Raw genomic sequence first — 63,470 nt, forward strand, 5'->3', positions numbered from 1 at the left:
TATAATCCTATAACATAGGGTGACCAACAGTCCTGTTTTCCCAGGACATGTCCTGTTTTCACGTCCTGTCCTGGCCGTCCTGGCTGTTTTTTATAAAGTGATGAAAATGTCCTGGTTTTCAAAAAAACTCCTGGGAAAGATCAGCTCTACAGCAAAATATAGATGGGCAAACAAGGAGGATGAGGAAGAAAAACAAGATAAAGAGGAAGAAAACTAAAGATGTAAATATATTTTGTTAGTTCGTTTTTTTAAGTTTGTGAGAGCTATTTTTGTTCAATTTGGAGGTATTTCTTTTAGTTATTTATTATTTATATATTTATTTTCTAATACAGAAGAGACATTATTTCTTTCATTATTTTTGAAACCTGTCATAATAAAACATGTTGAGTAACCTCTGAGAAGCCTATTTGAATTTGTGTCTTGTAATATAACAATTTTCTATCCATTTAGAGGAGGCATAGCCTACTTTAAATGTATTGAAATTGATAAGGCATCTTTGAGTAAACTTCGAGTATCATTTGAGTATCTGTTTGCCGGGCCGAGTGTCCTGGTTTTTGGTAATTAAAATATGGTCACCCTATATAACAATTGCAGAGATTTAGGCTACTTATATAATGTTATGTATTACATAAATCATGCAAAGTGAATTAAACCACTAAAAAAACTAAACAAAAAAACACTATGGTAAACCAAATATATCGTGAAAGTAACATGGGACTCAGTACCGCAGTATATATTAAAAAAAAGTATAATATACCATGGTACGTACCGTGGTATCACCTTAGTATTGTTGTTTGTATGACTGCAATGCTATTTTTCCTCATGAATCGACTTATTTGTACGCATTTTGCTGTTTTTTAAATATCTTAAATTAAATGTATGTACTTATATAATCTAATTTAGGACACAAAACATGTCTATTCCATCATTAATTACGCATGGCACATTACTGAATATATTTAACAGTAGCTACAATAGACACACACAGTCTATCTCGCTAGTGGAAACCGTATAGCCCCGCCTCCTGGGTCATTTGATTGGCTGCTATTTGTGGACGCGACGCTGGGTTTTATGTGCTCTTCCGCCATTGGCCCGTGCCGCTGTCAATCAGAAATCCTAACTCGCTCCATGTTAGACTGAAGTGTGTGAAAGTACTGGTGAAGGACTCGCGTGTGTTCAGATATTTTAGCGCGTTAATGGACTAACTGAGACATAAACGAGACGAGCGGCAGAGAGGCTGTGCATATAGCATGATAAGTGAGTAAATGTTTAAAAACTGCCTTTGTTTAAGCTTTGAATATGTCTCGTGTACATGCACCGATGGCGTGGCGGTTCATCTCATGTGTCTGACTAACGTTAAACAAACTGAGCTTATAGAAGCAGCTCTGATGATTAAACTCATTTATGTGTCTTTGCAAACTTCATATGAGCAAGCACAGATGTGGACATGTTCGATGAGAAGGGTTGATGAAGGACAGGCATTGCTTTTGCTGTTTTAAGCAGTTGGCATGCAACACAGTTATGCACGAGCTGTCATTGCTGAATTGTGTGTGTTATGCGCGACCGTGAAGGTATGCACACAGCACATAATGTTTGTGTTTCTGAGTGTATGTATGTGTTTGCATGTTTAAATGCTTGTTTGTGTGTATTCATGCATGCTTATGTGTGTGAGTGTTTGCTTGAATGCTTGTGTACATGTACATAGGTTTGAATGTCAATGTATGTATTGAGTGTTTGTTACACGTTTGAGTGCTTGGTGTGTGTACATGCTCACCTCCATGGTTTTCTGTTATATGTGTGTGTGCATGCATGTAGGTGAGCGTGTTTGAGTGCTTATTTGTATTTACAGTGTGTGTGTGGATGGATGTGAGCCTTATGCCTGTGCATGCAGTCGTGTCTTAAGTTGTGTAATGTGAGTTGCACGCTCAGCCGGTTTGCTTTCCTTTCCGTCACTGCAGGACAGATGATCAACCTGTTTTTAAAGGAATGAGATCGTAAAAGCAATTGACCTCTATCGTATGAGAGAAGCCACTGGTGCAGAGATAAGAGTCCAGTGTGTGTGTGTTTAAAATCACAGTCGTGTCCACTCATTTTCTGACACAGGTTAGATGCATGCAGATGTGGCTGGTGTTACTTCTGCCAAGGAAAGACAGCTGTACAGATGAGTTCTGCTGTAATTATGCCATGTTTTGTGATCATATGGAGTAGATGTGAACGGTGAACATCACTTATATTTTCAGTTTCAGTATTTCAGCCTCAGATTGCTCGGCCACAGTCTGTTACTCACCGTCTGATGCGTATTCTGGGCAGAAATGACAAGAGCTGCAGGAGAAGTCACTGTTGAGTCACTGGATTTTCTGGGTTTGTGGCATTAAAGATGCTTAAAGATTGAGTTTGAGGCTCTTAGTAGCAAGTAAACTAGATATCTACATTCTTGACATAATAAATATCGATTAAAAAGCTAGAAATCTATATTGATGAACTGCATATCGGTTTTTAAATCCCAAGATTGATCTTTTAGTGTGTGCTGTTTTCAGTTGATGTGTGAAAATTGCAATATGCTTTGTTGATTTTTATATGAAAACAAAGTCTCAGCTTTAATTTTATCAAGAAATTCAAGCAATAATTGTTTTAAGAAACAATACAACTAACTGAAATGTATCATGTCACATGTCTCTTATTCACGTGAGGTTACATTTACCTCAGAAAAGCCATTCAGTGACCATAAGATTGACAGTGAAATAACCTTAGAGAGGAGCATTTTGATAAGTATATGCTAACCTATTTCATATATTTTTACTTAACCTGTTTGTGCTGCCTTGTTTAATATTCATAGTATAGTTTCAAAATATAGTTTATATTTCAACAATGAACTGCAGTAGAAAAATTATTTTCACTAAATATTGATATAAAAACTGCCTTATGTGCAATTTTAATGTTTGTGTACACAACTCAGTGTTGATTATTAGTATCTAAAAAAAAGACAGAAAAAAAGTAATTGAATAGTTTGTTTAATCTTAAAATTACAGTAATGTACAGGGTTGCAACTTTCCATAGTTTACACAGCATTAGTTAAGAGATTGTTTTTCTTAAAAAAACATTGACATGTACTGTACCTGATAGTATATCTAAACTAAGGCTGGGTGATATGACCCAAAATAACTCAATTTTTTTTTTTTGGCTGAATGGCGGTATTGACAATATATCTCAGTATTTTCTACCTTTTCATATATTTCTGTATCGATATTGAAATATTTAGGCCTATATTTTAGACAACACAAATTCTCAACAAACAGCCTTTCACGGCCTCTCTCCCCACAGCCTATTTCCCAGGACACAAAAACCTTCAATATTTTCTCCTAGCATGCCAGTCTATTTCTGTGCTATTATTAACCTTTGGATAAACCCGCTCAAAATGGTTCTCGGATTAAACAAACTGTTTAAGAAATTCTCTTCCGTCATTCTTGGGCAGGATAAGCTGTAAATGTGTCCGGACCGAATGCTGATAGTCAGAAGTTTAGCAATGCGTCACTGCCGTTCCACTAACGCAGAGTGATACTGATCATCGGTTCCTCTTTCACTGTTATCATTCCAGCCTCTCTGGTTTGGTTGTCCTCCCTGAGCACCGAACAGTAATGTCTGCTCCACGTCTGGCCTTTAAATGGCACTTCATTAAGACACACGGATGCTTATTAATGTGTGAACGAGGTCTGGGAAGTTTCATTACTGTCAGTGTTATAGTGGATGTGCACTCTCTGGTCTGCATGCATGAATGTGCAATGCAGTTCATCCATTTGTGATTCAAATCAATACGATACAGGAAGTGCAAATATGTAAATGTCAGTGTTTGTAATGTGTTGGAGTGTGTGTGGTGTAATTGGCTCTGACAGCGCCTCCAGGATCCTCGGGGTCCAGCGCTTCAGAGCACAAACCCAGAGCTGTCATTAAGAATAAGAGCTTTATAACTCTTTGCAGATTTGACAGCTCGCTCGCTCACGGCTCTGAGGAAGATGAGAGATTTGTGCCGCTGCCTTAAAATTGCGTTTTTCTTCTCCTTCAAGTGCCCCCAATATCTTAATTTCTCATGTCTATTAACTTTTCAGCCAAGTGGCCTAGAAATAATATTTTTTTTCTCCTTCTAATTAAATGCACGCTGCGATTGCAGTTTCCACCGTACTTTTATGAGCTTTCATCTGATCAGGCTCAAGTTTGAGTCAGAAAATGAACAGATGAAGCTAGTCACTGTTTGTGTTTAATATCAGTTTAAAGGTGAGGATGCTAAATAAATAGGAAGTGAGTTTGTATCTTTGTCAAAGTTTTGCATATTTAAATTCGTCATTGCCTATCTGACTTAGGCCTAGTAATTTTTTGTAGAGCTGTAAAATCGATTAATTGCATCTAACATAAAAGTTTGTGTGTATATATATATTTATTTTTTATAATATATATATATATATAATATATATATTTCTCTCTGTGTGTATACAGTATATAAACACACATAAAATACACATATATTATGTAAACAGACTTTTACGTTAGATGCGATTAATCAAGATTAATCGATTTTACACTCCTACCGTTCTGCTATTTTGAACCAAGCCTATTGCTGAACCATTTTGCCAACTTTTTTTGGCTACTTCTCCTTATCCAATCATCATAAAATTTGGCTCCGATCATCTTCAGATCAGTCTTCACAAAAGCCACAAATTGGATTTTTGGTGCTTGACATCATTCTCTAGAAAACGTACGTTTACGTAACCTAACTCGCTGACTCCAAACAGGAAGTGAGGTGGTATTTCTGCAACACTTTTGTATATTTACACAAAAATTTATAAGCATCTTTGCAGCAATTACATGAGAATATCATGTAAATTTCATGACAGCAGCACCTTCTGGTCAAATATTATAAAGGTTTTTGTTCTTTCTTCACTTTTCCTAAATTCACCACAAAGGTGAATAATGCCATTGTGATAGAGCTAGTTAACAGTAACACTTGGACAGATGATTTGAAGTTGTGTAAATCATTGTTTGTAATGGTATTCAAATGTTTAATTATTCGACTAGTTAAAAGAACCGCTAATCGCCGTAAGCAGCAAAATGAACTTTTAAACAAACAGTCAAGAGCGCTACATATAAAAGAGTCATTGACTTGAACTGAAAGCACTCACAGTGGGAAATTCAGGCCTGTGTGGTCGTGTTTCCCAGTTTCAGAGGATGTTGTGAATAATTAGTTTCTGCTTTTAAGCTAATTGCATAGAAACTGGAAGAGGAACATTGTTTGTGTTTGCAGGATTACTCAAGTCCTGATGTTTTCTATATGTTCAGTCACATGCTTTAGGTGTGATGCTCTATGGCATCCGTTCGTGATTGTCGTTCTTGTCTCATAATGCTCCTGACAGGACACATTTGTTCTGATATTACTCAGAAGGCTGTGTCGTGTGTGTGTGTGTTGCATAATTTTCTAAATGGCGTCTGCAGTCCAGCAGCATTAGTGTTTCATAAATGGTGTGATTATATTCTTCTAAAGGTGGACATTGTGCGTCTGTCTGACTGAATATCGCACAGGAAAAGGAACGTCTCAAGGGAAATTAGTATTTTCACACTTTGTTCAGCTAATTTGTGACAGCAAAATGTAGTTTTTTTGAATAAATGTTGGTGTTTTGAGGATGAATGCCAGAAAATCTTTTGTGAATTTGTCTGCCTATGAACAATTGATATTGAGTTCAGTTCTGATAAGGCATTTCCTGGTTGGATGTTTTTTTCCTACATTAAAGGAAAGTTCAGCCAAAATTCAAAAACATGTAAAAAATAAAATAAAATAAAATAAAATTATTTATATATATATATATATATTTATATATTCTTTCTATCTTTTTCCCCCCCATGGAACACAAACTATTTTTTTTTTCTATAATAATTTTCTCAAAATTAACCCGGTAAGTGTGTAAATTTAACAAAAACAAAGAAAAAGTCTGCATTGACTTGTTCCTGAACTTTAAAGAGTACTAAACCCTCTTTTTAGGTATATTGTGTCTCAGATTACATTCACAGGTGTTTTAAGAAGCCAAACAATTAGAAAATAATAATAATTTTACATTGCTATTATCATTATGCTTAATGCTATGATAGTAATAGCCTATATAAAAAATGCACTGCAAAATTAATAAATATTTCATTTGTCAAAAAAAGAATCCGTTAAATCTGATTCTGTTGGATAGACCTGAATAAAGAATAATATATTGATCAATATTAATATATTTTCTGTCCAATTTCAGTGTTACTTTCAATAAAAGTGGTTCATTTTATTGGCTTGCCCCCCCCAGTATCATTAAAATGACATTAAAATGTATATCATATATATATATATATATATATATATTAGGGGTGTCACGATTCTCCAAATCCTCGATTCGATTACATTTTCAATTCTAAGGTCACGGTTCGATTCAATTCTCGATTTTTACTTTTTTTTTTTTTTAAGCACAGGTTGCTGTTGCTCCTAAAAAGCTGACATCAGTTAATCGCAATCTCACACATCTCTGTTATTATCAGTGAAGCTGACTGCACAATGAATCTTTCATAATATATAGCCTACACTTTTTTATAATTAGAGGATTTGCCAGCTTACAGAATTCAGCACTGAACAAAAAGTCCGTTTTGAGCGGTGAGGAGAGTCTATCTTAAATGCTTCTGATTGGTCATTGCGTTCAAGAAATCAACACATATGTCTGTGATTGGCTAAATCGCTCAACGCTGCAAACATGTTATAAATAGAAACTCTGGCCTGTAAATCGATTCTATTTTATTTTAGTTGTTCTTGTTGCTTTTCTGCAACAGATGAAAAAAATTTATTAGTTTTATATGTTTTATTCATAGATATTTCTAGTTTGCGGGAGTCTGCGAATCGTTTTATTCTCCCGCACACACAGAGTGAATGCATTACCGCCCGCGCTCGCACTCGGCCATCAAATCTAGTCCCGCGCCGCACTCTATTGCGTTGGGAGTGCACGTCTATAGATCAAGAGCCCGGCCCGAGGATAGTGACGGGAAATATCGGCCAAGCTCGGGCATAGAATACAAGTTAGAGGACTCACAGCCTTTCAACACGTGTGTTTTTTTCCCGCGCCGTGATGAGTCGTTCATGAACGATCCGTCATTGCCTCTGTCACGCGACAAATGAACAAAAGACTCGGAAGGTCAAGTATTAATGTTCCCTGTAAATTACTTTTGACTGCATTATAATGATTTCTTAATTCAGAATATGATCAAGATTGCGTTGGATGTGTTCGGGGAATTTGCCTGTTAAAAGTATAACATTTAAAGCCCCTGAAATGACTAGAAAAAAGATTAGTTAATTTTGATGAACGAGATTGAACAATAGAGTCAGTAAAACGATCCGAACTTTCCATCACGGGCGCGTCATGGGGGCGTGGCAGTATCGACGATTCCATTTTTTATTTCGATTTTTGAGTTTGTGAATTAATTTCGATCGATTTCGATTTAAAATCGAAATCGTGACACCCTTAATAAATATATATATATATATATATATATATATATATATATATATATTTTTTTTTTTTTAATTTTTTTTAATTTTTTTTTTTTTTAATTACATAATATTTACTCTAGTTTTTGGAACCTTAATCCAACGTTCAGGCAGATATTTATATAAATATCAACTGATGCTAATACACCCACATTAACCACATTTTTGCTGGTGAATCAGTCTCTTTCATACTTAGTCTGTCACCTTCAGGTTATCCTGACCGATCTTTTCCAATTTACGTCAAACTGCAAAGAGTGCATGTGTCTCGTCTGCTATTTTCGAAGTCTTTTTAAGTCATACTGTATGTCTGATGGCTTCGTGTGACAAACAGACTGAGATTATGTCATCAGTGATTAATATTCTTGCCTTTCAGACTTTTGAGGGAACTGTTTCTTTAAGGATATGACGCTGGTCTTGGTTTGTACAAAGTGTGGCACGACTACCGCTGATGGCCTGAGTATAACCCGTTTCTCTCTTTCTTGGCTGTCCATTAGTGTGGTACTTTGTATAAGCAGAATAAAAGCTTTTCTAAACGGCAGTAAAAATAATGAATATCCTTTTATCCTCCTCCTGATGTTCAAGGTGGATAAATCCTTCCTGAACAACCATCACGACACCTGTGACAGAGCTAACATGTATTTGAGTTTAAAATTGATAAAAGTTCAGACTGTGGCTTTGATGCATCACTGAAAGAAAAAATAACTTGTCAAACATGGGTTCACAAAATTGTAATGTCTGTAATGCATGAACAGGGTTTATTGGCAACATCTAAATAATGATACAACATGGCGTTGATGTAAACAATATTTTCTTCATAGTGTTCAATGCATTTGAGATGGTGAGTCATTTGAAAAGGTTCAAGAAACGTCTGGTGCATGTTGCATGGAAAAATGGCCCGCTTCAACCTCTTTGAATGGCTTTACTTCATTTCCTGAAGTCAGGGTGCACGGTTTTTTCAGTGGTGAGGTTCATGACATCATATATTTAAACTAGTTTGAACGAGAAACTGTTTTTTCTGACACCGCAAGTAAACAATTATGTCCTGTTGAGTTTGAAAGTCGTGAAAGCATAGGAGGTGTGTGTGTGTGTGTGTGTGTGTGTGTGTGTGTGTGTGTGTGTGTGTGTGTGTGTGTGTGTGTGTGTGTGTGTGTGTTATTTGTTATAATTATGCACCACTGTTTAAAAGTTTGGGGTTGGTAATATTCTGTAACTTTTCAGAAAGTCTCTTCTGCACACCAAGATAAAAACAGTAATATTGTGAAATAATATTATAATTTCAAATAACTTTTCTATTTGAATATATTTTTAAAATGTAGTTTATTCCAGTGATCAAATGAGAAATGTTTTTGCCAATACCGATAATTCTTTGTAATTGAAAGCCGATAACCGATATATTGGCTGATAAATCCAAATCCAAGTTTTTATATAATTTTTGAGAGCCCGATTACAAAAATAAAAGTCTCACCATTAAAAGCCACATCCCAAGCACACAATTATAATGTTCTCATTATAATTTTATGTAGCCTATATGACAGACTTGCGCTGCACATGTAGCACTTAACAGGATTTTCCTTTTTTGATGTGTGATTCCACTCATATTTCTATCAATTTAAAAACATCATGTTGAACAGTCAGCATCTGAAGTGTCTCAGTTGAAGGAAATACTTTATTTATCAGCTTTAATATACATTATATATATAATATACATAAAATATTGGACACATTTTTTTATCGGGTCGATAATCATAACATAAAAAATAAACATATATCAGCCGATACCGATATGGTTGCCGATAAATCGTGCATCCCTAATAATTACTTCAAATCCCCCCCCAGAAGTTTCACTCATGAATTTGTCACATTTTGAAAATGAAATAGACAATTTACCAAAAAATATAAAATCTATCATTTACTCACCCTCATGCAACACAAAAGATTAAATCATATGGGTTTGGGATGACATTAGGGTGAGTAAATGATTAAACCACTAGTCAACCATGCTGACACATCTATAAAACACTGCACCAAACTGGTGCTTATCCTTCCTCGTGAATGTCATGCATCTTGTCGTTCTGTTTCCCTCAATCATTCATCTGTAGTCTATCAGCCCCTGAAGCTCAAAGCTCGACAAGCCGTGCGTTTCAGACGGGGTTCCTGCCGTTACTGTGGCGTGTGTGTAGGAGTGGAAGTGCTTTAATGGGCTCTTCTGTGTTTTCACTCAGGTCTGTGGATTTACCCAGGTCCTCAGGGTTGTTTCTGATGGGTCACTGCGGGTCACGTTTGCTCTCGGAGGAAGAATCGTGTCAGATCCTGTTAATTCCTTGCTCGTTTCCCTCCCTCTGAAACCCTGCAGTGGTGAATTGTGTGTGTGTTTGGTTTAATTGTTTCAGTGGCATGCGTCTGGCAGCACTGGTTGAAGCAGACTGGGCAGATTTCCCACACACCCCTCCAAAACACAATCCTCCTGCGCTCTGATTGGCCCTCGTGCCGCCCGGGTCTGCGTGGGTGGGTTGGGCTTAGACGGTTTAAAACAGGAAATGAAGAAACGTTTGTGCAATGAGAGGAGTCGCTCTGTGGGTGTGCTGGGATATTCCTCTGGCATTCGGACTTCGGACGGTAAGTGCACTCAAAATAAAACATGCCGTCTGTCAGGAATTATGAGGAATGTTAGTGTCGATGTGTGTGTTAATGTTTCGAGCCAGCGTATGTGCGGTCATGTGAGTCACACACACTCAACGGGAGACTGAAGTGTGTGTGTTGACTCGTGTTAGATTTGTCTGATTGTTGGGACGTCAAACTAATCTAGGGATCTTAAACTGCTCTTATGATTGACAGCTTGTGGGTTTCTTCTTGTTAAGGGTCTGTGAAATAGTGCGCTTATTGGCAGGCTTCAATGTGGACTTAAACTGAACAGATCTAAACCAAATACAAATGAGAATGTGTTCAAATAAACTGTAAAAAGAGTTTATTTCCTAGAACAAGTCAGTGGACTTCACATTTTCTTTGCTGATTTTGTGGTAAAGTTCTGGTAAAATTGTTAAACTGAGAGTAATAGTACAGTTTTACTGGTAGAGCGCAAGGCAATATAAACTGACTGATTCTTTTAATTTCATTGGAAAATGTTACTGTTATTGCCCATCTCTTTATGTAAATTTGAATATATAAATAGGTCCGACTTTATTCACATGCATACATAATACTCACATAGGGTGATATAAACTCAACTGCTTGATTTGCTTTTATCGTTGTAAAATATATTTTCGCTCGGCTCTAATCTGCATAATGTGACTAAGGCATGAAGATATTAAGATATTATAAACACTAACATAAAGCTGCTTTAAAATGAAGTGTATTGTGAAAAGCTTTATACAAATACATTTGAGACTTGGTAGATTAAATCATAGTCGGATTATGCAAATGAAGGGGGCGGGGCATGTGAACTCTGGGAATGATGGGCGTTTCCATTTGACCCGATCATATGATTCAAAAGAAAAACTGGCTCAGCAAACACACTGACTCGGAGGATAATGTTCATGCGCCTGGCCCACGTCATGTCCCTTCTTATGATTGTGAAACCTGTTAGCCGGCTGCTCGCCGTCAGATTTCCTGTGGTTGCAGGTTTTCTGAGAATGTTGTTTTGTGATTAAATCCTCTTCTGTGAGCATCTATCTTTATGCTCTATTGGTCTGTTTCTTTGTTCTCGTTGTCGGTCTGAAATAATTTGATCTAGATTGATTTGATTTTAGGCCTTCAGTGGTTTGAGGTTTCTCTATAAACGAAAATCCACACAGCTCATCTTGGAGAAATCTGGGTTGTGGCCAGCGGGTGGATGGATGTTTTTAGATCTGGTCGTTTCGAAACAGACGCCGCTCTTGTTTTAGATTCTGCCACTCATACGTGCCAACCGAGCGTCTGTTTGATAGACGTGTCATGTGTTACTGTGTGATTTCACTTTTTTTTATGACACACAATGTGACAAAGCAACACAAATAATGGTGAGAAAGTGTTCACACAGAGTGATGCACGTCTTTGTTAAACTATGCATTCCTAAAAGAAAACGCACACACACACTATTTTATATATATATATATATATATATATATATATATATATATATATTAGGGCTGCACAATTAATCGAATTTCTAATTGCGATTACGATTGCCACGATTACGTAATCGTTCAAAGCCGGATTACAAAAGAAAATTCACTCTGCGTGTGTGTTTAGAGCATAATATGATATGAGAGGCGAATCACGACTACTTCAGAAAACCCAGCACAATATGACATACCTGGCAGTGACGTAAGTATACGCAGAAATAAAAAGTCTTTCACCTCAGAAAAACAGACTTTACTGTCCTGTCAGCCGATATACTCTGCTCGTAGCGCGCACTCTTCAATTGCACGCGTAAATGCGGCGGCGCGCGCTGTGTTTCGCTTCACTGTATAAAGTGCAAAAGAAACTACGAGCATGCAACGTCGTTACAATGTAAATTAAGTCACGAAAGAAAAGTAAAATACCAATAAATCACGTGTTAGCTGAGAAGGATTTGCACGCAGGTATGATTTTCATTCTTTCAACAGTTCTTGTTAGCATTGTGTATTTACCATGGTAACTGTCGTTTCCATAACCCAAAAATGCCACTTTATTTTCACTTTGTGTTATTTTTTATATTATTAAATGACTGTGGTGGCTCATATCATCATTGTATTTACAAAAACTAGTTTGGGACTGCTATTTAATTGCTTTAGCATAGTCCTAATGTTTTTCTAGTCTTTACTATGAGTCATTCTTACAATTTATGTGTATGTTAAGTAAAGGGCGACAGTACTTGTGTGTGTTAACAATTTTTGTGTAAACATGTATTATAATATGCCTATATATATTCAATGTAAATTGTGATAATCGTAATTAATAATCACAATTACAATTTCAAGGGAATAATCGGCAATTATGATTTTTGTCATAATCCTGCAGCTCTAATATATATATTAGGGGTGGGAATCTCTAGGCACCTCACGATTCGATTCGATTACGATTCAGAGGCCTGCAATTCGATTCAAAAGCGATTATCGATTATCTGAATCTTTTGTGTGTGTGTGTGTGTGTGAATATAAATACTTTGCTTTAAAAGTACAAAGTAATGACCCATAAAGAATTAACGTACAATATATTTTATTAACATTGCAAAGAACCAACAGGAAAATAAATGTGTGCCTGAACTAGCAGCATACTTGTAGTAAATTAATAATATAACAACAACAGGTGTTCTGACGATTCATGCTACCCATCGAGATGTGCTACTTACTGGTGCATGTGGAGACTCATTTTTCTTCTGCTTACCACGCCCATAAATCTATGCATCCTTGCTGTGGATACTTGTAGGAAACTTTGACAGGTCAAAGATGAATATTTGATGATAATTTTTACTTTTCACACCGTTTTAAAAATAAAAACAGTACATTATACAGTACTCTTAACTTCGAATTTTATTATAATTTTATTCCATATAATAATATCATTTTTACTTGTTATATCAAATGTGATAATTGCTAGTTCATTTAAAATATCCAAATATGCTCCCCATACACTTACCCTGATTAAAATTAAATAACGATGTTATAATATTAATTGTGAGATTTACACCATTATGGAAACAATAGAGAATGAATCAACATTATCTATGATCGATTCGCGTTTGGGTAGCATTTTTCGACAAGGCAGCAGAAATCGTCTGAACACCGGTACAGCCCAGAGCCATAGAGAGAAACGGCTCCGGTACAGCCAAGTGTTTTTCCTCCTCTGGGTGGAAACGTGTCATATGGCTTCTCATATTTGTCGTGTTGCCGAAATATTTTAGTTTTATTCTACAAAGCTTACAACTAGTGTGGCTCTTGTCCAGCTCCTTTCCCCCTTCAACTTCATAGAAGCCAAAATATTTCCACACGTCAGCTTTTAACGAGGAGGGTGTTTGGATTTCGCGCTCAGCCATCGCGTCTCTGTTATGTGCGCACGCCACTTCAGAGTTCCGTCTTTTGCGTTCCGTCAATATTACGTCATTATAAATAGGCTACATATCTAAAAAAAAAAACATTTTTTTTTTGAAAATCGATTTTTGACATTTGTGAATCGATTCAGAATCGTCCACGTCCGCATCGCGATGCATCTAAGAATCGATTTTTCCCCCACCCCTAATATATATATATATATATATATATTAGGGATGCACCGATACCGATACCAGTATCGGTATCGGGCCCGATACCAAGCTCATGTACTTGTACTCGTACTCGTAAAAATACCCCGATACCAAAGACCGATACCTCACGTATATCCTCAGCTTATATTTCTTAATCCTTATAAACACTCTTCCTGTAGTTATAGTGTTGCTAGATTTAATAGTACACTCTAATATTTCACTTTACACTTTCGGCTGTGATTACATTGTTACTCAGTGTTATGTTAAACATTTGTTCTGTGATTTCTTTGGCACTTTATGACAAATTTGATTGTCTTGTTGTCTGTGATTTCTTTAGCATTTTGACAACTTTGTGACAGGCAGGTAAAATTTACATTCATTATGTCCTTGGTTTTGCCCTTTGGAGGTTATTGGACACTGTGAAATTTGGGCTTTGAAAATTTGTGATAAGCACAATAAGAATGAATTATTTTTTTAAGTTTATTTAAGTTGTTGAAAATAAAGATGCTGATATGTTCATTAGTCTCATTGTGTTGTTCTTAGAAAATTGCCACATAAAACGAGAACCCCCCCAGTACAACAGGCATCGGTATCGGTATCGGCGAGTACCAGGAAAAAAATATCGGTACTCGTACTCGACCCTTAAAAAGTGGTATCGGTGCATCCCTAATATATATATATATATATATATATATATATTAAGGGTGTAACTTTTGGTTTGAGAAGTGGGGGGTACACAAAATGAGGGATTTTTTTTTCCGATTTGAATCCCATTTCCTGCATTTACATACATTTAGGCACTGTGGTGATACAAAATCCAGGAAATAATTAAGTTAATTATAATGATAAATTCTGCCAAAAATAAAAGTAGGGTACTAAACTATGTATAACAAAAAGATTTCCTACTTTTTTATTGTTTAATAGGGGCCGATTGCCAAGACTTGAGAGAATAATTTTATGAAGTCGATATAGCTACTGATGTCTTGATGAAAAGGATTTTCCCCCCAAAATTTGAAACATTTATTAGGCTTAAAAAATAACAACTTTTAATTTAAGTGAACTTTTAAACAATCCTCACATAAACCCATAATAAATGTCATATTTACCTGTGCGCTTATATATGGCACACAGGCTATCTACTGCTCCTACGTGGCGATGACTGTGTGCGGTAAAAAAATCATAACAAACGAACTTGAACGTGGAGGGGACACAAACGGGACATGCCCCCCCTGGCCCCATAGGAAATTACGCCTGTGTATATATATATATATATATATATACACACACACACACACATTATTATTATTATTATTATTATTATAACATAATTATTAAAATTAGTTATTTATTTTATATTATTATTATAATTTATTTTTTTAAGGAACTTTTTGTAATTTGTATCTATGTAATTGACCCTTCGCTAAGCCCCGCCCTCCCTAGTTACTGTTGCCACGCTTGTCAAGCTTTCGCGCCTAGCACATCTATTACAGTGTGTATGCACCGGTGTCAGACATTCCCAATGAGATAATTAGTAATTTTTGGCGAACATGTGAAATATCTGAGAGAGTAAGACAAAAGGGACTGCAGTGTGCATTCGAGGGATATATCCACGACATAATATGCAACCGATTAGCGAATAATTTCATAAAAATTGAAGCTAAAGCCTATAGTCCCAGCGCAAGCAGCAGCCGTCATACCCTGACCATTCAAATGGGAAACACACAAATTGAGGAACAGCTATGTTCATGCACAGCAGGGTAAGTGAAATGTGAAAATAATCTAATAATTATAAATCAAACAGTTTATCCATAAATCTTGTGGAATAACACTAACACCGGGAGAGCCGCGATCGGATTGGGTTACTTAGTCAGGGGTATTAGGCCGTCGATTAACAAAATGCTTTAATATATTTTAAAGTATGTCAGTGAGCCTCCGTCTGTCTTTAATCGTCTTTCTTTACGTTAAAATATATGGATTATTAACAAAGAACCGTAATTATTTCCAACTTCCAAGCAATATGTGTTTTAGTTAATCCTGTGGACATGTAGTTGTGAATGGGTTCTCCCACACTGCTTGATCCACGCACATTATTTCTCCCCTTGGCTTTTAGATTTTCGGGAAGGGAAAAAAAATCCACTCCCCCGGCCAAACTTTTAGGATACCGGGTTTCAGATTAGCACAATCCATATGCGCAACGTTTCGGCATGGTTCCTTTTGCTAGAAAGCTTGCCAGACCTCCCGCGCCTAGTTACGGTTGCTAAGACACGATTGGCCAGTGGCGGTTTTCGGGCGTGGCTTAGCGAAGGGTCAATTAACTTTTTTTCCTGTTTACTTTTCTCATTTCATTCAAAACCCATATGACTTTTGTTCATCTTTATGTATAAAAGCCTAAATTCAATCTGTTCATCATATAAAGTGATCGAGTCTCTCCAGAACATTTGGACTAAACCGCTCGATTCATATGGATTAGATTTACGATCTCTTTATGAACTTTTTGAAGCTGCAAAGTGCCAGTTGTGTAGCTGTCAATGGAGGAACAGAAATCTCTCAGATTTCATAAAAAATATATTCATTTGTGTTCTGATATGAATGAAAGTCTTACGGGTGTGGAACGACATGAGAGTGACAGAATTTTCAATTTTGGGTGAACTATCCCTTTAATACACATTCCTGGTCTAAAAACAATGATTCGCAATCTTTAATCAAAATGAAAGATTGTCTTTCGCCTTTGAAACGACTTTACTTTGCTGCTGATGTCATCAAGGCCTGTCATAACCCCTCCCCTCCAGTCGTTTAGCTCTACTTTTCATCCAGTCAGCTCCAGATAAAAATGCAAAAAAAATCAAGTTTAATTTCAATATATTGCAGTGCAGAAGTTTAACACGTCTCTTTACTATGGCAGTAACTGTGCAAAATCTATTAAGCTCTCTCTGAATCCTCCACTGTTGCGTCTGTGATGGCAGGGACCGGTTTACCGTCAGCGGGACGTGTCGAGGACTCTCATTAACGTCTCTACACCCCGTATTCCTCCCTCAGCTCTCAGTGAGACGCAGCAGGACGCTGTATTTACCTCTCCGTGGGCTTTAATCACGCTCTGTGCAGGAATTCAAGCAGTTTCAAGCCACCAAGTCTCTAATGATATGTTTGTCATGCTGCTGTGCTGAGTCTAAAAGACTCCTGTTTCCATCAAATCAGAAGTCTGTCGCTGGAGGATTTATTGTTTCCATTATGGAGCAATCAGAGTTTGATGCTCATGTAATGGTCTGATTGAGCTCTCTCCGGTGCTTCTGCGTACTCTAAACTATATACTGTACACTGTGGCTGGGCTGAAAATATCCATTTTAATGGATTCTCATTTAGATGAACCGATATCGTTTCTAAAATCCCAAGAATCGATCTTTTACTCTATGCTGTTTACAGTTGATGCATGAAGAAAACTTCTCTAAACATTATTTGCAAAATTTGAAAGTCTCAGCTGTTAAAGTGGCACGTGAATCGATGATCTCTTCCTCTTTAGTTATAGTTACAGAAATAAACATGAATGAACATCAGAAGGTATGTTGAAAGATACAGTACAACTCAGGGCTCGACATTAAGCCTTTTCATGTGCTTGTCCTTCGGACAAGTAAATCTGTCATTCACTTGTCCGATTAAAGAAATTGCTTGTCCGTTTTTTTTGTGTGTTGATTTATTCTGAAGCAATATTCTCATCAGTGTTCAATCAGCTTTGATATTTAAATCGGCATATTGTAATATCTGCAGCTTTAAAGGGCATCTGCTCCCCCAATCTTATTAAATGTATGCTTCATCTTTCATTCTAAATTCCTAAATTTGATCAATACATTCAATTATTTAGAATAATAAGACACTATAGGGCTGTTACCCTAGGTAGGGCTGATCAAATTAAATCATTTACACTGAAAAATTACAATTGCATAATAATTTTATGAAATTGATTTAAATATACAAATAAGATATGTTGGAAAGAATGATACTACTTTTAAACATAACACTAAACCGCCAGTAGGTGGTGGCAGGCGACCGTCTTAATGAGTGAGTCATTGATTCATTCAATCAAACAATTCGTTCAAACGGCTGATTCATTCAGGAATGAGACAGATGTTTATGAATGGGTCATTGAATCTTTGACTCAACCGATTCGTTCAAAATGCTGAATCATTCAGTAATGAAAACAGGCTGAGTGTTCCTGTGAGATGCGCTGTGGTTCTGCTGTGATTTTTGTTTGGAACTATTTTCGCTGCTGAAACAGAACAAAAACAGGCAATATTGCATCTAAAATGTAAGTGACTTAATTTTAACTGTATATTGAACTGTTGTAGGAAATCAATGTCGCATTTTCAATCGTGATGGTATTCAGGAAAAATAATTGAGGTTGCTTAAAATATGTTACAAATATAAAAACTCCACATTTAGATTGTTTATAGGCAGTATGTTGTTAACTGAGTGTGTGTGTGCGCTGCGCTCATTTGTGTAGATTTCTCCTCGAGGCTGCGCGAGCGTCAATAGCGAAACCTTACCGTCAGTTTTTTTTACAGTCTATGGTACTACATTATCCACAATCGATCACAACTTACAATAAATGTAGTAAAATCAGAATCATTCTCTCGGTTTAGTGATTCCCTAGTTATTGGTTTATTTTTGTTATTGATGTTCTAATCAGGCTACTTGTCCGGTCGGGCAAGTAAAATTCTCTTTTACTTGTCCCTTCAAAAAATCCACTTGTCCCGGACAAGCGGGCGAGCGATAAAGTAACACTATGTAGTTTTTCCACCTTCATAATTAAGGGTGTCATCGATCGAAATTAATTCACAAACTCAAAAATCGAAATAAAAAATGGATTCGTCGATGCTGCCACGCCCCCATGTCGCGCCCGTGATGGAAAGTTCGGATCATTTTACTGACTCTATTGTGACTAATCTTTTTTCTAGTCATTTCAGGGGCTTTAAATGTTATACTTTTAACAGGCAAATTCCCCGAACACATCCAACGCAATCTTGATCATATTCTGAATTAAGAAATCATTATAATGCAGTCAAAAGTAATTTACTGGGAACATTAATACTTGACCTTCCGAGTCTTTTGTTCATTTGTCGCGTGACAGAGGCAATGACGGATCGTTCATGAACGACTCATCACGGCGCGGGAAAAAAACACACGTGTTGAAAGGCTGTGAGTCCTCTAACTTGGATTCTATGGATATTTCCCGTCACTATCCTCGGGCCGGGCTCTTGATCTATAGACATGCACTCCCAACGCAATAGAGTGCGGCGCGGGACTAGATTTGATGGCCGAGTGCGAGCGCGGGCGGTAATGCATTCACTCTGTGTGTGCGGGAGAATAAAAAGATTCGCGGGACTCCTGCAAACTAGAAATATCTATGAATAAAACATAAAACTAATACATTTTTTTCATCTGTTGCAGAAAAGCAACAAGAACAACTAAAACAAAATAGAAACGATTTACAGGCCAGAGTTTCTATTTATAACATGTTTGCAGCGTTGAGCGATTTAGCCAATCACAGACATATGTGTTGATTTCTTGAACGCAATGACCAATCAGAAGCATTTAAGATAGACTCTCCTCACCGCTCAAAACGGACTTTTTGTTCAGTGCTGAATTCTGTAAGCTGGCAAATCCTCTAATTATAACAAACAAAGTGTAGGCTATATATTATGAAAGATTCATTGTGCAGTCAGCTTCACTGATAATAACAGAGATGTGTGAGATTGCGATGAACTGAAGTCAGCTTTTTAGGAGCAACAGCAACCTGTGCTTAAAAAAAAAATCGAGAATCGAATCTAACCGTGACCTTAGAATCGAAAATGTAATCGAATCGAGGATTTGGAGAATCGTGACACCCCTATTCATAATATATTTCGAAGACCCTTGTGATGGTACATCAACTTACAATAGGTTAAATGACACGTCTGCCATAGCCTGACATGGTCTGACTCTGTATCGCTTTTACTGGCACTATGCAACTTCGGGTCTCGTGTAGTAATCGGAGCACAAAAAGAACTACAAAATTCAACTGTTTTACGGCATACATAGTTTTTCTTCGTTTGTGATGTCTTTCATAAAATCATGCATCATACTCTACCTTGTCTGTGGCCATTGTTGATTCCAAAGCCGGTGCTGGATAAACAGCGAGCGTGTGCGTGCGACAGTAGGCTGCGGTAGGCTAAATTATTTACGACAGCGGTAATGGACAACTCCGCTTCCAACCTGTAGGGCAACCGCAGAGGAAAAGTTCCTTGGTGTTATATGCTTTAATGTCCAGCCCTGCAACTTATTGGAATGTATCAGGTCTCATGTATTTGCACAATCAATGTTTCAACCGTCAAAAACAGCTTACATTTTTTTTATGTAACGTTACATTTAACTCAGGAAAGCCATTTAATCACTAGTTTAACTCATTCCCCGCCATTTGTGAGAAAACGCTTCCCCGCCATTGAGGGAAATTTCCGGCTTTCCATGTTTTATGCGGTAGGGGGCGCTATTACTCATTTTCTGAAAGTGTACAGAATCTCTGGACACTTTCGAAGACACTTGCGAAAACACAGGCGAAGAAGCAGAAACAAGCATCATCATTAAAGCAGATGCATATGTAAAATAACACGATCATCTACATGAAACAGCATATAAATCAAAACTGCCTGTTACTGAGTGAAACGGACCCAGGATGAGCTGTAGGGCTGTGAAGCTTTAGGGGTGTTGATGGACTCGATCTTGCATGTTCAGATATTCATGCAACAAAATATTCATGGGGCCATGAAACTTTTGTGAAAATTGTCACAAAAAAATGCTGGTGGTGGCTGGCAACTTTTTTCAAAAACTCTGGTGGGGAAAGAGTTAATAGTTAGCTAGAAAAATAACTAGTGGAACATTTCGATAAATAATAAATAACAACCTCTAAGAGAGGAAATGAAATATGTTCCACATGTTGCTTGCCATTAAATAGAGTAGTCAATTCATGATACTTTCTTTTATACCTAAAACACATTGTTGTTAAGAATAGTTGGCCTTTTATTTATTTCGGTGATCGGTATTGGCCAATACTTCTTCCAGTGATCGTCATAGGCGATCGGACCCAAAGCTCCTGATCGGAGCACCCTTAAAAATGAAGAATATTGTTTGGTAAATTTACTGCATACTCATTTTTTGGAGAGTCACATCATTCTCTGTAGGACCGGTTACAGTCTCAGATGGAGATTTGTGTGTTCGTGATCTCCTCGCTCGTCTGAGTCACTGAGTCTTCATGACACATCCTATAAATATGTTCCATCAGCGCCGGGTCGCTGGCCTGTTCTTCTGTACTTTTAAGCTCTTGGCAGAGACTATTTTTGGTCTGGTTTTTGTAGATGTGCTCAGGGATGCGATGCGCTTGCTTCTGAACCCTCGAGTCTAGTTTGATGCAGGTAATCCAGTCCATTTCACTGTTTAATAAGTTCAGCTCGAGAAATAACCTAAAGCACATTTTTTATTGTTGATTTATTAAAGGGTTAGTTCACCCAAAAGTCATTTATGCAACGAACGACTAAAGATTACGTTTAGTTAAATGTCCTGGCCGTGTCCTTTGCTCAAAAGAAGCTTTAAAAGGGCATGAAGTACCTTTAAAGTAGTCCAGAGGACTTGTGCATGATATTTTAAGTAGGGCTGAATGATTAATCTTAATAAAACCGATATCACTGTATGGGTTAGTGCTATTATCAAATTGAAAAAAGCTGCAATTTAGTTTAATACATATATGCACATGTATATATGAATTTTACAAAATTATTTGTATAATAAAATTATTATATATTTTGTATTTTAAAATGAAATATTATTACAAAAATGATATCAGTTTATTATTTCTAATAACTTGTTGTTATATTTATTTTTATCAATCAGTCTTTTTTTTTTTTTGCCAAATTTTGCAGCCCTACAAACAAGTACAGAAAACCAGAAAAAATGTATTAGAAAAAACACTATTCAATGACTATCTTTGGGTGAACTGCGCTTTTAACTTTTTTTAGCTGAAATTTGAGGGTTTTTTTCTCAGTTCTTGAGCCTGATGATGGTGGAAGCACCAGCGCTGGACTGAACCTGAGACGCATGTCTAATGTTAACACTCGGGCTTGTGGTTTCAGTGGAGAACTGCTTCCTGTTTCCTGTTGCATGGTTAATTCAGCGAGTGGCATCCAGTTAGCTTGATGAAGTTGCTTCTCTTGCTACATAATTGGAGGTGTTTTGTATTTGTAACTATTAATTTTCCATCCATCCATCCATCCATCCATCCATCCATCCATCCATCCATCCATCCATCCATCCATCCATCCATCCATCCATCCATCCATCCATCCATCCATCCATCCATCCATCCATCCATCCATCCATCCATCCATCCATCCATCCATCCATCCATCCATCAACCGATATCGTCCCTCTTGCTCTACGAGGTCAAAGGTCGCCCGTATTTAAATTCCTCAGATAACTCGTCAGGTGATAAACGAGGCCTGTTGATTTAATATTTAACCACTCAAACACGAAAACATTTACATTACTCCTTTCAGCAGCTTCATCTGTTTCTCCTTCCAGAGTTGACTGTTTAAAATAACTCTTCGAATCCCAGACCGCAGTTCGGCCACCATAGAAGTAAACGAGGGTGAAATCCTGAAGCGGAAAGCCGTTCCTGGCACTGACTGCGGTTAATCCAATAGCTTGTGTTAGGGATAAGACACACACACACACACACACACACACACACACACACACACACACACACACACACCCCCGCTGTGCAACAGTTATTAATCCATGACCGAGTAAAGGCGGGGTGATTCAGGCTAATCAATAAAGCCATGAATGAGTGAGTGCTTACAAAGTGTCTCTCTCTCTCTCTCTCTCTCTCTCTCTCTCTCTCTCTCTCTCTCTCTCTCTCTCTCTCTCTCTCTCTCTCTCTCTCTCTCTCTCTCTCTCTCTCTCTCTCTCTCTCTCTCTCTCTCTCTCTCTCTCTCTCTCTCTCTCTCTCTCTCTCTCTCTCTCTCTCTCTCTCGGCACTAATTAAAGAGGTTTGTGAGAGCCGCAGACTAATGGCTGTCAGAGACGGGAGCAGAAACACTCACTGTAATAGACGCTGTAGAGGTTTTAAACAGAACCGAGTGACTCGTGGATGATATGATGAGTGAACGGACAGAACTGTTGGATAGAGAGACAGAACATAAGGAAAAACTGATAACAGTAAGTTTGTGTGTGTGAGAGAGAGACAGTCCTAGTGGATGGAAATTGGACCCATGGAAAATAATGAGAGAGATATCTTGGGATATATATCTAGCCACCATATTGGTATCAGCCGATACTCATTTTTAAAGTTATCGTTATCGGCCCAATTAGAAAAATTTGCCGATAAATGATGTACTGTATTATTTCCTTCAGCTGAGACGCTTCAGATCCGCACGGTTCGCCATTATGGTTTTAAATTGCTTGAAATATGATTGGAATCACTTCAAAACATTAAAATACGGTTCAGTGCAACATGTAGCCTACATTATAATTGTGTGTTTAGGACATGGCTTTTTATAGTGAGACTTTTGTTTTTGTAATTAGGCTCTCAAATCATATATAAACTTTGATTGGTGCATCTCTCTAAACTTTTTTTAAAGACGTTTTTTTGTGACCATTTGACTTGGTTTTGTACGGATTTTTTCTTGATAAAGCTACTTTAAAACTGTACATTTTGAGAAAAGTACTGTACAACTGTACAAATCAATCAAATTTTATGTGTGTGTGTGTGTGTGTGTTTTTTACTCTGCTAGATTATTGAATTTCAAAAATTTCCCCAGAAGTAGATGTGTGCGATATAGGCTACCAGTTCAAACACCATTTTCAGTTTGTTGATTTTGAAAGAAGTCTCTTCTGCTCATCAATGCTGCATTTATTTGATCAAAAATACAGTAAAAACTGCAATATTGTGAAATATTATTACAATTCAAATAACCGTTTTCTATGTGAATATATTGTAAAATGTCATTTATTCCTGTGATCAAAGCTGAATTTTCATCATTATTATTCCAGTCTTCAGTGTTTCTGATTATTATTGTGCTGCTCAATATTTTTGTGGAAACTGTGATAAATTATTTTTAGAATTCTTTAACTCAATTTGCGGGGATCCCTGGAGTAAAACCAGCGTCTCTGTGTTTAATTTTGTCCTTACGTTACGCGTGTTAAACTGATTTTCCTCACCACATGCCGTGATCTCTCACTTCCCCGTTCAGAGCGAGAGGGTGAAAGGTTAAAGCCGGAGCAGCGAGACATTGGGTTCATCTTGTGTTAAAGGGCCATGCGTTGCATTTTTGTTGGTTTGTTGAACCAAAAAAGTCATAATTTAGTTCTTCATGACCGTTTTCACTTCCTCTCTCTGACTGCTACTATACCTTTAACACATGTAAATGACCACTGTTATGATTGGCTAATGTTTGTTTACTAGTGTAGTTCATGCTGTTGTTCAGCAGGATGGCTCACGTTTCTGAATAACTGAATGTTAAATATATAAATATGGGTGGGCGTATGTTAATGAGCTCATAGTTATTACAATTATGGTGGCAATTTCTGTTTACACAGTTTAGTATCAGTAAATGGCCTGCCTGTTTTATTTTAGTATTAGTTATTTACTATTATGGTATTTATTAACTTTTTATTTTTCGATTTTCCGTTCTCATTTCATTTTTTTTATTAGTTTTATTAACCTACAGTAATTTTAGAACTTTAATTTACACTGATTTATTTCAGTTCTCTAATTTTCTTGAAGTTTCTCATCTAAAATGAATATTTTTTTCAGTGTTTTTTTTTCTATTGTTTTTTAGTTAACAATAGCCTTTAACTGGGTAGTGTTAAAGTTCGTTTTGAAGTGTCTACATACTATAGTACTTCAAGTCTGGTTCTTTTCTTTCTAAATAAAGCTGTTTTTCATTAAACAAACCCGTGGAGATGAGTTTTGATGGCTGTTGTTCCTGTGTTTCAGGTTGAGATCTCCTCACACCAGATGAGGGAAGATGTTGGCCATGGATCAAGGCGTAGTGGAGGAGTGGCTGTCTGAGTATAAGGTACGTCATCTCTGTGTTTCTCTCCTCATCTGTATCATCTGCGTTTCCCTGCTTTGACCCGTGTGTGTTTCAGACTCTTCCAGAGACGGCCGTCTCCAGCTATGCCGCCTCTCTGAAGGACAAGGGCTCTCTGGTTCCAGCGCTTTACAAAGTTATACGGGAAAATTACAGCGATGTAAGCCAGTTTCTTCTCCTATTTGTACTCAGTCTCTAATTATTTTGTGTGTTTTTTGATGCTTAATGACATATTCTGGGTTGTGTGCCACTTTTCACCATCCAATCAGTTCCTACTATTTTTAGAAAAAAAATGAAAATCCATTTAACTATGGAAGAAAAATGCGTTATGATCTCCTTTATTTGTTGGTTTTAACGAGAGCTGAATGATTTGGGGGGGGAAAATCAAATTGCGATAATTAGATCCGAAAATAATAATAATTGCAATTGCTATTTAAAATGCGTTTTTAGGAGTTCTAGGTTTGCTGTGCTTGTATTGTATATCAATTTTTTTTAATTATTATTAGTTGTTGTAGTATACAAATAATATTATATATATTATATTGCAATAATACTATTGTACTGTAAAATAAATAGAGTATTTAATGAAAATACTAGCTTTATCTACACCTGCAAAATTAATATTTATGCCTTAATTTCTTCATTTTCAAACAATACAGAAGGTCGAAGAAAAGTATCTCAAAAGGACAATTTAGGCAACCAAAAAGAGTTACACGTTTTGCTCCTGTCTGATTACAAGTGAAGTTGTATAAACACATTTCCTGATCTTATATACAAACTCTGGGACATCATGTTTAAAATAACCCAGAATATTCTTTTGAAATCAGTTGTGCCAATGTCTGTCTCTGTGTTGCATAGCTGAAGATGTTTGGTGATGTAACCATGAGTTATGAACAGTACAGCGCTCGTTTGATTGTCACAATCATGCTCACGGCAGCGTCAACATTATGATGATGAGTTACGGAGGTGCTTTTCAGTAGATTGGGTGTGTCTCCTTCAGGCACAACCGTCAGTTTATACCAGCGTCTTGTTGCGTCAGTTCCTCTTTCTGGAAACAGTCCTGCTAATGACATAATCATAGAAAAATCTTTTAAAGTACACATTTGTATTACTGCAATCAATTATATATTTCAGACTTCATAAATGTCTGTATGATGTCTGAATGTTAATGATTAGAAAATGAAATTTTGTTATAGTTTTTTTTAGCAGTTGTCATGTGTTAAAAATATTCGTATTATCACAGAAGTACTGGAATAAAACATTATAGTTCAGATATAAACACTGATGTCTTAGTGCTGGGTGGTTTGACCAAAAATTTATATCACGTTTTTTTTCAAAATTATTCCGGTTTTCCGGTTCATGATGGGTATTTTTTTCATGCATAATCAGGTGTTCAAAGCTTTTTCTACTGGTTGAGAGAGGAATTACTGCAGTAAATTGACTAAGGATGGTCTATTTTACTGTCATTAGTGAATATTGTAGAATAGAATAGCGCCCTGTATAACCTAAAATTGTTATTTCTTAACGTTCTAATAACGTTCTTATACCAGGAAATAACGTTAATACAACGTTTATATAACGGGAGAAATGTACGTTCTAATGACGTTTGAATGATGTACTTATAACCAAGCAAGAACGTTAATACAACGTTTATATAACGGGAGAATTGAACGTTCTTATAACGTTTTGAATAAAGTTCTTATAACCAAGAAATAACGTTAATGCAACGTCTAAAAAACTGGACGTTTTGAATGTTCCTAGAACATTCAGAAATAACGTTACCGTTTTTATAACTTAATGGGAATGTTATGAAAACGTTCTTATAACCTAAAATTGTTAGCTGGGGAAGAGGAGAGATTCGGGATTGCACTGAACACGTTTTAAGCGCAGGATTCTCTGAGCGAGCCCAGAGAAAATAGACCTATTCTAACAAGAGCAGTGTGTATCTGAGAGCGCGGCACATTATATTCGTATTTATATATCGTCCGAGTGCAAAATGAATGGGAGTCTATTGGGCTAGACGGCTAAATTTGTCTCTTTCACCCGATTGCCATTGAGAAATCTCAGATTTGAATGTAGATTTTGCAAGTTCAACATGGGTTATAGGTCCAAAGTTGAATGAACAACTATTTATGTCCTTTCGATTTACAGGTTGAGTTGTGGTTGCCCATAACGCGCTAGCATTCTGCTAATGGACTTTGATTGGTCAGTGAAGGACTGATTACGTCCAGAGATACCGCTTGATGGCATCGTGGCATCCGAAGTGTTTTTGGCGTGGTCTTTTAAAACAACAAAACAAAAACTCTTCTAGCACGTGTATTTACCTGTGTCAGCGGTGTTGTCGATGCCTCGAGAGAAAAGAAAGTACAGAGCGCGAAAGCACCAGTGTGACTGAAGGATTGCCTTTTTAAAGCAAATAAGTGTCTTTAAAAAATCTAACACCCAATAATCTGTAATTTCTTTGCATCTCCTTTCGTAAACAACATTCAAATTACTAGACAAAAAATTATATCCTGACAAAAGTGGATTTTTACGGGTATAGCTCCATATGTAGCCAGAGTGGAACGGCAACCAGTTCAGAAGCCGGAAGTTTACTGCCAGTGAAACTTCTCCCCATATTAGACATTCTCTGTGTTTACCATCGCCACGCAGTCGCTGCTTAGAAGTGCAACATTGTGAAGGGTCTGTCTGGAACAGTGTCGCACAGCGTAACGTTCGTTCCGAACGTTGTGTAATTAAATAAATCGGTATGGCGGTATATTCAAAATTAATATCATAACAAAAATATACACCGCTTTTCGGTATGAACTGGTATACCGCCCAGCACTATGATGTCTATGGTAGCATATCAAAATAGAGCCAATCACCTTTTGAAACTAACCTTCAAATAACAATTGTATCGATTACATCTTTATGCCACTAGGCGGCGACAAGTGAATGTTAAAAAATGTATTTTGTCATTGAATCATTCATTCAAGAGATTTGTTCAAAAAATTTTATTCATCCAGTAATAAAACAAGTGAAGTCTTTATGAGTGAGTCATTGAGTCATTCACTCAAAACGTTTTTAAAAAAAAACTAATTCATATTGATTAAACATTTTAAATAGACCGCAGCAAAGTACATTTTGTCAGAACCTCTATTAAAATGTAATTTTGTTTAGTTTGTTCAGAATCGTGGAAAAATCGTGATCTCTGTTTGTTTTTGTGCTTGATTGCAACTTTTAAGTGTCAGGAAACCAGATCCTGAGTCTTCACTGCTCTGTTGAAGCGTTATGGTGTTTAATTTCAGAAAAATCGAGCACCGTCACACCATGTTTCTCACAGTCCTGCAGATGTCTGAACACTGACTGAAGGACGCTATTTTTAGAAACAGCATGAAATGTTTTTGATCTGTTTGTAATCGTTCATCAAAATGACCTGAAATTACTTTTTTGCTGATACAACCAAGGCTGTTGTAATGATGTATTAACCAATAATATCATAACCTCTCTGTAGTGAACCAATCAAATGCCCAATCTACATTATTTCACTCAGAAATGCCACAGTACAGAAGTTGAATACGAGTACCATTATTTGTCGACTTATAGCCGTCAACTACCTGCTAAAACTACATTAACTGTTTAATAAAGCTGTTTAATAAAGCTGTTTAATATCAGTATTGAGTGTAAAACTGTTTTGACCTGATATTCCCAAACTTTTTGGTCAGCTGAACCCCTTTGACCTAAAATATTTACTAGAAGGAGAGTTTTAGGGTGTTTACACTTGATTTAAACAAACTCTGGTGCGATTGCTCTGTTTGTGCGGTTCATTTGATTTAGTCCCAGTTCACTTTTAGAAACATTTGGATCGCCCCCTGGTGTCTGGCTGCAGTATAGGTCATAAACCCCGCCTTCTCCATGTAATTGATAGGGACGTGAGTCAAACAAAACTATCAAATTATACTTCAAACTAATTTTTTTTTCTCAATGATGGTTTCTATAATTTTAGGCAGTTTTCACCAAGCTGACTTAAGTTTAACTGTTCCTTTTTTTAAATAAGTTTGGTTTTAGTTAGTTATTTACTATTGAACGGGGTTGTGGCATCATGATTGACAGCTGTGATTGACAGCTTCTCTGAGTGAAGTAGTCAGAGAAGGACCAACATGTTTTTTTCAGGATATGGCCATGTGGTTAGTAGTTGTATTTTTACCTTATTTTAACAAGCCTTCAGTTGTACTACAGTCAGCAGACATCAAAATTGGAGCAGTCAGGCTACTTAAAAAGTAGTTTAGTGGTTCATTAAAATCTAGGTGAGAGAATTTGTATTTTTGCACTGATTTGTAATTGTAATGCATTTGTGTCTCTCAGCTGCTGGAGCCGGTGTGTCATCAGTTGTTTGAGTTTTACCGCAGCGGCGAGCCGCGTCTTCAGCGCTTTACTCTGCAGTTCTTGCCGGAGCTGGTGTGGAGTTACCTGTCCGTCACGGCCTGCCGAGACCCGCACTGCAGCGGCTGCATAGAGGCGCTTCTGCTCGGCATATACAACCTGGTCAGTGCCCTCATACACCAATGCATGTTTCACACAGAAAAACACTTAAAGAGGTACCCTAGAAATCTAGACGCACCCTAGCGTAATGAAATAATAATTTATTTTGCAGCCAGTGTAGTCTAGCAACTCTCCGTTGGCTTTCGAGCTGGAAAAACCAAACTCTAGTCAGGCCAATCAAATCGTGTATAGAGTCGGTGGGCGGGCTTAACATAATGACGGCAGAGATGTGACGGATCTGCGTGAATTCCCTGCTACTTGAAAACAAAGAAGATGATGCTCAGCTGCTGCTGGCAAACAGCGGTCTTTCAAATCGGCTTTGGCCGCGACTCTGGAGGACTTGGAGTTAAGCTTTTCTTTGAGAAAAGAACAAAGAACGGCACTTAAGTCATTCTTAAAAAAGGAAAATCTGTTCGGAGTTTTGCCGACCGGATACGGCAAAAGTTTAAACTAGCTCTGCTGGTGGGAAAACGCATGGGACTCACTCAGCCACAACCGTTCGTTGCTCTGGTTGGTTATAGCGATATCCTATTGCCTGCAGAGGGAATTTGAAAGTCAACCGTTAATCCCGCCCATCGGATTGAGCCCTGCCAATGGTGAGTTCCCAGACCTAACATCTTGATGTGGGTCTGGCTTGCCAGGCTATTAAAGAAAACCTATTATGCAAAACATGTTTGAACACAGATGTGTGTCTACAGTGTGTTTAAAGGGGCATTCGGCAACTATTTCAACTTAAAACCGTTTAGAAATCATTTGGGTGGTTTAATAACCTGTTGTGGTGAGTCTGTGACTTTCCCCGCTCCCCCAACGTTCCCAGGCGGAAAACCAAGCTTGCAACATGGAGACTAACGTCCCGGTAAGTTGGAAATAGGAAGTCTCGTGAGAAGCGAGAACGAGCGAGAAACACAAACTGCTTTACGGCTATTCGACATAAACCCACACACCGCCCTCAATGTGTATGATGTATTACCCACCTCGATAGACACACTCCACACGATAAAGTTGGCCGGCTCCAATAATAACAAATGCGCATGAGCAGCGGTAGAAAGAGGGAGGAAGGGCCGCAAGTGAGTTTTTTTTACGACATTGTTGTGAAAAATACTCCTCACAGCTGTAGGGGGAGCTCGCTGAGAAAACATGCGACTACAAATGTGAAAATCAGCGAAGAAATGGCTAGAGTTGCCGAATGCCCCTTTAAACAACCAGCCTATAATGGTAAAAACGCACTCCCTTTATTTTTTGTAATCCCCATAAATCATAAACAGTCTCTCTCCACACGAGCGGTTCCAGATTTCCCCGTCCATGACTGGTGACGATCTGCCGTATTAGCATAGATCCCGTCCTGAGTGAGCCACAGTGACCGCAGTGGCCATTTCTGTTTCCTCGCTGTAGCAGCTGCAGATTGACAATGTCTGCACCAAAAAAACATCACAGATGTTCTGTTATTGGATATGTACCAAACGAACATAGATTCCCGACGTCTGAGTCACTGAGGACACCGTGGTTGAATTTCATTTATGAAAGAAATGTGACGGAGAATATTTTACTCCGGACTGCTTCACAAACAAGCGTCAGTTCAATGCTGGATTTGTGAAAGTTGTTTCTGTAAAATCTTTAGATTAACGTGATGGTGCATGCTAGTCGATGAGTTGAATCAACTTTATTCCACAACAACTAGCCTACATAAATGTATCCACTAACCATTCAGAGACGTCTAGTTGCATTTGAAAAGTTGTAACTTCTTCCCAAGTCTCTCTAGTGTCTGACTCCGGTTTGAACATGTAAGGCTGAACACCACTACTGACAATTTCTGACATTTTGGCTGCGTGAGATTCTCCAGTTTTGTTGTTGACGGAGTGTCTGAAGCACGAGCTGTAAAGGTTCTGGATAAGAAAAGGTTGCACGGAGCAGCAGCTCATTTGCACATACAGGTGAAACTCGAAAATTAGAATATCGAGCAATAGTAATTGTATTTATTAAACATGTAAAATTGTAGTAATTGTACATGTATTTCAGTAATTCAAATTAAAAGGTGAAACTAATATATTTAGTATATATAACTATATACATATGCAATGATTATACTTTTCAGAGGGCCGACATTTCTGTATTTAAAATCCTTTTTTTTTATTGATATCATGTAATATTCGAATTTTCTGAGATTTTGAATTTGGGATTTTCATAAAAAATGTAAAAAATGTAAACCATTATCCTCAAAATTATAACTTTTGCACGATATTCTAATTTTTCGAGTTCTCATGTAAAGAGACGCACAAAAATGGTGTGTTTTTGTTCTCACCCAAACAGGGGTGAATTTGACAAGCTATAATAAATGATCTGCGGGTTATTTTCAGTAGAAACTTCACACACATTCTGGGACATCAGTGACTTATATTACATCTTGTGAAAAGGGGCATAATAGGCCACATTTAATTATCAGTAATTTTATTGATTTGACTGCAATTTTATTATTGATTTGATCTATGTTGTATAAAAGGGCTTTAGAAATAAAGGTGACTTTCCATATTTCAAGTTGAGACCGATTCTTGATTCACTCCCTAAAAATCACATCAAAAATGGTGTTGTGAATGTCGGCCGGACAGCAACTTCCTCAGGCTTTTCCTGTGAACTTTAGCCATGGATTTTGAGTTAATCAGGAAGTGATGTTTTCCAGCGGGCTGTGAGAAGGGAAGCCAGGCTGTGAGCGAGGTCGGGGGTCTTTCATGGGTTTTACGCCCCGTGAACTCGCCCTCCCTCCTCACTTCACCCTGAATACCAGAGTAGGTCATCTGTCAATCACATGCCATCGGGGTGTCAGGGAGCGCTTAATCATCCTGACGCTATCGGCTCTGAAATCGACAGCAGGCCGGTGGGCGTCCTGTTTTAGAGACTAACACACACTGAAATCTCACTTGATCTGGTTTGTCTTTACACCTGAAGAACTCCTGAGTCTTGTACAACAAGAACAGTTCTACAGTTTCACCATGATTCGGTTGCGAGATCTCGTCACGTGTGTTTAACAAACTCTTGACACATTCATCCTCACTGTTGGAGAGTAACCAGCTAAAAGTGTTGAACTTTATACCAACTTCTGACAGTTGCTCTGTTGTTTGTAGAGCAACTATTTCATTTACAAGATACTTTTTCCATCAAATGACAAATTGCTTTATCATGGTCTTTTGTTGTTGTAACGCAAGCACAGTTTTACAGAAACTAGATCAAGTGCACTAGAATCTCGGTCCCATTTTCAAAGGACTTCAAAACATTGTTTTACATAAAAATTTTGCAAAAGCATCAATACATATATAATTCAGCTTAGCTTTTTTTTGTGTACCAGAAAAAAAAAAAAAAATATATATATATATATATATATATACATACATATGTGATTTTTGGGGGGAATATTTAGGTAATTTGTATTATATTTTTCTATAATTATATAAATAATTTTTTTGTGAAATATTTGTGTAATATAAATATTTTTATATAATGTTTTTGATATAAAATAAAATAGATAAATATTTAAAATGATCTACATTATCTTTTTTGTAAAATACTGCTTTTTTACTGAATTTTAGTAAAATTAGATGAGTTTTAATTGAAATATAAAACGGTCACTTCTGGCCATTGCAGATTTCTTTTTCGTTTCATTTTCTGACAAAGACAGGAAGCTTTTTTTTCTCAGTGCTAATGCAACAAAATGAAAACTCAGAAGGAAATGCATTAGATGTGTAATTGTTGCTTTGTCTGTGTGGTTTATTATTCTGCAAAAGAGACTTATGGGAGATATTTTTTCTTTTTTTAAAGCCTGTTGTTTCATAAACTTGCTAAATGAGTAGTGTTTTTGGCAAGCTTTTATTGCTATTCTTCATCAAAGGCACACAAAATAAAAAAATAAAAAAAGTTTCCCCTGATAAATGATATCCCATCTATGTGAAATATGATTATTCATAGATGACTTGGAGGCAGCGTAGTTTAGGTTATGGCCATGTATACATTCAATACGGAAACAATATATTTTTTTAGTTATTGTCATCATAACGCTGTATGTTTGTTTATATGTTCCCTCACACATGTGTTCATGTCTCTGAATCAGATCAGTCCTCATTATTATGATCATGTTTATTTCAGGAAATCGTTGATAAAGACGGGCAGAGTAAAGTGCTGTCGTTCACCATCCCTTCCTTATCCAAGCCTTCAGTTTACCATGAGGTGAGTGAATCTAAGGTCCTGATCGTGATGCTCAGATTTTCTCGTTCTGACCGTCTCTCTGCCCCGCTTCCAGCCGTCCTCGTTTGGCTCTCTGGCCTTGACGGAAGGAGCCTTAGCCAATCACGGCTTGAGTCGAGTGGTTTACAGTGGCCCGCACCTGCAGCGAGAGACCTTTACAGCACAGAACAGGTGTGACTGTGCACCGCATCAAATATTCATATTGCACTCCATGCTTTTATTTTAGTCATCCATTTTTAATCAGCAAATGCATGCTGGGGAGGGGGTTAAAGTGGATTTAATTATGTATTTCTGCTTTAATTTGATGATGATGATGATGATGATGGTCATGTGTTTTGCAGGTTTGAAGTCTTGACGTTTCTGCTGCTGTGTTACAATGCGGCTCTGAGCTACATGACCAGTTCATCCCTGCAGTCTCTGTGTCAGCTCAGCTCCAGGTTTGACATATAACACACACTGAGGAATTAAAAAAACAGTTTAAGTCCTTAAAAACACCATGACAACGTTCAATTTTATTATGGTCCCTGAGGGTTGTGATGGACTGATACATGGGCACAGATTTGTGTAGGAATGCGTCTGAAATGTCCCCATATACTTTTGAGCAATTTCCTTAACACAAACATTTTGAGTATGATCAAGATTATATGATTCACTGCTTTAATTGCCAGTTTAATAATTTGGCTGATATTTGACATTGACACACAAATATCAACATTGGCAAATCTCAACGCATCTCAATTTAGCTGATTAAAAATAAATTAATCCCTTTTGTATCAGTTTCCAAATTTAATAGTAATAAAGATAAATATTTTTTGTTTGTTGTATTTTAATTCATTTTATTCATTTAAAATTATGAATTTAATTTTGCATTTAGTTAAATAATTTCACTTATTTATTTATTATACATTGCCAAGGCTGTTGGTAAATATATATTGGATATAAATAATTCATTTAAATAAATAAATGAATAAATACATATTTATTTATTCATGTATTTATTTAAATGCATTATTTATTTAAATATATTACATTGTTGTTATATTATGTATTAAATATTTTATTTTTATTGATTTTTAACAAAATACATCTGTAATTATTAATATTTTTACTTATTTAAATACATTTATTATTCATATTGGTAAATATATTTTGCATATAAATATGTATTTATTAATTAATTAATTTTTATTTATTTTTAACAAATACATTTGTATTTTTTTCATTTGTAGTTATATTTTTTATTCATTTAAATACATCATTTATATTTATTCATGTTTTATTTACATTATTTATATGAATAAATATGAACTAATGTATGTGTTTATTTAATTTCACCTAGTTGGCATACAATTTATTTATTGCTGTTAAGTTGTTTTTTATATATCAGAATCATTGTTGGCATGCTGTTCTGGCACTGCTCTGGTCAGGCCTTTAGATCAGGTGTTTGTGTGGATAATGCGTCTCTTCATCTCAAATCCTCCCATGATCCTCTCTGTTTCCAGTCACCCTGATCCTCTTATAGACCTGAACCTGAGTGGACTCAGACCTGCGATTGGTCTTTTCCCACAGTGATTTAAGCCGTGTCATCCAGTGAGAGATGATCACATGACTGATTATTTAACCAATCAGCTAATGTTTACAGTTGAGTTAACAAAGATAATTTCCCTCGACTGCAGGTCAAAGGTGTCGTCACATTCCCTCATGGGCCTGATCATCATAGTGATGAATTTAACCCAGTGGTTGACCAACATGGGCTTTTTATTGGCCGATACTGATATCTAGAAAGCAGTGAGACCAACATAATGTATATTTTAGTTAATTTCAGTTGTTTGCTGATGTATTCTTCTCTTTTCAGAGTTTCTATCTGTGGTTATCCAAGGCAACAGTTGCGGCGGTATAAAGGCATCAGCGCGCGGCTCATGGTCACGTCTGAGTTCCTGGTGCAGCTCATCACGGGGATTCATTTTGCACTGTGAGTGTTTCAAAACTAAAGACTCTGTCCTACCAAACCTGTTATCAGACAAGTGTTTCTGGGAGTGACCTGGCCTAACGCCCATGTCATCATCATCTACATGTTTGTCTAATGGGGCACGGCCAATTATCAGTTCAATTTGGCTTAAAAATAAGTTGTTCCCTTTTGTATAAATTACAACATTTAGAAATAGTAAAAAAAAAATGTTTTTAGTTATTTTTCCTATTTTGTTCCAATCCTTTATACCTTGATATTGATATTGTTACACAAGGATCTTTTTTGAAGGATTTTTGGACTCTTGATTTCACTCTTGTTTAGAAAAATATTCATCAAAAAATGAATTGTCCAGTCAATAATAATTTGCATTTGGCTGATTTTAAAATAAAGCGTTCCCTTTTGTGTCAGTTCCCAAATTTTACAAATGGTTATTTAATTTTTTTGTTGTTGTCATATTTAAAAAAAAACAAAAAATTTTCCAACACTATATACCTTGTTTCTTTTTCATTTATTTATTTTTCTAGGAAACATATAAAGATTTTTTTGAAGGCTCTTGACGGATGTTATCACCCTTGTATGGAAAAATATTCCATATAAGGATTCTGTATACAGTATTTAGCCATTTTGAGATTATCTACATCTGCCGATAATCATTTCCATTTGGCAGATGAAAAATAATTAATTCTCCTTTTTGTTCCAATGATGAAACAACAGCATATGGGTTTGGATTGAGATGAGGGTGAGTAGATGATGACAGAGATGTTGTTTTTGATCGTGTGTGTGTGCAGGTGTAACGGTGAAGTGGACCTGGGCTCCAAGGCTCTGGATGATGTGCTGTACCGCTCTCAGCTGGAGCTCTTCCCAGAAGCCCTGCTGGTGGGTTTCAGATCCCTCTGGCTTGAGCAAAGATTACAGAAATGCAGCTAAAGCTCCGCAGATTACCGACATTTCAGAAATTCATTCACTGATCCCGTTAGAATGGCCGACTGTGGCATTGTGACAGAAACAAACACTTACAACACCACAAAAACAGGCTATAGTAGAGGAATTAGTTCTATTAAGGGAGTTAATATTAACTCTCACAGTGATTTGATTTGATAATGAGCCTTTACTAAAATTAAATGAAATATGTATTAAATATATATGATGCATATGCAAAATTGGAATGGATGGATAATTTTCAACTGTCTAAAATAAATAAAATCCACCTAAAAAATAAATTACATTCAATAAATATACAATTTTATTTTTTAAGTAATGTTATTATGATTTATAATAATTTACAGTTGCAAATTACATAACATTTGCAAAATTGTTTTATTTATATATATATGTATATATATATATATATATATATATATATATATATATATATATATATATATATATATTCTGTTCGATTCATAACTGCTGCAACTTTTTTAATTTGCAACTATCGAACTAGCTAGTTGTTATGAATCATATATTATAATTAATTTTAAACTAAAAACCTAAAATTATATATTTTAGTTTTATTAAAAGTAATTGTATTTATAACAATTTACAGTTGCAATTTACTTAAGTTAACTTGCAAAATTGTGTGTGTGTGCGTGTATATATAATAAAATCAATATATATATACACCATGCATTACGTTATAATATATTGGTTTACATAAAAAATGAACGTCACATTGCACCGTTTTAATGGAATATACAATAATGCATTGAATTGTCATTGTCAGATGCATCTGTGCATTTTTAGCCACTAATTTGCAATATGTACCATAGGAGATCTGTCTGCATGGCTCTATATAAAGAGATTTTTCTTTTGTTCTTGATGTTTCTCAGGTGGGAAACGCCATCAAATCGTCTCTTCACGGCGCTACACTGAAGTCCAATAAAGAGGGAACTCGGTCCATCCAGGTGGAGATCACTCCCACAGCCTCTCGGATCTCCAGGAACGCCGTGACCAGCCTGTCTATCCGAGGCCATCGCTGGAAACGCCACGGTGAGGATGAGTGGCCATGGTGACTCACACTTCCTGAAACAGCTGGCGGAGTCGATGCCCTAGTATTAAAACTCTCCGAGGTTTTTCCCCACATCCTGATGTTTTGATGACTCGGGCCAGAATGGGATTCCTGCTCACTTTTCAGCGGGTCATAGATCGTAATAATGTGGTATTTGGCTCAGTTTTTTGACGTGGCACTCGTGAGTTGGTCTCTCTCATCCCGACATCAGGCCATCTGACTAATTAGTGCTCAGGCGATTCAGAGTTAATGACGGCTTTTCTGTTCGTCAGCCACAATTAAGCATCAAACGCACTCATTAGTGCTGTTTGCCAAGGCAAGCGTCATCGCTGCTAGTGATTTGAAGCCCTAACCCTAAATTTGACACTTTTAGTGTATATGTCGCTCCATCAAATCATTTGTGCCTCAAAGCATATGGCTTATTTCTTAATTATTTCTTAAACTATAATATCAGTTTTACTGTTTTGAGTCTTTATTTTTAATTTAATAAAAAATATAGTTTGTTTTAATAATAATATATAAAAATATATGTTAATAACTGTTTATATATATATATATATATTATTAAACATTACAATTAATAAAATATTTTATAATAAAATTATATTTTTTTTAAAATGTATTTTCATTATATGTTATAATAACTATATTAATAATGGTTAATTTATGTACTATATATTATGCTTATAACATGATTTATTATTAATAATGTTATAATTCAATAAACCTAATTGTAATATTTTATGAAAAACATTATTAAATAATTGTTCATAATATTTCAGTTATTATAAATTAATATAATTCATATTTTAGTAAAATATACTTTTTATTACAACAATATAATTTAACTGTAATTAATAATTAATGATAGCAGCTGTATATTTATATTAATATTGTATTATAACGCTGTCATTTAATTATACATTTATAATAATAATATAATTCAAAATGTGCAGTGCATTTTGAGAGTCGCTTTCATTTCATCGTCATGTGTCCATTTTTATCATATTATTTTGAATTTTTAAGTTTGTCTTGAGATGTTTCAGATTTTATTTCCATGTACGTCTCATCACGTCACCCATCATGCATGTGTCCGTGTGTGTGTGTGTGTGTCTCAGAGTCTCAGGAGGACAGTGTAGACTCCCCTGACACCTGCCCGACCGGGCCCATCCCTGAGATTAGCGTAACGGGGGTCAGCGGGGAACGACTGGCCAACGGAGAGGCTCTTCGCTGCAGGACGGAGGGGGAGGCGCTAGGGGGCGCCACTGAGGTGGGGGTCGACCCTAGAGGTCAAGAGGTCAGGAGGCAGAAGTCCGTGCGGGACGGGACGCCCTCCGTGGGGCGGGTTCAGCTCTAGAGCCCCCCTCCCCCCTCTCGTCCCACACCCTCCCCCCCTCTCCCCTCGGGCCCAGAGGTACTTGTGTGGGGCGGAGCGTCTTCATAAGCGTGTTAATTATTTAAGATATATGTAAACCCTGAAGAGTATCAACCAGCAACTTTTTCTGGAAGGAATGTGTCCGGTTCAAAGGTAAAGCTCGATCCACAGCATAAGTGGCATAATGTCTAATAACTCTACTGTCTATTAATCAAAAAAAATATATATATATATATATAATTAGATTTAATTTATTTTTTGTTTTTAGGTGGAAGAACTATATTTAAATTTTTTGTGCATGCATATATATTTTCAAACAATATGCATGTAATATATCCATATATTTATTTTGTATACATGCACACACACACACACACACACACACACACACACACACACACACACACACACACACACACACACATACACACACACACACACACACACACACACACACACACACACACAATATTCTATATTATAATTTTTTATTACAATTTATATATATATATATATATATTTATTTATTGAACATTTATATATTAAATTATATATTGTAATTAGATATCATTATTTTAATTACATTTATTATTATGAATTCATTATTTAAATACATTTTTATTACATTAAAACAAATTTGTAATTAGATATAATTAGAATTAAGTTCATTATTATTCATTTATTATACAATTATTTTAATTACATTTATTATTATGAATTCATTATTTAAATACATTTTTATTATATTAAAACAAATTTGTAATTAGATATAATTAGAACTAAGTTCATAATTATTATTCATTTATTATAAAATTATATAATGTAATTAATTACAATCAACAAGTATAATTGTATTTAATGTATTAAAAAATATATTTATTTTTTATTTATTATATATCAAATTATATGTTGTAATTCTATACAATTATATTATTATACATTTTGGTTTTAAATAAATATTCATTATTGATTTATTACTTTATTTTTCACTTAGGGACAAGTTAAAATGTTTTGTTGTGGTGATTGAGATTATATCACAAACGTTGTGGATCGTGCTTCTCTTGATCCTGGAATATTCCTCCACGGTCTCCTGAAATCCTCTCCTTAACTTTGTGAATGTCCCTATTTTTTATGTTATGTCTTAACAGTCTTGCGTCTATTTCTGTCGCATTCGCAAACTCGTTCCATATCTCTGTCTTTTTTCCTTCATTTCTGCGTTTCCATCCGATTAAACCTCCTGAACTCACCGCTAACCAATAATGGAAACGACCTGCACTGCTTCAACCCCGGCTCACTTTGCTGCTTTCACAAGCCATTTATGAAACCTCCTTTTCCCGACACTTATCCACTGGGTTGCCACGGGAAACGACCTCCCTTTAGATGCCCGAGAAACGAGACAAGACTGACAGGAAATGATGTGTCTGATATAACCATCAGTGAGGCGGTTTCATGGAAATTAGAGCTGATAATTGTGTCCATTACCAATATGGTTGCCATATATTGTGCATCAATCAGAAAACATCTGAACTTCCTGTCAGTCTGATCCTTCTCTTCTAGTTTGAGCTTCTGGTTTGTGATGTTGCACTCTTCCTTCCTTCCTTTTCCATAAAAACATCCGTCCTGCCAACAGCTCCTGCTTTTATTTCCCTGAAGACTCTCGTTGACTGTTAAAGGTGTTTTCTCCTCCGTCTGTCCTGATAATGCTCTTAAATCTGATTTCTGCACCCGATGCATCGGTAAAAAAGCATGTTCTGAAAACATACATGTACTTTCTACATCCCTATTTCTAATGCCATGTGATGTCTGATGATGATTACAAAGATTTTGAATTACAAAACCTGAATCATTGCAAAATTCATCCGGTTTGTTAGGTTAGTCTCATGAAAACTGTCTAGATGGGTCATATTTCATTTTTTTCCCTTTTAGTTAAGCGCATAATTATGCAAATTTCCCCCTAAATTGTCATTACTATTTTATAATCTAATGCTTATTAGTGTAATGTGAAAAAAAAACATTTGTGAAGTAGAATTGTACATATACATAATAGCAGTATTTGTTATACTGACTATTTATTTTCATTACTGTATTACATTTACATAATTTTTTAGTACATTAAGAATTAGTTTTTTTTTCCTTATTACAGCAGGGATTCTCAAAGTTTTTCTGAGATTAAAAAGTGATATTTCAATAATTTAACAACACATTCGCATGTCTCTGATGTTGGTTAATGGTCACATGACATGCAGGTAAACAGAATGTTTCATCTTTTTCAAGTAGGTGATTTGTATTGATTTAATTAATTTTAATTTCACATTTTTATAATTTAATTAACTATTAGCTTTTCATCATCTACTTTTTTTCTCCACGAACTCTTCTATTTGAATACGAATTCTGATATACAAGTATGTACTGTATGTTAGATTACATGTAACATGTTTTATTTGACTTGATAGAAAAACTTGAATGAAAAATCTGGAGGGATTAGATTTTTTTTCTTTTGATTTTGGGGGTGAAATATGACCTAGATATTTCTTTGTGAGATTCAACCTATAATATATTAATAATATAACATATATAATATAAAAATATAACATATAGGTTAGTGTTTTAATCACAGAGCCCTGCATCTAAAAAAAAAAAAAAAAAAAATTCTGCTGATTTGCAAAAAGGCCTAAAATTATTGTTTAAAAATATCAATAAAAATGTTCCATCACAGTTTTTTTAATAAAAATACTGTAAAATATCAGTTTTACAAAACAAGAATGAAGATTTTTTTTTTTTTTTTATTTTAGGGTAAACAATAAGGATTCATTTGTTAACATTAGTTAATGTATTACCTAGCATGAACTAAGCATGAGCAATACTTTGTTACTGTATTTGTTCATCTTTGTTAACGTTAGGTAATAAAAATATAACTTTGCATTTTTTGTTCATGTTAATATAACTAATTTTAACAAATACAACCTTTGATTTTATTAGTAAATGTTGAAATTAACATTAACAGATTAATAAATGCAGTTCATTATTAGTTCATGTGAACAAATGATGATTAACGAAACCTCTGGGTAAAATAAACATCTGGGTCATGTTTGCATTTTCTTCTAACCTTAAAATCAGCACTAGACATAAAACAGTGTCACACTTGTGAAAATCAGCTGAGAATTGAACAAATAGTTATAGCTTGACTCATTTTTCTGGTGATTAAGAGATAATACAAGATGACTTCACTTCACAAGTGGTTGTCGGAAGCAAAAATGCATATCATATTTTTGATAAAAAGCAAAAAACACTTTGCAATCCACCGCACCTCAAAATGAGTAAGAAACAATTGGATTTCATTTGTCAGATCTGATGTTATACTAGTGAAAATTCAGCTGAGAATTGAAGAAATAGTTGTAACTTGACTCATTTTTCTGGTGATTAAGAGATAATACAAGACTTCTTAACTTCACAAATGGTTGTCGAAAGCAAAAACGTGCTCTTTGTGATAAAGAGCAAAAAAAACAACAACCCTTTTTGCAATCAGCAGCACCTCATACTGAGTAAGAAGCGATTGGGCTGCATGTCTCAGATCTGATGCGGGGCGATTCTGTAAAGTGCTTTTATAAAGCGTGTTGTGTTGCGGCGCAGACGCAGTGGATCTGGGTTCCCCGGATGAGCTGACGGAGATCGCGGAGGTGGACGAGGGAATCTGCACACAGCCGGCAGGAGCTCAGGGTCAGGCCAGCCCCCCCACCATCGTCATCAGCAACAGCGGGGGCGGAGCCTCAGTCGCCAAGCCGACGGGAAAGGGTTTGCGTCGCCTGACGGGCAGATCCAGCAAAGACAAGGAGAAAGAGAAGGACATGGATCAGCTCACGCGCAAGCAGGCGGCCGTGCGCGCCATGAGCGAGAACCTGGAGCTCCTGTCACTCAAACGCCTGACGCTGACGGCCAGCCAATCGGTGCCCAAGAGCGGCTCGCTCAGCCTGTCGCGCACCGCCAGCGCCGTCTTCTCGCGCTCGTTCGAGCAGGTCAGCAACGTGTTCTCCGGCGGAAACCAGTCGTCCAGTCGCGCGTCCAGTCCCACGGCCAATCACGACGAGGGCGTGGCCTATTCTGAGCACTTAAGCCCCGCCCACCAACATCGGCAGCGCTCGCCCACCATCAGTATCCACGTGACCTCTGACCTGTGACCTTCTGACTACAGTAATGCGACTCTTAACACACACAGGCACAAAACTGCACCTTACAGGAGAGTCGGTCTGTTTCTAGCTTGTTGTTTTTTTATGTCAGTTGTGTGTAATTACCAAAGTCATGTATTTTTGAAGTGTTTTTAAAGCAAACTTTAACTTTTCCCAGTTCTTCAAGGTATGAAGTCGATCCATGAAGTTTACATGCGATTACGAGCGGTGTCGTGTATTTTTAATGCTGTGTCTGTCTGGGAGCGTCTGAGAAAAATCACACTTACTGAACCGTGTGTGGTTTTAATTTGTGTGCGCGTTCGCAGCTCACACGTCTTCTGCAGTTCCCCCTGCTCTTTGTATCCCAGCATGCACTGGGCTTGAACCGAAGCCATAATTTCACACTGTTTCCATGGGAATTCGGATGCTCGATTACAAAAACCAGAGTGGAAAGTCTGGTGGAATAAGACACCAAAACAATACAGTGGTCGTCTTCGTTTACATTGTTTTTCATGCAGTATTTGAAAAGCAATATGCTCATTTTTTGAATTGCTGTGTGAGAGGATGCGCGGGGCCATAAGAGATGCTAAAGAGATGCGTTATGGGAGTTCAGCAACCAATGTCATGCTTTCAATGCAAAGCACTACAGCAGAGACCCATAAAACAGTGTGATTATAAGCCAGAAATCATTTCTTGATATAAAAATGAAAGAGAAATCAGTGATATTTTTTTTGTCTTGGACTAATTTCCTTTCTTTTGTTAGTGGTGCATCACTGTGCTGTTGCATCCATATTTGTCTGGTTCTATTATGATTATATTTTGGAAGACATCTCATTGGAAGTGTTTTTGAAGACATTTTTTCTGGTCGTAATGGTTTGTGCTTTTAATTTGAAGTGGGTCATCAATAACAGTGGTTGTGTTCGTATTCAGATTATTTTGAGAATGTGAATATTTTCTTGTAAACTGTAAATATGATTGTACTAAAGTCATTTTTTTTGCCTTTCATCATCAAAATAACATGGTTACAGTCACTGAAAATAAAGATTTCTATTTCAGCATGCCTCTAGATTTTTATATAGTTAATGATGTTTTTCGAATCAACTTTTAATGACAATAGATTTATTCCTTCTAAACAGTTTTGAGATTAAAAGATTGAACAAAAGTGATGTGTGTATTTATTTTGTATTCAAATTAAATGTCTGTCTGTTAATACCGAGTTGTGTACATAATTACAATGGTTGTAATTTTATGGTTGGAAAGTTAACGTTTTGATTATTTAATTTGATAATTATTATTAATGCAGTTATTTAGTTCTTTGTATTTCTATGCATTTCATCATTCATAATAATATAATATAGTCCAATTGAGCTGAAACATATAAATTTATAATTGCCTTCAAATAAATTGTCAATTAAACTTAAAAGCTTGTATATACGTCATGTAATTATAAAGTGCAAAAATGTAATTTTATGAAGTTAAAATCTGACTGGGATTCTGTTATTTATTTCATCAATCAGTAAGTCAACTAAATTGTCAAAATGCATATATTTGCATATAATATTAAATTTAGCGTTAATAACGAATTTTTACAATAAATAAATAGGCCTAATGAAATCTCTAAACTCTCTTTACAGAAGAACAATTTGTCAAACTGCAACCCAAACGAACAATGATATTGAAATAATATACCATCTCTTACAAAGTTATAATCACCTCACATAGCTTGAATCAATAATGTAAGATGCATATAAATCACATTTACATAACTTAGAACATATCGATGTTAAGATAAATAAACAATCTAGCATCACAATTATGTCCCTCGAGTAACATTTAGCATGTCACGTGTAAATAGTTCTCAAACTTGTATAACTGATCAAAATTCACATAATCGTGAACCTGCTGGCGTCGTGATGTCCCTGATGTGGCCACTAGATGTCACTGTGCCGCCTTTTTGCGACTGCCGCAAATCTGTTACCACAGGAACGCCGCACACTTTACGACATACACGTGGTTCCTGCGGTTCTCCGTGCCCTTCACTGCTCCACATCGGATCCAGAGACGATAATTGATCAAATCTGAGTGAAATCATGAGCAAACTGAGCAAAGAGAGCAAGCAGCGGCTGCAGCAGGTCTTCCAGTGCGGCCAGTTCGTCATCCGCTGGGGCTTCATCCCCACTGTGCTTTATTTGGGTCAGTAAACTGCGCGAGCGCGCAAATCATGTGTGTTTAACTTCACTTGCTACATACTGCAAGTATGTCTGTATGTCAAGAGTTTATGGATCATTTGTGTTTATTTGAGGCGTATGATGAGTTTTTGATACACACACAGGCATACATACAGTATGAAGATTGGAGTAATGATGCTGAAAATCCAGCTTTGATCACAAGTTCTAGGCTATTTATGTTTTTAAGCGATTAGACTTTACATTACAGACCCGCTTCATATCTAGAAACTTGACTAAAGATTTGACGGTGACTTGGACTAGCTAACAACACTGATCTCCCTAGCAGTCTGCTAGAAAACCATAGCAACGATCCCAGCACCTTAGCAACCACCTAGCAACGCCATAGGAACTATTATACAACGTAACAACCACATAGCAACGCTATGACCACAACCCTAGCTTTGCGGTTCTGAGTTGTAAGAAAGTCTTCATTGTGATTAATGTTTAAAATTTAAATGTTGGTAAATTAAATGCTTATTTTCAAATTTTTGATACAAATTGAAACATTTCTGACGATGTGCATTTTACATTGACAAACCTGATGGTAAATTTAGGGTGATTACAAAACACCTCTTTCAATCAGGTGTAATTACGGGTCAATGCTGATAATCCAAAAAGAATATATTTTATTATATATTTCTATATTGACCTATATCATTTTATTTGTTCATGCTACTTTTCTGCTTGAAAGCATTTGAGACACTTGACATTTGTATGTCTCCAAATATCAGTTAATTAAAAAGAGATACAGTCTCCTCGTTAATGAATTATAACTAATATTTGCAGATTTTGTGAACTTAACATCTTATATCTGAAATTATTTATTGGTTTACCATGTGTAATGTTGATATAATGCTTAATTCCGATACCTCAGATAGATCAATTGATTCATGGCTTTATTTTTTGTCGGGTTTGAGATGATCGGCATTGGCAGGTTTGGACAGATATGAGGCAGAGAAATTGATGACAGAATTTTCCTTTTGGGGAGAACTTTCCCTTTAAATCATATATTGAGTGTATACCATCCTACTATTTACTGGAAATGTCATTAAGGAAGGTTTTTACGTCACTGACTGAAGTCGCTGCAGGACAGTTCGTCAGGATAAAGGGCTTCTGGGATGCGTGTGTTTATAATACAGAGTGACTGCATCATTTCTGATAATAATGTTGAGTTTGATGTAGTTTAATTCATGTGCGAGGTCATTGAACAGTGCCTGGACACGCATCACTTCCTGCAGCTGTGATTGACAGTCAGTGATGCTCCATCATGATTATGTTCTTCAGCAGACTGTGTGTGTGTGTTTTGGTCAGCAGGGTTCAGTGGGCGTCTTCGTCCTACAACTTCATCACGGTTAAATGTAAAATGAGGAAATGTTAATGAGGCTTTAGGGACTCTGCGATTGATTCGTACTCCCCTTGTTCCACAAAAAATTTGCCTCTGTATTTTTGGCATGGTGGGAGACGTTTAGAGACAAATGAGATGCAAAAGGAAGTTGCAGCTTTTTTGCGTGTCGGCTAAACTGCCTCGCATGGAAAAGCCCCACGAGTCTAAACATTAGCATTTCTAGAGGAGACAGATTATTATACATATTTAGAACAAACGGCTATTGTAAAAAAATCTAACACTAAACAATAGTACATATACATTTATATTTATGTGGTGGTTACACATACACACACGCACGCACATATACAGGGTTGGACAGTGAAACTAAAACACCAGGTTTTAGACCTCAGTAATGTTTTGGGACAGTTTAGGGTTTCCTTTTGTGGCTAACAGAGCATCAGTTTGTCTCTGGAATGACCGATACGAGTCCTTCACAGCGTCCAGAGGGGTTTCGAGCCGTTCCTCTTGCAGAACAGTGTCCGGGTCACTATGTTGTGCTGGTGGAGGAAACCGTTTTCTGACTCGCTCCTCCAAAACACCCCAAACTGGCTCAATAATATTGAGATCTGATGACTGTGCAGACCATGGGAGATGTTCAACTTCACCTTCATGTTTATCAAACCATCGTCCCCAGTAGAAGTGTGAACCCACATTGGTCTCACGGTTCGGTTCGATTAGATTATCTCGATGCATTGACGATGCAGGATGCACTGCATCCTTATTTTTCAATTTTGCTTCACATGTATACAATTTTGTCAATAAATACAAGCAGTCAGATATATGAACTGAACCTTTAATTTTACCTCAAAAAACACGTTTCTTGAATGCATCAAACACCAAATAAAACTCAAGTCTGGGCACAGAAGACAACAGCACCATTAGATTAGAACACACAAAAGTAAGTACTAAAAGTGCATAATGCAGGGAGTGTACTTAAATACTTAGTGCAGTGTACTTTATTGTAAAACATTTAAACATTGACAAATGTATAAACATGAAATTAAATTACAAACCAAAATAAACAAGAGGCCAAACCTACTTGAATATAGTAGTTCACACCTCCGCGGACTTGAGCTTCCGAAGCTACCGGAAGTCATTCATTTTCAATGGAAGCTGGCTTCTCTCAGCTGCAAGGAGCGTCAAATCCATCGGCGTCGCGTTTTGGGCGTTTTGAGCGTCTTGAGCGTCAATCAGAAAGTTGAAAGTAGCTCAACTTTATGGTAATGAGCTATGACGCGGCTCAGCGGCAAGCAGCGGCAAAACGCCAGAAACCAATCGGAATATAGACGTCCTCCGCGCTGGCTGATTCCGGAGAAACACACAATGTAAACTTTCGTTCCTACCAAAACATTAGTTCCGATAAAATGGAGGAGAAGCTAATAATCGCCGTTGCTGGGTTTCCTGTCATTTATGATATGACGTTGTTTGCTTATAGGGACCAGTTACAAAAGAACGAGGCATGGGATAAAATAGCTGGGATAGTTTACATTTTTGTTCTTAAAGTTGAACTTATTTTAACTTGAATGACGCGTTTTTTAAAAGCGCGTGTTTACATAGTTAAATAGAAAAGCAGTGAAGTCGAATGCAAAAACACCAATCTCATGTGACATTTCATGTTGTGACACTTCTCTTCTCCCTGAGCGACAAAAGCGTCAACAAGCTTCCCCGTACTTTTTGACAAGCGTCCTTGACAGGGCGTCCAGAGCTTCTTTGCCGCTCAAGTCGGGGGCGGTGTGAACGTACGGTAAGCACGCGGTGCTGACGTCAGAAATGCGTCAGTACATTATAACCGGTTATGGGCTATTACTGAACCGATACCAAATCGTCCTCATCTGCATCGCGTTGCACCGCCAAAACGATTAATTTTGACACCCCTAGTCCCCAGTCTTGCTGTGTATTGGTGCATTATCATCCTGACACACGGACCAGTGTTTGAACCATTGAACCTGGTGTTGGGGCGTCTCTAATATTCGGAACTGGTGCTGGTTCAAAGTTGGTTCAGAGTTGGTTCAAATTGCGAACCTTCTCAGAACCTGTTTGTTTTTCCACTGACTAGAGCGCCCAGCGAACGACGTCGTTACGTCACTGTGTACGTCGCCATACGTCTTAGCTAGAAACGCCTGCAAACCTACATTACTTTGGGATTATCTCTAACTCGTGTACCAAAAAGGCTTTAAAAACAATTGAAATATGTAAGTCTTTTAACCTTTTCCTTTGATATGTAATCATTTCTGATTAGTTATGTACCCCTGTCTTGTCTTTTTTATCTTTCCATTCATTTGTTCTATATTGTGACTGTTTTCTTCTTTGCTTACATAATGTTTTCAATAAAAAAAACTAGAAACGCTTGCGCCAACTTCAAGCATAACAATTACAATGGCGGACTACATCGTGTTTCGGCAAATGTTTCTCCTGGCTTTGCGATCATATATTATGGTCAGAAAAGATGTTTAGAACACATCTAAACCCGCCCCCAGCCCCCGACGTAAGCATGACGTGGTAAAAGAACGGTTCTAGTCCAGCAAAGAGTTGGTTCTGCTTTGGAACCAGTTTTCCTGGCCGAGAACCGGTTCTTTGGCTGTCGAAACACAAAGAACTGGTTTGCGCGCAGGCACCGGCTCCGAACTGGCTCTCAAAATGCTTTGGTGGAAAATAGCGACCTGACCATGAGTATTGACTCTCTCAACCTGATGAACCGGAGAGTCGAGGTGTTCGTTTAATTCTGCGGTGAGTTGGGCCGCTGCGGTTTTATGTTGTTTTTTTTTGGACACAATCCGGATTAGTATCCGTACATCCCTTTCAGACAGATCCCTAGTGCATCGACATTTACTCCTGCTGGATGTGTTTAGTCCTTCGTCAACATTACCCTGGATACTATAGCTCTCGATACACCGCAAAGACCTGCTGTCCCGGTCACAGACGAGCCAGCGAGACGCACACCATCAATTTGCCCTCTTTTAAGGTGATATGTCTCACATTATATTGTGTGGATTGCAATATTTTGTGTACAGCTGTGCTATCGCTCTGCTAATTCAACGTTCACACTCGGCTCTTACTGATGAATTAATGAAGATTGGTGCATGAAACCTCACACACTATATTGGCTAGTGTTTCAGTTTTTTTCCAACCCCGGTGACTGTATATATAAATATATATATAATCAATCAGAAAGACACAATTAAGTCTCTCCTTTCTCATAATAGTTTCAACTAAAATCAAAATTATGTAGCAAAATAAACCACTTCACGATAACATAAGAGGTTCTTCTTAAAGACCTCACAGTTGACCAATCAGAACTACCCAAGATAACTGTAATAATGAAATATGAAAAGCAAAAGACTGCAGTGAAGTTTGTGCGTAAAAGTTTTGTCTTTTTTTTTCCCCCCACAGCTATTTCAAAGCGTGTTGCACAATAAGTGAAATGGAGATGAATCAGCTCTGACGTCTGAATTCTTAGAGATCTCGCATGGATGATGCTTTTGTTGTGCCAGTCAGACCAATATTGAATGAAAATGTGAAGAAACTTCCTGTGTGAACGGTGCAACGCAGGACTTTTCGTTCTCTCCACTCCGGATCTCATACATTTCATGATGCCTATCAAGTCGATTCACTGAAGAGCTTCTCTTTGTTAGTTCCTGAGAACAGGAATCCAGACTTGCGAGAGAGAGAAAGCGAGAGCTGATGCTGTCATCAAACTCTAATGTAATTCCTTGAAAATATTGGCAAATATCAGCCTGCATTCTGTCATTTGATTTTCACCATATACTCCGTCAGATGAGTCCATGACTAGGCTGATCAAACGGCCGATACTCGCCACATCTCATGGCGGATTAACAAGTTTGTCGAATCTAAAATCTACTGACCGTCCACCTTGATGTAAATTTCTTGTAATTTTTATTGAGTAATTGTTGAATTTTTTTCCCCACAGCTAATATGTGTATCTTTTGTCATTAACGTGTTTTGCATATATCAGCATTACATCAAATTTCACCTGCTCTATAGATCTATAGAAGCTGTCATTTTTTTATATTTTACCCCAAAATTCGAAATAAATGGCTTTAAAGGGACATTGTGTAGGAATTTCTCCCATCTAGCGCTGAAATTGTATTTTGCATTCAAACGAATTGTGCTCTCCATCGCCTCGCTTTTTCAAATGCGTGTTGCATCTACGGAAGCTGTTATGTACCAAAAAGCTATGACAGGATGTCTTCTAACAGCACTTCGTCGAGTTTTATTGTGTAAAAAAGTACACAACCAAGCAATGAAAAAAACTGTAATTAAGACTGTAACATTGACTTACCTGTCGAGGAGAAAGCAGGACTTCAGCGTCTCTTTTGAAACCTTTCTCCTGCATTAGCTCTTTCCACCTGGAAAAAGCTATCCCGACATTGACTCTTGTTTTTTGTAAGTTCCGGTCACGTTTCATTTTACGTTCAATGTTTGACTTTTTTGGCGACGAGGATTTATTCTCCTGTGGCTCGGCATATGTATGGTCAGCCATTAAAAATAACAGTGCAATGCAGCCTTTTAAACTTGCCGGGGCCGTGAAGCGCCTCTCACTGCTCTGCTCATCCATTTCTGCTGCTTTCAGTCACGTGACGCTGGATCTGAACGGAAACGCGCTGGCATAGTATTTTTTGACCCTCTCTGCTATTATAGTTTTTCAAGATGGCAGAACTACATGGAAGCCTCCGTGGATCTAACCGTCACATGTATATAGAGATAATAAATTCTTTGTTTACAAGGATAAGTCAGATAATTGGCAGAGGTATTTGTACACCATTGAGGACATATTTATGAATAAAAATGTTGATTTTAGATAATTAAATACCTAAAAGACCTTTAAGAAATCCTTTTTCCTTTTTTTTTTGCACTGACAAAACATTTTCTCCTCAAATTCTCATTATCTTGCAAATGTAAAACATCTAATTGTTGTTACTGTAATGTAAAAAAAAAACATTAAATTGTAAATCATTCATACATAATTGTATAATTTTCTGCTCAATTGGTCTATATTAGTTTTGCTTTTATGCTGATTTAAAAAAAACAGTATTACAGTTATGAGAATTATTATTGATGATAAAGGGAATTACAATATATATATTAGTGTGTAATATATATATATCTTTTTTTTTTTAAAGCAATAAAATCACAACAACAAAAAAACTGTATTTGTGAAATGTGACCCGGAGCAGTTACCATGATATTCACTTGGAAGATCAGCATCAACCACTGAACAACCTGGTTTACCACTGAGTGTTTACGCTTCTGAATCTGTTCCATATTTCCATGGACACTTATTTATAGATATTTACCGGTATTTTTTTATTTATTTCCCAGGATTCAAACGGGGAGCCGATCCAGGGATGCCTGAACCCACAGTCCTGAGGTGAGTTGTGTGGGACACGTGAAGCTCACGGTGTTTCACCACAGAGAGCTGAAGAAGATGTTGTGGTTTCTTTCAGTTTGCTTTGGGGATGAAGACGCTCCCGACGGCCACTACAGACCAATCCGGAAACTCACCGGAGTCTCGGGACACCGACTGCTCGGATCAGAACGTTATGCTGGGATGTAAATACTCGGCTGTCTCATCCACCCTCTATTTGTTCTTTTTGTTTTGTTTTGCTTCTTCTTTCTAAAAAATTGTCTTGAGAAACACACACAATGTAACTGGATTGTCTTTGTTGTTTTCAATCTGAATAATCATTGAAAACAATCTCAGGATGTGCTCAACGTTCAGTTTCAAATAAATTAAACATGTTTAATAAATATTTATCACCACAGATTTTCAGTGTTGTAAAAATTTTATTAAATAAAAGTAGAGACACATAAATATTACATTTATAAATATTTGCATTGAAATGCGTGAACATTCATGTTCAATAAATATTATTGAATTATCAATTACTATTTCATAAATATTAAATTATCATTCCCTGAAACGAATACTGTGATGGTCAATAAATAAATCTAATAGTCAAATATTGATTAGTTCTTGTCTGAGGTCCAGTGTTCGGGTCTCTTCGTGTCTTTCCCCCGGAGTCCACCCTTCCTTTTGCTCATGTAATTGATGGCTCTGCATGTGTCGATCATGACGCTGGTGTAGTTGAACAGGATGGAGTGGACGGTGGTCTTGCGTGTCCATGCGGATCTGACCGACAGAAGACTGCTGGGGAACGGGTCCACCTGTCCTTCACCCACCTGGAGCTGGAGGTAGAAATAAACGTTAAATACGCGTCATGCCAGCACTTAACACTGCTAATCTGCGAGCTGGGTGATATTAGTCTATCACTAGTCTTCAGAGATAAAATTGAATGCATTTGCTTATTGTAAAGTGTTTCCAAATTGTGTAATGTTTAAGCTCTAAAAACTCAACTTTTAACAGTCATTTTAAAACTGTAAAAATGACTTGTTGGTGTCTAAAATAACGTTCAGGAGCGAGCGGCCTCTCGGAAAGGCTGTGAGGACCACAGACGTTGAGTTCAGGTGTGTTTACCTGGCTGTTAATGGCCTCCAGCAGTCGTTTCGTCCCGTGTTTGATGTCGTTCACCAGGGTTGAGGTCAGATTTTCCTTCTCGATGTAGTTCCAGTTTTCTTTATACCACGTCAGGACACTGTAAATGCGCCCCAGACACCTTTCCTGAAACATTCATGAGGGGAGATTCTTCAGTTGATATTGAGAAATCACATGAAAACATTTGTCAAGACAACTTTCAGAGTGTTTGGCATGTTAATGGATATGACATGTTGATATGTTTAGTCGTTGTGGAATATATCTGCCACGCTGCTGCTTGCTACTGCCAATACACACGACACGCTGCTGTGAGCACCTAAGACGGGTAATTAATGTATGCTATATTGTACAGCGTTGTGGAGCTGGGGAAGGTGGAGGGTTTCTGAAAGTGCTACAGCAAATGCTGACCAAGTATTGAAGGTTGAGCAGCGAGCTCATTGGCTACTGACACAGCAGCAACCAATCAGCTGAGCTCTATAGATAATGATGTGATTGCAATCAGATTAAGGACCGAGCGTCATCTAGAGTTTTCATGACATAACTTTATTTATTACATGTTCTGACCAGCATCTTAACTTTTAACTGCATTTGGTTTGTGTAACGATATCAATTCGATTCTATTTCACAAGGTGGCGATTTTGCATTGTGATTTGTTTTGTTTTTTGGAAACGTACAGTTTTTTTTTTAGAAGAAGAAAAAGTTAAATTTGTGTGGCAAATGCAGAATTTATGAATGAGATCATACTGATTTGCCAAAATGTAAAATATTTATGAATTGCCATGAGAGCATGTTGTATGATAATTGCAGTTTTGTAGGGAACGTTAGATAAGCTATGCACTTGCTAATACTTGACACGTTCAACTTATAGTAAAACGAAATAGATTGTTTCTGTATTGAAACTGTTTCGTTTTGGCCTAATAAATCTACTCGGATCATTAAAAATGTTATGAAAAAGATGTGCTCCACTTTACTAAATTCCATTATAGCCAATCGTAAAGTTTTTGGAAAAACTCGGTTCTTTAAAATGCTTGCCTTGATCGTAATTTTGATGGACTCTTTGTAATAAAACATTACAAATGCCATCAAGTTAATACAAAGTACAAGTCAAACATCTCAACACATCTACTCATTTAAAAAAAAAAAACTAATTTCCACAGTTATAACCAGAAATATGAAATAACACACTGTAAAAGAAAAAAAATATGGTCAATCAATAAATGATGACAACATATGTTTTACATTGCTTTAACTCATTAAAATAAGTTAAGTAATTTTCAACCTATAATTTATACAAGATTCAACTCATTTAAGTCCGTTTAACATAATTTAAGTTGAAATTACTTCAACATCCAAGTTGATTGTAATTAAAAAATTAAGGTAGTCTCTTTTTTTACAGTGCACACATGGAAATACTGGGATTATATAGTGACTAAAAAAAGAGACATTCTAGCAAAGTACACTTTTAAATCTTCCTTAAAACAAAAAAAATAAGATTGTTAGAAACTACTTGTTAACTACTTTGTTATTATTATTATTTTAAAGTTGTTTAAAATCATGTTAGGGGACAGAGCAGTTTCCCTGATTACAGCACAAGCATGATGAGTGTTCTTACTGTGCTGAAGTTTCTGGACACACAGCCGTCAGAAGGCTTGAGGAGAGGCGTGCTGATCCTGACTACTTCATACGCCGTCATATTCGCCGTCTCTCTGAAATCACTCTCAAACTGCAGGACGAGGAACACAAAGTTAGCTGAAGACAGTCAGCATTACAAGTTACAACACACCTTTGTTTAATTCTGTATTTATAGCACCTGTTGATCTCGAAGCGTCTTCACGTCCTTGTGCAGTTCTCTTGCCATCAGATGCCATGTCTGCCGGTCGTTCAGAGGACTCTTCACATCCACGTCCTGCACTTCGTCTCCAGAAGTTTCAGATAGTTCCCCCATGCTGCTGTGCGCAGGCACTGCGTCCACGAGACGCATGAAAACTGCCAGTATGGCAGACAGGAAGAGCGCATTGTCTGCAGAGAAAAGTGAGAGAGAGAAAGTGAAAAGATGTGTGACTGCACTTGAGGATGTCCGATCGCCTTTCTTACTAACACTTACTCAGAGCTGACGGCATTGTGATTACGAAAGTTTGTGTGATGTCTTCAAGCAAACTCGGGAGACTTCTCAACAGCACTTCTCAACTGGTTTTTATACACTGGCTTCAGGAGTTTCCACTTTTTAACCCGCCTTTTTTAAAAGATTTTTCATCATTTTGGAACAGGGAAAATCTGCCCTGATTTTCATAAATGCACATTTTTCTTTTTACTTTTCCCCCCTCTAATCTTGTAGGTTTCCACAAGTTTTTTTTTTTTAAATGACTGATACAAGTCTTAGGTTTTGATACTTCTAATGTGATTTAATTTTTATTTTTCTGAATATCTGTATAGGTACAGAGACCTAGACAATGGGGCATGTTGTCACAATTATAACCTGCTGTTTATAATTTTTTTTTTTTTTTTTACAAGCAAAAAAAAGCAACTTTTTTTTACTGAAAAAAAGTTGCTTTTTCAAAGTACAATCAAATTAGTTGTTTAAGTTATTTCAATTTAAATGACATTAAACTGACTTAAAACTGAAAGAAATTTGTTGAAAATTGTATAACTTGTAAAAAAAAACCTAAAAGTTATTTTGATGAGTTAAAGCAGTGCACAAACATATGTTTAACATAACTTATTAATTATATAATTTTTCACAACGCAACACAATTTTGAAAAAAGTAAATAAAAAATCTTTAACATATCTTCTCTATTTTGCATTGTAAGCTATTTAAAGTTTGTGAATCCATAAAGTGTCAAAGTATAGTTTGGATGAAGAATTCACATACCGAACAAACAACTGTTAGAGAAATCAAGCATTTGTGACTAAACGTCTTAGTTACTGAAATACCGATCCCGTGACAACTTGCCCCAGGCTCTGCTCATTCACTCTTAAATATAAAGGAATCGATGGTTCCATGAAGAACATTTAAAGGGATAGTTCACCCAAAAATGTAAATTCTGTCAGTATTTACTCTCCCTCATGTTGTTCAACCCCGTAAGACCTTTGTTCATCTTCGGAACACGAATTAAGATATTTGTGATTAAATCTGAGAGCTGGATCACTCCTCCATAGGCGTCTAAGGGATTGAAACTTGCCAGCCCCGAAAAGTTATTAAAGACATCGTTAAAATAGTCCAAGTGACTACAGTGGCTCAATCTTAAGTTTATCAAGCGACGAGAATACTTTTTGTGCGCAAAAACAAACAAAAATAACGACTTTATTTCAACTATTCATTTCCTTCTCTGTGGGCCTCGGGTGAGTTCACTAGTGTAACAGCGCAGCGCTTCTGTGTTGTACGTCACACGCATTACTCACATGACCAGCGTCGGCCAATAGTGAGCCTACGTGTGACGCAGAAACACTTACGCTGTTACACTAGTGAACTCACTCAAGCCCCACAGAGAAGGAAATGAATAGTTGAAATAAAGTCGTTATTTTTGTTTGTTTTTGCGCACAAAAAGTATTCTCGTCGCTTGATAAACTTAAGATTGAGCCACTGTAGTCACTTGGACTATTTTAACGATGTCTTTAATAACTTTTCGGGGAACAAGTTTCAATCCCTTAGAAGCCTATGGAGGAGTGATCCAGCTCTCAGATTTCATCAAAAATATCTTCATTTCGTGTTCTGAAGATGAACGAAGGTCTTACGGGGTTGAACAACATGAGGGAGAGTAAATACTGACAGAATTTTCTGTCTATCCCTTTAACATCCATGGAATCTTTCCATTCCACAAAAGGTTCTTTAGACTGGAAAAATATTATTTAGTCTATTCAAATGTTCTTTGCACTAAGAGAAAAATATTATTTTTTAGAACTGATCACTGAATAGTTCTTTGGGGAACCAAAAATGCTTCTATCGCATTGCTGAAAAAAAAATGAGTGTATCTTAATTCTCTCTGATTTCAAAGAGAAACTGTCATTTCTTAACCCGTTTTTTTAAGGTTGCATCTGTATGCATGTCATATTATATGAAATATCTCATTTATGACATCCAGCAGCTGAGTTTGAATTATTATTTATATTATATAATGCAAACTGCTGCACATGCAGTTTCAGATTCTCTTGGTTTCTTTTATTGTAATTCTAAGGAAGTGAGCATCCATCACACATGAATGGGTTTGCAAATAAAAGAAATGAAAGTAAACAGAAGCGTGTGTGTCTCGGTCGTTTCCTTCCTCCTTTCTTCATTTTGAATTATTTTTGCTTTAAGTGATCTCATTCTGTAATATATTCGTTGTATATATTAGTTTATATGGTGGGGTTTGATTGGGCCTCGAGTCTTTAAGACCGCGTGCCTACAGTTAATATGCATGATGATAGTGGTTTGTGAAACAGAGGATTCCCCTTCAGAAGGAGGGGAAAATAGTTCATGGTGGTGTGAAGATGAGGAGATGCTAAGATTGAGTGTGGTTGATATTATTTCAAGTAATGGTGGAAGTTTCCTGGATTTGCTTTGGTAAGAGGGGACAAAAATATGACTGACTTTTATTAAATTAAGTCTTATTTCTGGGTCTGTGGGTTTTTGTTGAATTTTAAATAGGTTGGATATTTGCTTTGTGACCTTAAAACTATGCCACTTAGTCGCATTTTTTTTTATACAGTTTCCCAATATTTTTAGGGGGCTAGTTTAGCTTTTATTTTTTTTTATTTTCAGTTGTCATTTCAATGTTAGTTTAAGTTTTAGTAATTTAGTTTTGTACTTTGTTTTCATTTTATTTTAATATTTTTATATAGCTATTTAAAACTTCATCCTATTTCAGTAGGCTACTTGCCAAGGCAACATTTCTCATTTTCATGAAATATTTTCCTCTAATATTTATATACTTTTTTTCAATTACTGAATTTATCTAACAGTTAGTTAACAATAACATTGATGTATATACTTATATATATATATATATATATATATATATATATATATATATATATATATATATAATTTTCTTCTTTTTTCTTTTTCTTTTTTTCTAGTCTGTAAGGTAATATTCCTTGTACCATTTCCTGTGTTGCCATTTTACTGCGTTTATTTCCATCGTTGGTGCAAGTATCAGTGGGTGGTAATAGATGAGAAATGTAAAGTTTTGTATCATCGTAGAGTGAACATTTCTTTTCATGGTTCATTTACCCCTGTAGTAATAGCGGCCTACAGCGGAAACCACATTTTGTTGTTGTTGAGGTGTGATCAGTGATTCTGCAGAGAGCCTTCGCATTACGATAATTCCAGGAATGTTTGAGTTATTAACAGATAAAAAGTTAGTGTTTCTTTTCTGAGAATTACCATCAGAATATTCTCCTGACCTTGCATTCCATACAACCAATTAATCGGGTACTGTATCTAAATATTAATTTAGTTAATATAATGATTGAAACAGATCTTCAGATGTGGAGGTTTTGCTTTTACACGTGATTTTGTTTTTCAAGTCCTGTTAAAAATACTAGCTTAGTGCAGCATAAAGTTCCCAGCTTGTTCGTGCTGGTTTGATGTCGTTCACTAACGAAACCAAACTGGTGGCGCTGGTTGACCAACCTGGTGGTTAAGCTAAAGAGCAGCAGGTTCTTGTTGGTTAAGCTGATTATCTCATGTGGTCTTGATGGTTTAGGAGTTTGGGGAGGCCTAGTATTTGTGCAAGCCTGGCACATCCAAAACACAACATACATTGGCCTTTTCAGGAGAGAGAATGAGTAAAACCTATTTATTGAAGTTATTTCACTTAAAATCACTTAAAATTCTTTGTTCTCTTAGGAGTCAGTATATGTTGTGAGGTGCTCTGAGGTCAAACAAGTGTTTTCACAGAAATGCTTATGAAACTATAGATGTGCACTAGAGATATTTTCACATTTATTGCTAAGAACTTTTTTTTCCACTGAAATCCAGCATCAGATATGTGATTGTGTGGGTGTTTTAGAGAGGCTTCATGGTTTCCGAAACTCTGGGTTTTTTATTACTACCATACATTGGTGATCACTGACAACACCGAATGTAACATAAGGTGAGAGTGCAATGCAACCACCACAAACAGCACTGAGAAAAGTGAATCAGACCTCAATGCTCTAAAAATAGACCACCAATTACGCTTTATAAGAGGGCTTTTAGACTGAGCAACTTTAGATTTTCCGGCTTGAGCAAATACCAGCTTCACCAAGCAGCAATGCCTCCATGATGAGTTACACATGTGTCATGTCAAAGAGCCTATGATCTCTTCCGGTGCTATGAAGAAACAGTTCAATGGTCAAGCCACGATGTCTAAGTTTTGCTGAGTTAAGCATTTTCTCCACTTATGAAGATTTTTTTTTTTTGCCACAGCAGAAACTCACTGTCACTCTCACTCATATGCATGCATCATTTCACATCTGCATGTCATCAATACAGCAGGGTAGTGCAATCGGTGCTCATATATTCTGCTGAAAGGGATAGCTCACCCTAAATGATCAATGTTTATTTGTGAATAAAAGCTTAAATTCAATCTGTTGATCATATAAAGCAATCGCATCTTTTCAGAAAATTTACACTCAATTCAAATGGAAAAGTTTTACTGTCTCTTTATGAACTTTCTGAAGTGTCAAAGTGTCTGTTTCCTGAACTGTCAATGGAGGGACAGAAAGCTCTCAGATTTCATCAAAAAGATCTTCATTCGTGTTCCGAAGATGAATGAAAGATGTATGGGTTTGGAACGACATGAGGATGAGTAGGCTAATTAATGACAGAATTTTCTGTGAATGTTTGGGTGAACTATCCCTTTAATGAGGACTACAGGTAGCAAGATGTGAAGATGATTGATGAATCGGACATTTGTAGTCATAGCAAAGTTTTTAGCAACTTAAAAAAAACAAAAAACCAGTGACTTCTAAATTCATATTTGAGGTTTGTTGTTGAACAAAATGTGACAGACTTTTTACTCTATTTCCAAAACCCATTACTGAGAGAGCCAAATTGTTGCAAACCAGCACTATAGCACTGTTAAAATTTTACATAAATGTAGAAAAGTTAATTTTTTCGTCTTACATAAGGAACGTTTCATCAAACAGCAAGTACCCGCCAAAAAAGTACCCGCGTTTTCACAGGTCAAGAAAAGAATTCGCGCGCAGTAAAGGAGGTAACCATAGCAACAGCAGATCAACCGTTGGAGTGCTTGCCTTTTGGATCAGTATCTGACAGGTCTAACGTTACATCGATAAACCATAAGTAGGCTGTTATTGTAGGCTATTTTTAAATCTAAAAAGTGTAAAACATAATTAAGATAACTAACTTTGAGCGTGAAAAGACAATTTGGGCTCTGCAAAACGAGTTAGCGAAAAGCTAAGAGCCGATGTTCACTCGCCGAGTCAGATCGCTAACTTAATCGTTAAGGGCTAACGTTAGACAAGACCAGAGTTGGGAAAATACGACATTTTGCCAAATATTTTGCCAAATCTTTAGGGCAAGATTGGGGAGATTTTCTCTGGTTTTGGTGGGTTTCCCTCAGATCTGGTCCACAGAGAAAATTCGGTGGATTCTCCCTCCCTGAAGAAGGGTAGCCTAACGTTATATTAGTAAATATCTAGGTTTGGCTGGTGGGTAATTGACTTTCAAATTAACTTTACCACAATTTCTTTCTTTCTTTCTTTATTCCAAGAACTTTCATTCTGGAACTTCTTTATTCCATTATTTCTTTGTGACTACAAAATTATATGTAGGCCTAATGTAAATGATGGCTATACTTACGGAAAGTTTTTGGTTCGGTTTTGTATGCTATTTTATATTTAATGCAGAGAATGGATTCTTCTGTTTGTTTGAAAAGGACATTTTACCTTCCGAGTCCAAATAAACAGAAGTTCTCTAAAGTAACCACTAGATAGCAGTAAAATGTTTCTTAACAGTAATGTCCAGTTCAGCTTCCAGATTGTTTTAAACATAATTACACTTATTAAACTTTTTAAAGTTTAAAACCTGACTATTATTTTTACCTTTGAACTTTTGTTGGTCACAACAGCAACTATTAATAGTACTACTAAAATCAGCTCTAAGCAAAATCCATCTGGTTGATGGCAAACAACATTTTCTGTGTGCTGGTACCAAAACTCCTCTCCTTTTTGTGAGTTCTGGAGGTTGTGTTGTGTTAGAGAGCCATGGGCATTCTTCAATATTTAATCAAGGATGTGTTTGAAGGTCTCTGTCTGTGTGTGAGAGCAGTAACTGGAGAGGAGAAGGTTTAAGATGAAAGACTTTCTTCACTCTCTTATTCTCAGTCTTGCTTTCGCACGCAGACGTCTCACATCAGAGCAGGCCTCACACAGTTTGTTCGCTGACTGTCTGATGCATGTTTCACATGAAACTAGAAACTTGCTCAATCTAGTAAGTTCTAATGTGATTGGATGACTTCACACAGCTTCCAAGAGTGAAGGCCCATGGGGTTTTTCTTCAGTCTGTCTGGGGGGGCAAAGCTGTGTTTACCCAGGATGAAATCTTTTGAGGATGAAATGGTTCCTGGATTTTGCCAGTTAGCAAGGTTAGTGACATCAAATCACTGAAAGAGATTTTTCAAAGTTTTGTATGAAACATTTTGTGATTAATAAACTATATATATATGACCAGAACTGTATATCTTACTTAACTATCCTCCATGTTTGTATTAACATATAAAATATATCAGATGTGACGGGCTCTCAAAGGGATCGCTGAGAACATTGTCATACTTTTACTGACAAAAATATGCATTTAACAATAAAGCTGTACAAGTACATACAAATTTTCACTGTAAATTTTAAGCTAACTTAAAAATAACAATTTGTATGATATTTTATAGTAAAGATGATGTGCCGTATTGTGAATATAACATTATTTTTTATATATTTTTTTGTGGACAGTTGATGAATTCATGTGAAAAAACATGTGAATTCATGTTTTTTCACGATTTTTTTTTTTTTATTTAAAAAAAAAAGTTCTTCTAAACTTTAATGAAGAGGAAGAAAAATGCAATTTTGTTTTTGAGGAACATCATGAAATATCAAAGGCAAAGACAAAACAATAGGCAAATTATATCCTAGACATTAATATATATGTTTCCTTTTCAAATATATACATTTTAACCTAAAGTTTCTTTTTCAGGTCAATTTGTCATATGGTAAGGTAACTTACAGTTAACCAATACTTCCGCATTTTTCCATTTACAGTATTTGTGATGATGTTTTACAGTGTAGATCGCAGCGGTCTCCTCCCATCAGGACTCTGAACACACACCGTGTAACAGCATGGCATTAAATGGCCCTGCCATCACACACTCTGAGCTTGTGTCATTAGATCACATGATATCAGTGATGAGGAGATGTGTAAAGACTTCAACAGAGGGATTACACAGAATATTGACAGAGTATTTTTAATCATGAGCGTTTTCTAAGAATAGACTCTGTGTCTGAATGCAGTAGAACATAACAACAGAATAACATGCAGATTATTCTCCTATAAGGGGCACTGATTTTGTTAACAAATACCTTCTTGATTAGATGTGCACATGCCATCAAAAAGTGAAATGTGTAATTTGTGTACCACAAACAGAATTGCAAAAATGATTGTTTCTCAAAGAATCCTAATGGGATCAAATGCAAATCCTATAGAATTATTCTATAATAGGATATAGTAGGATAAATATTTAAAGTATATATATTAGGGCTGTAAAATCGATTAATCGCATCTAACATAAAAGTCTGCATTTACATAATATATGTGTGTATATAATATTATATTTATATACCCTATATTATATATATTTCTCTGTGTGTGCGTGTCTGTGTATATATACATATGCGCACACACGCACAGATATATATATATATGATGTATATAAATATAATATTATATATACACATATATTATGTAATCTTTTCTGTTAGATGTGATTAATCGATTTTACAGCCCTAATATATTTGAATATATTATATTTAATATAAATATTTTAATATAAAAATACAATAAATTATATTTTAACATAATATTTATACAATATATTTTATAATAACATCACTTTTGTTCCCATTAGGGCCTTTTAGGTCACAAATTATGTGTTTTTAACCATAATGGAGGCAGATTCAGTGTTATATTAGTATATAGTATAGTTATGTTAGTATATTTATTATAATTAG

At 36.4% G+C, this 63,470-nt stretch overlaps 3 protein-coding genes across 10 annotated transcripts; 2 read left to right on the top strand and 1 right to left on the bottom strand.

Moving 5' to 3' along the window:
- Window positions 1-1,096: 1,096 nt before the first annotated feature.
- hycc1 (hyccin PI4KA lipid kinase complex subunit 1) lies at window positions 1,097-44,302 on the top strand. Of its 8 annotated transcripts, XR_013190127.1 has the most exons (15): window positions 21,134-21,190; window positions 21,817-22,256; window positions 22,353-22,461; window positions 22,824-22,994; window positions 24,775-24,856; window positions 24,930-25,031; window positions 29,219-29,398; window positions 33,527-33,607; window positions 33,681-33,796; window positions 33,967-34,062; window positions 35,481-35,597; window positions 36,383-36,470; window positions 37,424-37,583; window positions 38,721-39,016; window positions 42,608-44,302. XR_013190127.1 is itself a non-coding variant. In XM_077194858.1 (12 exons), exons 3-12 carry the CDS (start codon window positions 24,806-24,808, stop codon window positions 43,150-43,152), a joined length of 1,536 nt encoding a protein of 511 aa, XP_077050973.1. In that variant the 5' UTR covers window positions 1,131-1,257; window positions 22,824-22,994; window positions 24,775-24,805; the 3' UTR covers window positions 43,153-44,302. The 8 variants fall into 8 exon arrangements, 3 of the variants coding, with proteins under 3 accessions (XP_077050971.1, XP_077050973.1, XP_077050972.1); XR_013190126.1 differs by lacking the exon at window positions 22,353-22,461 and having other exon boundaries at window positions 21,817-21,999; XR_013190128.1 differs by lacking the exons at window positions 21,134-21,190; window positions 21,817-22,256; window positions 22,353-22,461 and adding an exon at window positions 10,106-10,168.
- Window positions 44,303-45,126: 824 nt separating this feature from the next.
- On the top strand, window positions 45,127-52,737 carry tomm7 (translocase of outer mitochondrial membrane 7 homolog (yeast)). Its single transcript, XM_077194861.1, has 3 exons — window positions 45,127-45,333; window positions 52,096-52,144; window positions 52,221-52,737. The coding sequence occupies exons 1-3, from the start codon at window positions 45,231-45,233 to the stop codon at window positions 52,234-52,236; spliced, it is 168 nt and encodes a 55-aa protein (XP_077050976.1). The 5' UTR covers window positions 45,127-45,230; the 3' UTR covers window positions 52,237-52,737.
- il6 (interleukin 6 (interferon, beta 2)) lies at window positions 52,541-55,483 on the bottom strand. Its single transcript, XM_077194859.1, has 5 exons — window positions 55,374-55,483; window positions 55,080-55,288; window positions 54,882-54,992; window positions 53,252-53,395; window positions 52,541-52,962 (listed from the first exon to the last, which is right to left on the bottom strand). Exons 1-5 carry the CDS (start codon window positions 55,387-55,389, stop codon window positions 52,744-52,746), a joined length of 699 nt encoding a protein of 232 aa, XP_077050974.1. The 5' UTR covers window positions 55,390-55,483; the 3' UTR covers window positions 52,541-52,743.
- Between the last annotated feature and the right edge of the window lie 7,987 nt (window positions 55,484-63,470).

This window comes from Siphateles boraxobius, unplaced genomic scaffold (assembly GCF_051911475.1).
Source record: "Siphateles boraxobius isolate OS27281-9 unplaced genomic scaffold, OSU_SipBor_1 33, whole genome shotgun sequence".
Taxonomy (NCBI): domain Eukaryota; kingdom Metazoa; phylum Chordata; class Actinopteri; order Cypriniformes; family Leuciscidae; genus Siphateles; species Siphateles boraxobius.

Excerpts from the sequence above, each read along its gene's own strand:
- hycc1 (XM_077194856.1), top strand. The coding sequence starts at position 24,806 with ATGTTGGCCATGGATCAAGGCGTAGTGGAGGAGTGGCTGTCTGAGTAT. Across the intron at positions 33,608-33,680 it reads AGCCTTCAGTTTACCATGAG|CCGTCCTCGTTTGGCTCTCT; the intron begins GTGAGTGAATCT and ends CCCCGCTTCCAG. Across the intron at positions 36,471-37,423 it reads TCTTCCCAGAAGCCCTGCTG|GTGGGAAACGCCATCAAATC; the intron begins GTGGGTTTCAGA and ends GATGTTTCTCAG.
- il6 (XM_077194859.1), bottom strand. Across the intron at positions 53,396-54,881 it reads TGTCCAGAAACTTCAGCACA|GAAAGGTGTCTGGGGCGCAT; the intron begins GTAAGAACACTC and ends TGAATGTTTCAG. Across the intron at positions 52,963-53,251 it reads TGGAGGCCATTAACAGCCAG|CTCCAGGTGGGTGAAGGACA; the intron begins GTAAACACACCT and ends TTCTACCTCCAG.
- tomm7 (XM_077194861.1), top strand. The coding sequence starts at position 45,231 with ATGAGCAAACTGAGCAAAGAGAGCAAGCAGCGGCTGCAGCAGGTCTTC. Across the intron at positions 45,334-52,095 it reads CCCCACTGTGCTTTATTTGG|GATTCAAACGGGGAGCCGAT; the intron begins GTCAGTAAACTG and ends TTTATTTCCCAG.